Source organism: Chenopodium quinoa, unplaced genomic scaffold (assembly GCF_001683475.1).
Source record: "Chenopodium quinoa cultivar QQ74 unplaced genomic scaffold, ASM168347v1, whole genome shotgun sequence".
Lineage (NCBI taxonomy): Eukaryota > Viridiplantae > Streptophyta > Magnoliopsida > Caryophyllales > Amaranthaceae > Chenopodium > Chenopodium quinoa.
In genome coordinates this window covers 4,147,040-4,219,128 of record NW_018745170.1, presented here as the reverse complement: position 1 = coordinate 4,219,128, position 72,089 = coordinate 4,147,040, and the positions used below count along the sequence as shown (strand labels likewise).

The window sequence follows — 72,089 nt, the reverse complement described above, 5'->3', positions numbered from 1 at the left end:
GTAAATACTTGATCATGGCCGGATGGGTTGCTTCGTATTCGCCATTGTACTGACTCACTATCAATTGTGAATCGGAACAGGCGTCTATTTTTCTTGCCCCTGCCGCCTTGCACATGCGGATTCCGGCTAGTAAAGCTTCATATTCTGCCTCATTGTTTGAGGCCTGAAAACTGAAGCGTAGAGCATACTCGTACCTGTTGCCCTCTGGCGACTGACATATGACGCCTGCTCCACAACCATTTGAAGTAGAGCTTCCATCCACATATACCTTCCAGACTTGGTCTGAAACTTGAGAGTCAGGAGGACGAGTCATCTCAACAATAAAGTCAGCAAAGGCTTGCCCCTTCACTGCTTTTCTAGGCTCGAAGGTAACTTCGAGGCTCTGTATTTCTATGGCCCATTTGATCATTCGGCATGACGACTCCATGGTGGTCAGTGGCCGCTTGATAGGTTGGTCTGTATACACGACGACTGCATGTGCCAAAAAGTAGGGCTTCAATTTTTTAACATCCATGAAGAGTGCAAGACCAAATTTCTCCACTAAGGGATACCTCAACTCGGCATTTTTCAGTACGTGACTGACAAAGTAGACCGGGAGCTGACAGCCGTCTCTTTCAGCAAGGAGAACAACGCTTAACGCCTGATCAGAGACGGCGAGGTACATGTAGAGTACTTCTTTGGGCAAAGGGCTGACCAGCCTCGGCAAGGAATGCAAGTGAACTTTCAATTTCTGGAAGGCCGCCTCAGCATCCGGCCCCCATTCAAACCTTGCCTTTTTCTTAATTGCCTGGAAAAAGTATAGGCATTTGTCGCCTGATCGGCTTAGAAATCTTCCCAATGCCGCCAGACAACCTGTTAACTTCTGAACCTCTCGGATGGTACGAGGCGACTGCATGTCGATGACCGCCTGCACCTTCTCAGGGTTCGCCTTTATTCCTCTCTGATTGATAAGGAATCCGAGAAATTTCCCAGACTCAACTCCAAACAAACATTTCTTGGGATTGAGCATGACATGGTGCCGCCTGAGTGTGGCGAAAGTTTCTCGGAGGTCCGACAGATGATCTTTCTGAAGTTTAGACTTGAAAATCATATCATCAATATATGCCTCGACATTTCTCCCAATCTGATCAAAGAACACAGTGTTTATCATTCGCTGGAAAGTGGCCGGGGCATTCTTAAGACCAAACGGCATGACCGTGTAACAGTATAACCCCTGATCAGTGACGAAGGCCGTCTTCTCCTGATCTTTCTTCCATAAAGGAATTTGATGGAAACCAGAGTAGGCATCCATAAAGCTCATCAAAGTATGGCCGGCTGTTGAGTCGACCAGGTTATCTATTTTAGGCAGAGGGTAACTGTCTTTGGGGCACGCCTTATTTAAGTCTGTGTAGTCTACACACATTCGCCAGGTGCCATTCGGCTTTTTAACAAGCACCACATTTGCAACCCAGTCTGGGAAGTAACATTTCCGAATGAACCCTGCATCAAGTAATTTTTTAACTTCGGCGGCTGCCGCCTGACTTATTTCTTCGCCATGGTTCCGCTTCTTCTGCCGTACCGGCTTCTTTTTCTGATCCACGGCCAATTTATGTACCGCCAGATCAGGACTAATGCCTGGCATTTCATGGACTTCGAATGCAAAGATGTCCTTGTATTCTTTCAATAGTTTGTGAAAGTCGTCACCCAGGTCCCTTAGAGCAGTCGTCCCAACCTTGATTGTTCTGTCAGGACGCGAGTCATCTAAGATTAGGTCCGTATGCTCACCAGCCGGCTGAGGGCGGAATTCATCCGACCGCTCCTCTGCCAATGATTGCTATTTTCTGTCTTTTCTTGCGGCCCCTGTCTGGGATGCCTTTCTCTTCTTGCCGCCTGCTTCTTGAACAGGCGCACTCTTCTTGACATTGTCAAGGTCTATTTTTCCACCTCTCGACCCAGTGGCCATAACAGTGGGCTTGACATCCGAGAGATAGCACTCTCGGGCCATCCTCTGATCTCCCCTTAGGGACCCGACTGTTCCATTATCCCTCTCAAACTTGAGCAACATAAGAGATGGGATTATAAAAGCCTTGGAATTATTCAGGGTTGGTCGTCCCAGAATCATGTTGTAGGCCGAGAGTTCTTCTACTACCAGCAACCGGACTACCATGTGTCGTCCTTCCCCTTTTTCGCCCAGGCGGATGGGTAAATCCACTCGTCCCACTGGGTGGACGACTCCTCCTCCAAACCCTACTAAAGGGTGGGATGCCGGATGTATGCAATCAGTCTGATATTTTAGCTTCGACAGACATTTGCTACTGATGAGATCTGAGGAGCTTCCGGTATCTATGAGGATTCGGCCAACTCTCTGGTTGGCCACTTTACATTCAATAACGATAGGGTCGTTATGCGGCCCTCTTACCCCTCCTAGATCTTCTTCAGTGATGACAATCTCAGGAAATGAATATTTGGAGGGCCGTTCTTGGTGAACGGAATTCACATCTAACCGTCTGATATTGTCTTTGTTGCCCCTAATAGTGGGGCCGCCTCCTGAGAAGCCGCCTGCAATGGTGTAGACGACTGCATCATCTGTATCGGAGCTGTCGGCCTGTTGATTCTTTTTGGTCGACCGCTTTTTCGAGGAAGTGTTCCCCTTAGATTTCTTGACATAAGTGTCAAGGTCACCTTGCTCAGCCAGGCGGTCCAGATACCGCATGAGAGTGATGCATTCATTGGTGTGATGACCAACATCTTCATGATAATCACAGAATTTTTCTTGGTTCCGATTGTTTGCAGAACCCTTCATGGGGACCGACTTCTCAATTGAGATCCGTCCCTTGATTTCCTTTAGGATAAATTGGCTATCCTTGTTAAACGCATACTTTGGGGAGTATGGTTTGAATTCTTTTTTCTTCTTCTGGGCCGGCTGTTTAGAGGAATCAGCTGCCCTGACCTCTTTTCTCTTCTCATCTTTGTTTGACGGTTGTTTCTGTCGTCCTTCTCTTTTGTCGGACCTTCTCCCGTCTAACTGTTTTACCGTACTACAAAGATCAGTCGCCTGTATATAGGCTTCCGCTTCAATCAAGGCCTCTTGAAGAGTCGCCACCCTCTTTCGGACCAAATCAAATTTGAAGGCCGACCTGTCTTTGAGACCTCTGAAAAAGTCAGTATAGGCTACTTCATCCGGTAACCCTTGAATCTGTATTCTCATCAGGTTAAACCGCCTGATGTAAGAACGAAGCCCCTCCTTCTCGCCCTGCTGAATTGTTCCTAAATCAAGGGTCGTCTTCTTCGCAGGGATGTTCATGGCGAAGTTGGAGGTGAATAAGTAAGCAAGCGTCTTGAAGTTATTTACACAACCAGTCGGCAGGTTGCCGAACCATTGTTGTGCGATTCCTTTGAGAGTCGCTGGGAAACACTTGCACCAAGTGAGATCATCCAACCCTTGAAGGTACATCAGGTTGGTGAATGCCATCAGATGGTCTTCTGGGTTAGTAGTGCCGTCATAGGCGCCTACTAATACATTTTTCACTTTGGCCGGCTGAGCGGCTTCAGTAATTTCCTTGGAGAAGGCCGACGGCTGTTCACCAAGTCTAAGAAACCGTAGCTGCCAGTCCATAGGTTGGACATTTTTTGCTGCATGTCCACCAAACGGAGGTGGCTGTAAAAAATACTGTTGTTGCGGTACAAACGGTAAGTTTGGTACCGCCTGGTCGCTATGAAAGCCGGACTGACGGGAGGTGCCGCCTAACTGACCCTCATGATACGACTGAGTATGCCTCATCGAGGTGTTTCGCAGACTGTCTTAGAAGTTTGAAGTAGAGGCCGACTCTGACAATCGGTCACTCTTCTTCTGCTGTAGCAATAGCCGAGCGTCTGTGTATGTTTTCCTCGACCCGTCCGCCTGAATATGACGAACAGGTTTCCTATTTCCTGGAGTAGGAAAACGGTATTTTGAGAAATCAAGGGCAGGTGGCTCCCACTTCCTAGATTTAGGATGAGGGGTCGCCTCTCGCCCTTGAACTGGCTTCCTCTTCCGTGAAGTGGAGGGTTTCTTAGCCGACTGCTCCTTGTCCAGAGCAGGCGGCTTCTTGTTGATAAACTCTTGAATTTCTCCCTTGAAGTCCCTCATGAAGGTCATGAGTTTGTTCCTTGTGATGGGAGCAGACCCATCAGTCGGCTGCTGCCGAACAGGCGGTGCGCCTGCTGGCTCGCTTCCAGTTTGAAGATGTTCCCGTTCCCTCCTTTCGGTATGACGGGTACGTCGGGCCCTTAGGGTCCCGTCTGAAGCTGTGTGAGCTTCAACTTCAAATTCATTCTCAGTATCGTGGTCCGACTGAACTTGAGGGTCGTCTAGGGGACGCCTCTCTTCAGGAGTCGGTACAGACGTGGATGCCATCTCAGAAGTACTCTCCCCACAGACGGCGCCAAAATGTTTCGGGGTTTTCTGATGTCCTGCGGGAGAGTTACAATTCCGAGACTGAACCGGACGCCTGTACCTGCAAAACAACGGAGACTCCTTGTGGTGGGAGCTCTGCCTCCAACGGTCAAGTTAGTACTTGATTAAGGAGTAATTAATGCGGAAATTAAAGTGATTGGGTCTCTCTAGGTGAGAGTGTTTAATGTGTGTAATCTGCGTTTTTTTTTTGCGTCCCCTCCCTTAATGAGGATTAAGGGAGGTATTATAACCTCGGGAAACGTGCCAATCTAGGTTTAGGTTAACCTTGGGCTGATTGGGCTTCCCTCGGAAGTTGGGCCTAGGTGGCCGGCTTCTCCATTAGGCATGGAGTATGCCACGTGTCATGACATAATAAGTCCAGGGTGGACGAATAAGCGTGTGCCACGTGGCAAGCCCTGAGAGGTCCAACTGGGGGACACTTGGCAGGACCTGATTGGCCCACGTGGCGCATTCCGATTGGTGGGAGCAAAATCCCCTAATCACATGGTACATCCGTATTTTTGATAAAAGGCAGACATATAGTTGTTTTGTAACGAACATATAGCTGTTTTACAAAGAACATCCAGCTTTATATTCTTTTTGTATATTTAAAGAACATCCATAATATTAATAAAGAACATGATAATATTATGTAATGAACATTATTCATTGTTATTAACAGCTTTATGTTTTTTTATTTTTTATTTTTTTTATATCTCATATGTTCTTTTATCACGTTTATTACATTTTAACATTATGTTATTTTCACTTTAGATATATGTTCTTTACAATTCTATACTATATTCTTTTCACTTTAACTAAATGTTCTTTACAATTCTATACTATGTTCTTTTCACTTTAACTAAATGTTCTTTACAATTCTATACAATGTTTTTTCCGCTTTTTCTTTTTAAACGGATGTACCATACACATGATACATCCGCCTCCATGAACCACTGATTAAATGTTATCGGTTGAAATTTAAACTGACAAATAGTAATATATACAAATCAAATAGACCACTTATCAAATATGCAAAAATATATAACACAGACAAATAGTAGTAGAAATGTCATTGATTGTACAATGCAAGATAATCTCTAGAGTAGTTAACATGTGCCTTGACCAAAGATTCATACAAGTATAATACAAAAGTTATCGTCACACCCTAAAAAATTTCATATAACACCAACTAATAATTATACATTAATCCCTTCGTTTCTAAATGTTGTTTCTATTTTGACGGTAATTATCTGACAAAAAAGTCAAAATAGGAACAACATTTAGATACGGAGTGAGTATATAGTATATACTGTACAATACATTAAGCTTGGAAACTTCTAATCTAACACATTAAGAGAGTAGTTACTCTTACAACTCAAAGACCTTAATAAGTATGATAAACCTTTGTCTTTATTACTATCACTTATACTTCTTTCTAACATTTCCAATGATTTTGCACCACTTCTACTTTGCCTATACTTCATATCATCTAACTTCATATTAGTTGGAACAGAAAACCTTTGCAAACCAAACATGAACAAGCACCACTTAGATTTTGATGCATTAGTCTTTTCTAACCCATTTGACAAGCTCCCATGACTCTTAATTTTCGACGATGATGAACGTTTGATCCTGCCATAGAAATAACTCATACATGTGTTACGACTTTTACGTACTTGATACGCTGGTGTTTCCCTACATGGAATCGATTTTCCACAAAATACGATATCATCGATTTTTGGGTGATTTTGGGTGGTGAAAAACTCGAACGAGTCATTAGAAGTGTCATCGGATTCCTTGGAAGAATTTGAGTTTGAAGAATCAGAAGACGTATGGCTATAAATTGATAGATCACATAGGGAGAGGACCTCGTCGGCTTGATCTTCATCTTCGTGTTGTGAAAGAAGATGTGTTTGATCTTTCATTGGTGAATAAGTGTAAATATCTCTAAGAGAAATCATGATAATTAAATGATAGAAAAAAGAGCTTAAGAATTAGTAAAATGCAAGAATTATTTTGGTTATCTAAGGTTAAGAACAATGCAATCTATTTATATATGCAATAAAAAGGTCAAGTTTTAGTTATTTTTTTCCTTGTATTTTACTCGGTTACAAGAATTAAAAAAACAAATTTAGTCTTTCAATTTGACCAAAAGCTCTTTCATTTCTAGATGAATGGAATTTAAGGGGATTTCTAGAATAAAAGTAGCCGAAAAGCAATAATTAATTTAGAGTGCAAATATTGAAAAATTGGTTCAAGTGTTTTTTGTAGTTAAGTGCATAAATTCTAGAATATTTATAAAGATTTGGTATATTATAGTGCATGTTTTAGGGGATATTTTGTTTGTATTAACGTAATTATAACGTTGATTGGGCTGCTATTCATCACTAATATAGTCGGGTCAACATCTATGTTGATGGCTAATTGGGTGAGCTAATTGGTAGTGATTTTGTAGGGTAGGTGTTTTACTAATTAATATTGAAGGGTCATTGTTACTAGTATTTCATTAAATCCAAGTGGATAGTGAAATTTAGCTAATTCTAAGTATAATATATAGCAAATTAGCAATAATAGATATCTAATTTCACCGACATATATACATATAATAATTGTACTTTTGTATTTACATTAAAATGAAATAAAATAAAATTACTTACTCTATTTATCAATGTATACAACAATAACGAATATGAAGTTAAATATAAAATCAAGGAAAATCAATCAATAACATAATACTAAAAGCAAATCTGATATGATACTTGTCATGTTTTGAAAATTTCCCGCCACTTTCACTTTCCTTTTTTTTTTTTCAAAACTTCATGCATATTAATTTATATATCCTATAATATCTAACTTTCAATTTGGCAACTATATTCTAAGTATATTCTATATGCTGTTAAAAAAAATATATATATATTCTATATACATTCAATGAAAATATTTTAACATATCTTACATACATTTTATAATAGGTATTTTCTATAATAAACAACATATACTACGTATATAAGGTAATATTATTAGAATAATGTACTACTCCCGTACTCCGTATCATTCTACATCGTATTTTTTTCTTTGAAAGTTTGCTCCAACCAGGATTAACACTTTAACTTTTAGTACTACTATATATTTGTTGATTTATATAATAATAACACTACAATTCAATAACTATAAATATAAAATAAAAATAACCTTGATTATTAATCAATAACTATATACTAAAAGACACACCAGCAATGACACGTGTCATTTTCTTGTGTGTCCAAAAAAAATAAAAAAAAAAACTATTTAGGAAACAAATCTTATAAATAAAATATAAATAGAAGATTAAAAAGATTTAATGTATCCTTGCACTATATATATTGATACCATAAGCTAAAGTTAAAAATTTGAGAATCAAATTCATAACATAATTTGTGACATACATAGTGCTATATACTACTCTTACCATTTTTACAACAAGGATTATTTTTTTTTTTAAATATTTGTGTATTCAGTTGTGTTTGCAAAGCTTGCTAGGAAAGATATGGATTTTTTTTAAGCCACTTGATTATTGAGAAGAAAAATAAATACCGTGTAAGAGGGAATGGATTAATAGTGTGTAAAAAGTAAATCTATTTACAAATTAGATACATAGTTGTAAGATATTCATCTGGTAAAAAGAAGAAATGATATAAATTAGTTAGTGAAATATATATAAATATACATATATGTGTATTTTAAATAATTATCTATTTTGCTAATAATAGACTCTTTCATAATTAATTCATTTTACAAAGTAGTAACTTAAATAGATTTTTTTTATAATTAAGTATAATGTTAATAATTATAGAGTAGTTATTGGAAATTACCGTGCATGGCACGGGATCTAACCTAGTTGTCACAAAAAATAAGTCACTTAAATTTGTATAAAACACTTGTGCCGGTCAAAGTATTCTATAAAATATTGTGCCAGTCAAAACATGCCAACAAAATAGGGACATATTATGGAGTATATAAGTACATTGCACGATTCCTCAAAAAGAAAAAAAAAAAAAAAAGTACATTGCACAGGTTATAAATAACATAAAATTTCATTCTTAATATCCTATAATCATGAAATTTGTGTTATTTTTTTTAAAATGTTTAATGATCAATACGAGTAACTTTTGATATCATTATAACATAAAATTCAAGTTGGTTTTTTTTTTTGAAAAGAAATTCAAGTATTTGTTTCAATTAAAAATGTTTATTTTTTAAAAAAATTATTGTTAAATTAACATAGTGATTCATAATTAGGTTAAGTATAAATCGTGTGTTGCACAGGACTTAAACTAGTTGAAGAGATAAAAGTGAAAGGAAAGATGTAACCCTTACATTATAACACCACCCCTAATCTCCTAATATTAGACATTTTGTCATTGATAATTCATTCCCCTCCAATCCCGCATCCACCCTCAATTTGTCACGACTCTCTCATCCCATTGTCGTTCCCACGTACTCCATCCTTTCTTTTCTCCTCAATTTTGCAATTGCGCTTTTACCATGTATTCCTATCAAATTAATGTGAACGACTCAACCTTCTCATTCATCTCAATACAATACATATAGTTTACATAAGATTCCTTAACCTAAACACACTAGGAAAGGAACAAGATAAATATTAACATATATAAGATATCTAAAGATATAAACAATATTCTCTAATTATTATCTTAACATCCTCCCTTAAGGTGGAGCATGTAGATCTCGAATGCCCATCTTGGCAAGAAAATACTCAAATTGCGCCTTTCCTAATGCTTTTGTAAATATATCTGCCAATAGTATCTTTGTCGAGACATAGGACGGACAAATAACACCTTCTTTAATCGCATCACGAATAAAATGACAACAATGTGTTTTGTCCTCTCATGGAACACAGGATTATTCGCAATACGTAGAGCCGACTGACTATCACAGAACATCTTCATTCCTTTCTTAGTTCTACTCCCAAATCTCTCAGTAATTGTTTTAACCACTTCAACTCACATGTCAAGACTGCCATTGACCTATACTCCGCTTCTGCGGAAGATTTGGAAACAATATGCCGCTTTTTGGTTTTCCAAGATACAGGAGAAAAATCGAGTAATACAAACCAAACAATTAAGGATCTACGCGTCAATGGAAAACTAGCCCAATCAGAGTCACACCATCCTTCTAATTGCAATGCATTGTCTGACTGTAGAAGAATCCCTTGACCCGGACATTTCTTCAAACCACTCTCAATGCTGCTTCCCAATGCTCCTCTTTCGGTGCTTGCATAAATTGTGACAATATGTGCACTGAATACGCCAAATCTGGCCTAGTGACAAAATAGATTAAACGCCCAATCAAGCGTTTATATCTCTCTTCGTCGGGAAACCTTCTGCCATGGCTAGTTTGTGATTCTGCTCCATTGGAAAATCCGCTAATTTTGCACCTAACAATCCCGTCACTGAAATAATGTCTAAAACATATTTTCACTAACACACATAAAAGCCATGCTTACTCCGTGCCACCTCTAGTCCGAGAAAATATTTTAGCCACTAGAGCAAATGTCTCATTATAATCAATCCCTTCTTCTTGATGATTTCCAAGGCATACGAGTCGCGCTTTTAAACGAAGTAGTTTGCCTTCTTCGTCTCTCTTTTCTACACACCCACTTACTTCCAAGTGCTTTCTTCCCTGCCGGAAGTGTCTCTAGAGTCCATGTGCCCTGTACTTCTAATGCTTTAATTTTAGCTGCCATAGCCTCTCTCCACCCCTCATGTTTCATCGCTTCTTTAAACGATCTAGGAACTTTTGCTTCTGTCAAAGCTGCAATATAGTGTTTATGCTTCGACGAAAAGCGTTCATATATAGTTAACAAAATATGTTATAGGATAGGGTGTATCTGAAGAGAATGATGATGTTGGCGGTGAACATGGATCTTCATTTTTCCGTATTGTGTGGGTCACGCAATCCCGCAGCTTTGTCGAAGGAAATTTTTTTCGTTTACCCCTCCTAGATTCTTCCTCATAATCAACACTTTTATCTTTCTCATTACCTAGCTCTGATCCTTCCTCAAATATTTGTGTGCTGGCCTGTTCAGAGCCCAATTCCTACTATACTCAATCACCACCTGCCAGCTGGAGGAGAGGTGAGTGTTGTGGGCTGGTGATGAGGCTGAGCTGCTGCCGCTTCCTTTTTCCGATCAGTAGGTGCTGAATATGTGCTAGACGATGCAGACTGGTGGATTGTCCATCCATCTGCCACTGGAAATCCAGTGCCTAAACCAGAGGCTGCTACTGCATCTACTAGGGGTGTCTATTCGGTTTTCGATTTGGATTTAGGCCAAATCCAACCCGATCCGAAATAAAATTTGGTTTTTGATTTTTAAATCCAATCCGATCTGAATTTCTCATGAATCCAATCCGATCCAATCCGAATTAAAATTCGGTTATTTGGTTCCGATCCGAAAATCCGAATAAAAATACATTGCAAATTTTTAGGGACTAAAGTGATAATAAAAATAAAAATGCAATAATAAAAAGCTTACTCGTAAATACATAGTTGTACATGATTAATACAAATATTGAAAAGATTGTTTTACATAATTTGTATTAATGTAATTATCAACATAATTTTACATGATTAATATAAAGTATCTTTATTTGTAAAAGCATGGTCTCATATTTCGGTTAATTTGGTTTTTTGGATCTAAACAAGGTCAATCCGATCCGATCCGATCCGAAAGTCCGAATTTTCAAAAAATTTCAATCCGATCTGATTCAATTTAAAGTTTGGATCCGATCCGAATTAATAATTCGGTTTGGATTGGATTGAATTTCGATTTTTATCCAAACAATGGACACCCCTAGCATCTGCTTATCCTTGGAAAACAGGCCGTGAGGCGAGGCTGCTGCCGACCAGCGGACGCTGATTGCTCGCTGGTGCTGCTGGTCGTGCCTTGTGCTACACCTTTAACATCGTCATCAAAGCCACCTTGCTATCACACTCCAAATTCATCATTACCATTGTAAAAAATCATATCCATACTTGATTCGGATTTTTCTAAATTGTCACTCGATGAAGCACCAAACGGAAATACATGCTCATGAAATCTCACATCACGAGATACGAAAAATTCCGGAGTCTCCAAGTCAAATAATTGCCAACCTTTCTTTCCGAATGGATAACCAAGAAACACACATTTTCGGCTTTGGGATTCAAATTTATCTCTCTTACTTCGTTGATTATGAGCATATGCCAAACACCCAAACACTCGAATACACTCATACGCCGGCACTTTACTGAACAACATCTCATATGGGGTTTTATTTTGAATAATCGGACTCGGAGTTCGATTAATTAATAACAAGTAGTCCGAACACACTCCCCCTAAAATTTTATAGGTAATTTTCCTTGAAATCGCAAAGCTCGAGCCACATTCAAAATATGCTAATGTTTTCTCTCTACTCTCCCATTTTGTTGAGGAGTACCAACACACGAAGACTCAAAAATTATGCCATTCTTCACAAAATAATCTTGTAAATGATTAAACTCGGTTCCGTTATCACTACAAACAACTTTAATAACTCTATCAAATTGTCGTTTAACCAAAGCAACAAAATTAAGAAACAGCAATTCAACTTCCGTTTTATTGCTAAGAAAATAAATCCAAACACCACGAGAATAATCATCCACAATTGTCAAAAACATCTTTGATCCACAAGACGAGGTCGTCTTATACGGTCCCCAGAGATCAATATGAACTAATTCAAACATACTACTTGCTTTGCTATCACTAATGGGAAAACTATCTCTTGTTTGCTTTGCACGAGGATATACATCACAAAATTATTATTTTTTCTACTAGAGTTACTCACAGGAGGGAGCAACTTTAATATCTTCTCCGACGGATGCCCCATACGTTGATGCCACAAGTCGACCACACAATCCACTACTAGCACTCTTATTTGCGGAACACCACGGAAAAAATAAAGTCCATCTTGATGTTCACCCACACCAATCACCGTCCTATTCTACTGGTCCTGAATAACACAAATTTTGTTAGTAAATTGAATCGAACAACTCAGTTCATCACTCAACCGTGTTACAAAAATTAAATTACAATTTAATTGGGGAACAAATAACACATTTTCAATTTTCAAACCACCCTCCAATGTGACTGAACTAAGTTGATTCGCATTTACAGTCCGACTATTCGGTAATCTAACCGGACAATTTTGAATTGTCTTGATATTTTCCATGATTGACAAATCATTCGTAACATGATTTGAAGCTCTTGTGTCTATAATCCACGGCATACAAGTTTTACCTTCAAGTTTCGATTTTGACTTTAAAAATTCAAGGATTAGTTAAGCTTGATCAGAAGAGACCCCTACAAGACCTTGTGTAGACTGCTGATTATTGTTGTTTGAATTGGAGTTACTTGCACTGGCCACCCCTCCTTGCACAGCATTGGCGCGCACAGTAATGTTGTTGCCTGTGCTACCTCCACGTCCACCTCGGCCTCCTCGACCTCCACGACCACCTTTTCCTTGTCCTCTTCCTCCTTTTCTCTTATCCCACCAATCAGGATAACCAATCAATTCGTAACATTTTTCTTTCACATGACAGTCCTTACCACAATGGTCACAAATCAATTTCGCACTCTCTCCATAAGGTTGTGTCGACCTCGAATCAACCTTAAAGGCCACAACATTCTCCTTCTTTCTGTCTTTCACACGCAACCTCTCAATATTAATAACCGTTTGATACGCACTATCCACCGTTGGCAAAGGTGTTTGTGCTAAGAGTTGTGCTCTAATTGCTTCAGAAGGATCATCAAGGCCAAACAAGAAATAGTGAAGATAATCTTCCTCACGAATTTCTCCAACTAGTTATGCAATGTGACACGTACATTTCCCGCGAGAACACTTCGCCACCCTACAATATTGCACTAACTCCTTCCAAATTTTAGACAATCGACCAAAATAATCTATCACCTATTCTTGTGCCTCTTGTTTACATGCCCCAAGTGAATGCTTAAGCTGGCAAATTCGCGTGCCACTCACAACACAATATCTCTGCTTCAGGTGTGTCCATAGCTCGCTCGCAATATCGAAGTCCTATATGGTTGAACGCAGATTGTCTTCAAGAGTATTGGTGATACAAGAAACCAACATCGAATGCACCGCAACCCAATTTTTCTTCTTCTTAGGATCTGTCAAAGGTTCCTCAATCGAACCATCAATAAAGCCGAATTTCCACTTTGCAATTAGAGACCTACGAACAGCTTTTTGTCCATTCGTCATAGTTCACGACCCCCTTTAGTTTGATCGGAGTTATCACGATCCCAGGGTGATCACTTGATCCAAGGTGATACTCAAGTTCAATTTGCGGTGGATTTAAATCATCTTTGTCTTTTGTCATTATTCACACACAAATCTCACGCAGGAAGTTTCAAGCGTGTAAAAAAATTTGTGATTTTTTTTCCTCTTTTGGAACCCTAAACCTAGGCTCTTGATACCATGTCAAATTAATGCGAATGGCTCAACTTTCTCATTCATCTCAATACAATATATATAGTTTACATAAGATTCCTTAACCTAAACACACTAGGAAAGGAACAAGATAAATATTAACATAAATAAGATATCTAAGTATATTAACAATATTATCTAATAATTATCTTAACAATTCCACTAATACAACTACAAATATGTGACCATCAACATATTTAAACATCAGACAACCAATTTAGAGGAAATATGTCACCGTGTATCTATCTTCATTCGGTGCATCCTAACAAGTATGTTACCTCTCTGTAATGACACATGGGCTCAAATCAACATTTTGGCGGGCGAGTAATGTGTTATAGTCTGATGATGAAGATGAAGATTCTAAGTCATTAAGTGCATGCTAACTAACATGATATGGCTCATTGGCCTCTTAGAAGGTGAGCACTGAGCAGTTAATAGATCATCAAGTAAAAAGAAATTTCAGAGTCTTTTCATGCATTCCACCAACCCAACGCAGGGCTCATAAGCCCCTTGGTGGGTGAGAGGTGCATAACTCACCAAAACTAGAAGAAATTTTTAATTCATGAGGTTCAATAACAAGGCTCATTAACCTTAGGTACGCATGGTGAGCTATGTAATACACAACACACAAAGTCATAAACTTAACATTCTAAGTCATTGGTGCTTGCAAACAAGCATGTTATCTCTTGCCAAAGCATAAGACTTATTATCCCACACCAATTAAGAAGAAAATCATAAGTTATTTGGCGCATATATGCCATCTCTCCCAAGCAAAGGTCTCATTAGCCTCTTGTTGAGTGAGCATTGCACATCACTCCAACTTAGAAGAAAATTGTAAGTCATCATTTGGTGCATGCCAGGTCGACAATCATGCCGCCTCTCACCTAGGCATGTAGCTCATTGATTACCCAAACACGGGCCTCGTTAGCCCCTAAATCATGAACAAGCAATGATCAACCCATCAAGATACAAACAAATTATAAGTTATTTTTAGTACATTCTTACAAGCATGCCACCTCTCATCGACTCACATGGCTAAATATTCTCTTGTGTAGGCGAGATGTGTGCAATCTATAGTTCTACAATGAAGTTTTTTTTTTTTTTTTTCCAATTTTGATGAATTACTATATATGTGACATAGTCATTGTTTGGGTCCAATTTAGTCCAATTGGACTTAGGCATTAAATGATCCAATTAAAAGCCAAGGTCAAGGTTCATCTCTCCAATTGTGCTAAAGTCAAAGATCAGCCCTCAAGGCAAGCCAATTGGGCTAAGGCCCAACTTCTCCATGTATGAAGAGGTATAAAAGCCATCAATATTACATTTTTACATGGATTCTCATTAATTCAAGCAAAGCCTCAAGCAACTAATTCTCTTGCATAGTCTTCTCTTTCAACACATTGTACTGACTTTAGCATCGGAGGGGCCTTCCTCGGCAACACCCCCGAGGCTAGTTTACGTGTGTTTACTGTGCAGGAAACCTTCGGCCCAACATTACTTGGACCGAATCTAGTCTTCTCCGTTTCATCGGACCTTCGGCAAGGTCCCATTGTTTTCACCCGAAACAATTTGGCGCCGTCTGTGGGGAAGACTTTCAAAAATCTTTAAGCCAAATTTCTAACCAAGATCATCTTGCAATAATCTTAGTAGCAATGGCTAAGAACCGCAAGAGCAAAGGCCTCCGTCAAGGAGCGGGCGAAAAGCCTAAAACCCCTACACCATCACCCTCGCCGGACCGGAACTCTCCTAAGGGTGCTAGCTCGGGGGAGGATCATACAAGGAGGATTCCCTTTCTCCCGTAATTCATGACTCTCATCATAGGCCGAGTCACTCTCGGTCTAGCAGGGGTGAGTCCGATCATAGGACGCATTCAGTGCCCCAAAGCCAACCATCGACTGTGCGCCCTCATTCCCATACTCGGCCGAGGACCCCTTTGACGGGGCCCAGCTCGGAGGAGGTGGCAAGAGCGCTGGCAGTGCTCATGGAGGCGATAAGGGCACAAAATATGCCACCACCTCGTGATCGAACTCCTCCGCATACCCGGCATCAGCGGAGGAAGCTAGACCATGATGGTGGGAAGCTTCCTTCCTTCCGGGAACTGGAAGAGTGGGAAGAGGATACCTGGAAAAATGAAAAAGAGAGGAAAAAGAACCCTCAATTTTTAAAAGGATCCTCATCCTCCCGACCAGAAACGCATAAGAGCAGCAGCTCAGCTTCTCGGCCAGAATCTACTCACCGAGAACCTGAGACTGTTCGCCGAAGCGTCCTCGACCGACTCGGCGGCAAGGAACCGAGCGTGCGCAGTCGCCTCTCGTTCCCTGCGGCTGAGGCCCAGACTTCCCAGCCAGGGACGAAAACCACTCCTACCTCTCTAAGAGGGCGGAGCGCGGTCCCTTCGGCCAGGAACAAGGGCAAGGCCGTTATGCTACCCGCCAGTTCGCCATTCGAGCAATGGATACTGGAAGAGCACGTGCCCACGGTTAAAATACCTTCGCACATCACCTATGATGGGACCTCGGATCCGAAGGACCACGTGGCCTCGTATGAGACTCATATGCATCTTTGCCCCAGATCCGAAGCGACTTGGTGCAAATATTTCCCAACCACTCTCAAGGGGGTCGCGCAAGCGTGGATCTCCAAGGGAGTAAAGCAAGGCTCCATAACAGGGTGGGATGATCTGTCCTCTAAATTCAGGAGCAAGTTTTCCACGGCAAATCGCCGAGAGAAGACTACTGCAGAACTCATGAGTCTGCAACAGGGGGAAACCGAAAGCCTCCGAGACTATCTGACCCGTTTCAGTAACGAGTCATCCAGCGTCTCTCAGCTGGACCAGGGGCTAGCCGTTTTTGCAATGCAGAATGGCCTTCAGCCCGGGAAGTTCCTAGACTTCATGGTCATGCATACTCCGCAGACCTTGGAGGAAGCTCTGAATGCCTCGGATAAGTTCATCCGAGCCGAAGAATGGAACAAAGCGAAAACCCAACCTCAATTTGGGGGAGGGAAACAAAAACAAATACCCTTGTCTGAAGGCCAAGGCCATAAGGCAAAAGGAAAGTCAAAGGCCTCGGAGCAATCTTCGGCCAGCGACCCAAAGAAGGAAAAATCTGCCTCATACACAGGCAGATACGAGTCCTACACTCCGCTCTCTCTTCCACGCGCCAAAATTTACAGTGTGACGAAGGAGGAGCAGAGTTACCGAAAGCCGAGACCACTCCCAGAGTGGTATCAGCGAAAAAATAAAAATCAGTGGTGCGAGTTCCACGAGTCTCCGGGACACAACACTGAGGAGTGTATCCAACTGAAGGACCAGATAGAGGACATGGTCCGTAAGGGATACTTGAAAAAATACATCGCGGATCACCGCGAGAAAAAAGAGTCCGAGAAGTCAGCAAAGGACTCTCGGCAAGACCTCGACTTCCCCCGGAAGAACGGTAAAAAGCCGGAGGGGAAATTCTCTCCAATCAATGTTATCTCGGGAGGAATATACTCTCGGAGGGAGCACAAGCGACACCTTAGAGCTTTGACTCACCAGGTGAACAACGCTGACATTCAGTCTCCCCAATCGCCGGTGCCGAACATGACGTTCACAGCCGCCGACTGCCGGGGGATAACGTTCCCTCACGAGGATCCGTTGGTGATCATCGCCACGGTGGCCAACCACGACGTCAGTAAGGTCCTTGTTGACGGTGGCAGCGGAGCAAACATTTTGTTCCGAAAGGCCTACAATCAAATCAAGCTGAAGCCCAAGCACCTTACGCCGGTACCCTACCCGGTATCCGGGTTCAACGGGGCTTCAACTTATCCAGATGGGAAGGTGACACTTCTTATCACCATCGGCTGCGATGAGGCAGCCAGGAACGTCATGATTGAATTTTTAGTCATTGACGCTCCTTCAGTGTACAACGTGATTTTGGGGAGACCCATAATTCATGAGATTCAAGGGGTCGTCTCAACTTATCATCAGCTGATGATTTACGTCTCAGACGCCGGCTTCCCCGAAAGGATACAGGGCAACCAAAAGGACGCCCGAAGGTGCAACTACCTCAAGCCATCCAGTAGTCGCCCAGATGACGACAAGGATGAGGAGGAGAAAGAAAAAGAAAGAGAGCCAAGCACAAAAAAGCCAAAAGGCCTAAGTGCTTCGGCCCAAGGATCTGTACCCAGAGGTAAAGGGCCCGAAAGGGAAAAGGCTAGCTCTTCAGCTGAACAGCAAGACTCAGAGAGCCAGCCGAAGAACAAAAAGACTGGGACACCTACTGACATAGGCAGCAGGCCAGATTATGAAGAGTCCAGTCCATCAGCAATGGACATGGACCAACAGACTGAAACAGTTGAGTTGGCCGAAGGAGACGTTGAGAAATGTGTAACAATCGGGATGGACCTTGATCCGAACACCCGTTGTGAACTTATTCAGCTCCTTCGGGACAACAGAGATGTGTTTGCTTTCTCGGCAGCTGATATGCCCGGGATAAGTTCAGACCTCATCTCCCATAAGCTTAATGTTGACCCAACGTGTCGACCAGTTAAGCAAAAGAAGCGGAATTACTCCGCTAATAAGAACCGAGACATCGCAGCCGAGGTTAAAAAATTGCTGGAGGCAGGCTTCATCGAACCTTGCCAATATCCAGAATGGCTGGCAAATGTGGTGATGGTTCAGAAGGCCAATGGTACCTGGAGGATGTGCGTTGACTTCACGGACCTAAATAAGGCTTGTCCGAAGGATTTCTATCCCTTGCCGAGGATCGATCAGCTAGTCGATTCGACAAGTGGCCATGCCTTGCTTAGTTTCATGGACGCATTCTCGGGGTATCATCAGATCTTCATGCACCCCGACGATCGAGCAAAGACAGCATTCGTCACGAACGCTGGGGTGTACAATTACAAAATGATGCCCTTCGGATTGAAAAATGCGAGGGCAACCTATCAAAGGCTGGTGGATCAAGTTTTTGCCGATCAAAAGGGCCGAAACATGGAAGTCTATGTCGACGATTCGATCGTCAAAAGCAAAAAACCTGAGGACCATGTTAAGGACCTGGCTGAAACTTTCGCCACCTTAAGAAAGCATCAAATGAAGCTGAATCCTAAGAAGTGTGTCTTCGGCGTGAAGTCAGGGAAATTCCTTGGGTTCATAGTCAGCAAAAGGGGGATTGATGCCAATCCCTCCAAAGTCAAAGCGGCGCTCGACCTTCCTGAGCCGAAAACAAAGCGGGATGTTCAGCGGCTCACCGGAAGAATGGCATCCCTCTCGAGGTTCATTTCCAGAGCTTCGGATAAGGGGTTACCTTTCTTCAAAGCCCTGAAACTCCCGAAAACAAAAGAGCTCGTTTGGGAGGAAGAGCAAAAAGACGCCTTTAAACAGCTTCGGGAGCATCTGGCTCAACTCCCAACGCTGGCTAGCCCAGCTGAAGGAGAAACTTTGTACCTATACGTGGCCGTTAGCCCAGCCACCATCAGCGCAGTACTGCTGAAGGAAGAAAGTAAAAGTCAGCAACCGATCTACTTTGTCAGTCAGACACTGACGGATGCCGAGAATCGCTACCCTCTACTCGAGAAAGTCGCTTTCGCGGTAGTAGTAGCTGCTCGGAAGCTGAGGCCCTATTTTGATTGCCATCAGATAGTGGTCTTAACTGATCAGCCGTTGGAAAAGGTTCTCGGCAAGGTTGAAAAATCTGGTAGGCTAGCCAAGTGGGCTTTTGAGCTCACCGAATTCAGCATCAGCTACCGTCCGAGGGCTGCCATTAAGGCTTAAGCTCTAGCGGATTTCTTGGCCGAATGCTCATACCAAGAAGCGCTAGACAATGAAAAGAAAGTCTGGACCGTGTTTACGGATGGATCTTCCACCGAAAACGGTTCGGGGGCAGGAGTAGTGATAACTTCTCTCGAAGGCAAATCCTTTGAGTATGCACTAAAATTTTCTTTTAAGGCCTCGAATAACGAAGCCGAATATGAGGCAGCAATCGCCGGCCTAGAATTGTGCATCTCCCTGGAAGCCGATCATGTCTGCCTGAAAACAGACTCTCAGCTAGTTGCATATCAGATTAGCGGCAATTACGAGGCCAAATAACCCTCCATGATAGCTTATCTTGCCAAGACCAAGTCAGTTATTGCAGAGCTGAAAACTTTTGAGGTTCAGCTGATCCCAAGGGGTCAGAATACTCAAGCTGATGCACTCTCCAAACTTGCCAGTTCGTCTCTTACCGAGTTGAACAGATCTGTATATGTAGAAGTGCGTCGAGAGAGAAGTGTCGACGAAGCACCTGAAGTGTGCTGCGCTGACCCAGAGCCTAGTTGGATGGACCCCATCCTAGCTTTAAAGCTTCGGGGAGAAACTCCCGAAGATAAAGCTTTGGCCTCCAAGATGAAGAGAACCAGCTCTAGGTTCATTGTCTTCAGGGGGGAACTTCTGAAAAAGTCCTTTTCAGCCCCATTGCTAAAATGCGTGGGACCAACAGATGCAGATTATATCCTACGGGAGATTCACCTCGGCATCTGTGGGAACCACATTGGGGGAAGGACCTTAGCCCACAAGGCATTGAGGGCTGGATATTACTGGCCCACCATGATCGCAGATGCTAAGGAGCTGGTTCGGAAATGCGAAAAATGTCAAAAATACGCTCCAGTTATCCATCAGCCAGCAAGGGATCTTCAGCCGATCCTTAATCCACTCCCGTTTGCCCAATAGGGACTGGATATACTAGGACCATTTCCAGAGGCTATGTACCAGAAAAAAGGGCTGATAGTTGGTGTTGACTACTTCAGTAAATGGATCGAGGCCGAAGCAGCATCGAACATTACAGAGCAAACTGTCAGAAAATTTATCTGGCAGAATATCATCACTCGCTTTGGCATCCCGAGAGTATTTGTCTTCGATCATGGGAGGCAATTTGATAACTTACCGTTGAAGCGGTATACAGATCAGTTCGGCATCAAACTGGCATATTCAGCGGTATGCCACCCGCAAAGTAACGGACAAGCCGAAGCTGCAAATAAACAGATCCTAAATGTCCTCAAGAAGAGGGTGGAAGATCAAAAGTCCAAGTGGCTGGAGGAGCTCCCAGGAACCCTTTGGTCCCTTCGGACAACTGAAAAAGAGGCAACGGGCTATTCACCTTTTGAACTGGTGTATGGTGCCGAAGCCGTCCTTCTAGTGGAAATTGGCTCTGATAGCCTACGAGTGCACCACTTCTCGGCTGAGAATGAGCGACTGATGAGGGAATCTCTCGATTTCCTCGACGAAGTAAGAGACTCAGCCCGAGATAGAATGGCCGCCTATAAGCAGAGAATCAGCAAATTTTATAACCGAAGGGTCCATGCAAGGCCTCTTAGAATTGGAGACCTTGTCCTTCGGGAAACTCTCAGCTGCATGGGAAGGACCTTATGAAATCTGTGATGAGCTTCAGCCAGGGACATACCGAACTCGGCAGTTGGATGGAACTGAGTTGAAAAATCACTGGAACGCTGATGTACTGAAAAAATATCATGTGTAAACCCTTCGGGGCAGAACAATCTTTGTAAGTTTATTTTGAACTAATGAAAGGCCTTGGAGCCACCATTTATATAAATGTTTGCAACTTTTTATCCTTTCAAAGTTTTCTTGGTTCTATCTACTCTTTAAGGGTTTTTTATTCAGCCTCGTCTGAAACCTTCGCCTTCGGGTAACTGGGTTTCAGATTGCTGACAAAACTCGTCTTTTTAAAGAACACTGGTCTTTCAGCTGAAGTCAAACTTCAGTAAGACTTGTTCTCCAAAGACATGAGTCCATGGACAATTCTGGGATATTGCCTTAACTGAGCCTTGTATCCCAGAGAGCCATTATCCGAAACATTGCCTTCAGTTGGCCCTGTGTTTCGGATATCCATTTTTCAATGATAGACAGAAAATCAAGGATAACAGCAACAGTTGGAAATTGTTTATTCAGCCTCGTCTGAAACCTTCGCCTTCGGGTAACTGGGTTTCAGATTGCTGACCAAACTCGTCCTTTTAAAGAACACTGGTCTTTCAGCTAAGACTTTTTCTCCAAAGACATGAGTCCATGGACAATTCTGGGATATTGCCTTAACTGAGCCTTGTATCCCAGAAAGCCATTATCCGAAACATTGCCTTCAGTTGGCCCTGTGTTTCGAATATCCAGTTTTTAAAGAACTCTAGTCTTTCAGCTGAAGTCAAACTTCAGTAAGACTTGTTCTACAAAGACATGAGTCCATGGACAATTCTGGGATATTGCCTTAGCTGAGCCTTGTATCCCAGAAAGCCATTATCCGAAACATTGCCTTCAGTTGGCCCTGTGTTTCGGATACCCATTTTGAAGAAATGAAGAAATTGTTTATTCAGCTGAAGCCATACTTCAATTTCTGGGGGGGCAAGAAGCAAGTGCAAGTTTATGTTCAGCAGAATTGAAGAAACAGTAAAGCACTCAAAAACAAAGCAGCTGAAGAAACGAACATCAAATTAATAATTTATGCTCAGAAATTGAGCTACAAGTTCAAATAAACTGTATCGGCAGCCGCCCACAAGCGGAAAATAACAGCTGCCGAAATACGTACAGAAGCAAAAAATAAACTGTTTTGTACGACAAGGCAAGCTGAAGCAAAAAACAAGGCAAAAAAATTCAGAAAGCGGCAAGTCTAAAGTTGAGCGCATGATGAACCGCAAGATTCTGAAGACGACTGCCCGAGTTCCTATGCTTCAGCACGAGGATCAGACTGGTCAGCATTGTTGAGCCCCATGGTGGTCTCAGCCCCAGCAGCAGAAGAAGCAGGCTTTGCACTCTGCCGAGCCTCCCTTTCCCTCTGTTCAGCCTCCAACTCCATTCTCTCAGCTTCTTCTTTGGCTTCCTCAGCCTTAAGAATTTCAGCTTCGACTTGAGTTGCATACTTCATATGAGGGTCTTCGGGATTCTGGACCCATTCAGCACATTTGGACCAGTCCAGCTTCGGCTCAGCATGAAGGCAGACTCTTCGGCACACTCAGAACCCGTTTCTGAAACCCATTTCATATTCTTCCTGGGTATAGACACGGACTTTGAGTAGAGCCTCAGCATCAGCCAACTTCTTCTGGGTCTCCTCCAAGTCTTCCTTGGATTTCTTCAGCTCATCGGCGAGCTTGGAGGAGGAACCTTTCAGCTCTTTCAGCTCCTGCTGAACTTGGGAAGCCTCTGTCTGAGCCTGGGCCACTTCTTCCTTTTTGGCCATGAGCTGATCCTCAGCCTCTTGGAGCTTAGTTCTCTGAGCTTCAGCAGCAGCAGCAGCAGCCTCTGAGAGTTGGACATCCCTGGCTTGGAGCATCTCTTCAGCAGCCATTCTGCTGGCTTCAAGAGCTTCTAGCCGTTGCTGCACTTCAGCTTGTGCAGCAGCTCCTTCCTGGATTCGGCTCTCAATGGCAGCCTTAAATTTGGAGACGTCCACTCCCATATGCTCTTGGAGGAATTTTTCCCCTTCCATCAGTGGGGGAAAAACTTCCTTCTCCATAGCGTCGCAGAAGGTTTTGAGGGCTTCAGCATCTTTTTTCTCGTATTCCTCACCCTTCTGCTGCTTCTCTTCAGCTGCTGCTTGCTTCAGCTTAGCAAGCTTTAATTCCTCTTCGGCTACCTTTTTGTCGTGCTCGGCAGTGTCTACCCTATCTTGTAGGGTATCTATCAGCTCTACAGTGAGAGTCTGATTGTGCACGAACTGAAAACAGGGGCACAAGTTAAAAAAATAATAATAAAAATAGAGCTGAATTTTAGAGGAAATAAATGCAAGGAAAATCACCTGCATCATCAGCAGTTGGTTAGACCTGGCTGGGTCAGGAACTGATCTGCTGGATTCGCCCATCCCAGGAGTGGCCTTCAGCGACCAGATTCTTGCCATATCTACTTCGGACGTGCCAGCAAAATCGCCGAAGTAGGCTGCAGCACCTTCTCGGTTCTGACCCCATATGAGGTCCCAGATGTGATCTGTGATTGGAATTCGGGGGGCCGAGAAACCCATTTCTCCAGATTGAAGAGTCTGGAAGGAAGGAAAGGATGACGACGGAGCTTCTTTAGCTTTGGATGGCTCAGCATCATCCTTCTCAGAAGAGTCAATTATTATGACCTCTTCTTCTTCAGGGGTGAGGACGAAAGCCTCAACCTCTCTTGCAATGTCTGCCGTGAAACCCTCAGCACTGGGCATCACGGCATCCTTATTCTTGTGCTCAGCGGCACTCTCCTGAACTTCTTCTTGGACCCCTCCCTTAGATTCGGGAGTTTTCTGATCCACCTCCATCTCAGGAGGTGGCGGAGGGGTCTTTGGAGGTGATTGAGGTGGTGGCCGGGGAACCCTCGGCGATCCATTGCCTTCCTCGGGTTCCCTTATTTCAACGCCGATGGTCATCGGCCTCCGCTGAAAGTCATGCGGGCCGATGATGGCCATTCTTCGGCGCCTTTTCTGAAGCGGCTGCTCGTCCATGTCTGAGTCTGAAGACTCTTCTTGTATCTGGTCTTCGGGACGAACAGGGGCTTTCCCTTCTCTGTGTCTGTTACTCTCTTCAGACTGTAAAAGACAGGGGGAGGAAGAATGTGAGTACAAAAAAAAAAAAAAAAAAAGAAGAAAGAGACAAAGTTAAGTCTGAAAGCTCACCGAGGTCTTCAGCAAAGCCTCGTCTTCTTCAGCTGCCCTAGCTGCAGCTTCCTCTTCAGCAGCCCTGGAGGACCCTTCTCCTCCTTCACAAGCTTCGATAACCCGTGCAACCTCTTCGGCCGTACGGGCAGCTTCAGCTTCTTTGTCTAGCAGCTGAAACCAGGGATCTCTCTTCTTCCACCAAGGCTTCTGCCTCTGATACAGAGCAACAACCTCAATTTGGAAGTGGGAAGAGTCTAGATGAACTTCCCTATGCCTCGGTTCAGTGATGGAGGGGGCCCGATCAGTTACAACTCGTTTTCGGTTGACGCCAAGACGAGCGTAGTTAATGTCGACGTTGGTCTCGTCCCGCTCTGAAAAAGAAAAGGGGAAAGGTCAGTTCAGTTAGGTTGGCACAACATAGAAAAAGCGAAGTGAGGAGAAAAAGAGATAATTAAAAAGCCTCGGCCCCAGCCGAAGAAGCTTACCATCCTTAAACTTTCGGCTGAGGCCAACAGCTGCTAGCATGTTCTCTTGGAAAACATAATGCGTATCGGGGAGCCAAGTCTCCGGGATATGCTGCATTCGGCCGCTGCCCCCCCGGTTCGGCAGCTTGCCGAAGATATTTTGTTGATTAAGGTTTGGATCTGAGCCGTTATCTGCGAGGGGACCTAAGCTTCCCATGTCGGGATCAGGCTCAGCAAGGTACCGGGGAGCGCTGAAGACGCAAGGGTGGCCCGGGTCCGTGGGTGCCCTAACCCAAATCCATTGACCTCTCCAGTCCTTGTCTGAAGAGTCGTTCGGCCACATGGTCAGGTACTGGGGCCGAGACTCAATCCGGTACCACCCAGAACCATGGCTTCCGTGCCCACTTTGAATATTTGGCACTAGCCGATGAAGCTTTTTGAAGCAGTGCAGGTTCGGCACATACTTGAAGAACTTGCAGACCCATAAGTATGTCATCACCCTTCGGATGCTGGTAGGAGTTAGCTGACATAGGGAGATATTGTAATGGATCAGCAAGTCTCGGACGAATACGTCCAAAGGGAACCTCAGCCCATACTGAAGTTGTCTTGTGTACACCCCCACATACCCCGGGGGTGGACGATGGATTCTATCGGATGCCACGGGCATTCGGCACCAATACCCATCAGCTTCAAGGATGCCGTAATGCAATTCAATTTGTTCGGCAAACCGATACTGATCGGCATTCTCCACCCACCATGAGTAGGGGCGGTTCTTTATCATGGCCGAAGCTACTTCGGCATCCTCCCACTCTGAAAACCCGGGGAGGATATCCCAAAGGACAGCGGGAACTTCATCGTCCCGCCCAGAAGCGCTCGGCCCCTCCGTTCTCTGAGGAGGAGCCGAGGAAATTGGAGTCGCCCTAATCCCTTCAGCAGGGTCAGACTCTGGCCTTTGTCCATTCCAGGTCCCAATCCTGATCCTAGGATCGGGAATTGGCCTTGCTCTTCTTAGAGCACGGGCTCTACCCCTAACTCCTCTTGCCATTGATAATTTCGAAGAAAAAAGTCGAAAAAAAGAGGGAAGGAGTTCGAATTCGAAGAAAAATAAACTAAAATCAAAGGAATTTACCTTAATCTGAAGCGAAAGTTGCCGATTTACGAGTTCGAAGTGGCAAGTCTCAGTTTCTAAGCTTAATGCTCGGGGAATTTGCGAAGTTTTGATGCGGGTTCTTGGGTTCTCTCGAGAATTCTGGGTTTGTGTTGGTGAATAAGTGAGGAGAGATGACGCGCCTCTGATTATATCTCCAGAAATGGGAATACGGGGAGTCCGCGTTTCAATTTCTCTTAAATACCCCACTAAGTAACCGTTAAACACACGACCTTGCGATTAAACTGCCCATTATCCGTCCAACTTCCACAATCACCCGCCTTAACCGTTGTTATCTCATTAATTACGGTTTTAATTCAAATTTTTGGATTAATTAAATCATTCACTTCTCTCCTTTTCCGAATTAAATCAAACCCGACCCGTCATCCTTCCAAATCGGGTCGGCAAGTTGTTTGGGTCCAATTTAGTCCAATTGGGCTTAGGCATTAAATGATTCAATTAAAAGCCCAAGGTCAAGGTTCATCTCTCCAATTGTGCTAAAGTCAAAGATCAGCCCTCAAGGCAAGCCAATTGGGCTAAGGCCCAACTTCTCCATGTATGAAGAGGTATAAAAGCCATCAATATTACATTTTTACATGGATTCTCATTAATTCAAGCAAAGCCTCAATTAACTAATTCTCTTGCATAGTCTTCTCTTTCAACACATTGTACTGACTTTAGCATCGGAGGGGCCTTCCTTGGAAACACCCCCGAGGCTAGTTTACGTGTGTTTACTGTGCAGGAAACCTTCCGCCCAACATTACTTGGACCGAATCTAGTCTTCTCCGTTTCATCGGACCTTCGGCAAGGTCCCATTGTTTTCACCCGAAACAGTCATTATGTTACTGTATCAATGCAACATATTGTGTCATAGGTAGTTTACTTTAATAATGTGTTGAATTGATAGATCAAAATCGAAGTGTCAATATATGGTAAAATGTGTAATGACAATAATCAAATGGGTAAGAAAACAAGTAGTTCACAAAACACAAAAAAACACTTTCTGTTTAAGCTCCCCATCAAAACTACATATACTAACTTATGAGTTATACACACTTTAAAATATGAGATATAACAACACAAACCAATCAAGGGACCATGATATTGCTCTCCCAAGCAGGTAACCGTACCATGGTAAGGGACCATATATAACACCCGTCATCCTAGGAGCTAGGCAAAGGAGCATTGTAAACATCATTCAACAAGACATAAGGCCTGATGTCATCACGACTCATGTTCCACACCCTCACTAGGATCATGTGGTCGATTGTGTGGTAGGCAACAATCATGGCTACAGGACATGCTCTTAAGCAGCTAGTGAAACCCTTTCTTTAATAGAGCTTTATTTTGCATAAAGCGTCTACCACTAGTGAACACCACACTACTAGTAAGAGCAGTAACACAATAATGGGCCATTTAGGGCCCTAAATGAAGTCCAAATGGACCCAAACTTGGGGGTCTGATGTTTTGTAGGTCAAAACACATCATGGTGTAGTTAGAATTTCCATATGAGGCTTGAAAACTTCTAGAATGTGCATCATAGTTTGAGTATCGTCTTAAAGGTTCTATAGCTATTTAAGCATCTCTTGTACATATCAAGATTCTAGAATACTAGAACTTTGTGGATCATTCAAGAATATTATACATACAAGCTAAGGCTTTGTACTCAAAAGAGTATACAAGCTACTTGGTAGTTAAGGACTAGAACTACCCTCCATTTGAGGAAGTTAGAATGTTCTAGGTTATACATAGGAGACCTATAAATAAGGAGCCTCCCAGACATTTGTACATTATCCAAGCACTTTGTAAACCTCTAATGCAATACAAAAACAACATTTGCTCATACAACTCACTTGTGTTCCCATCCCTGCTTCATTACTTAGCTTTCGTTGCACACTTAGGTTTAAGAAAACATTGGGTTTTAGCTTTGATTTGACTAGCATCCTTGGGGAAGGAAGTTAGTGTGCGCGCGTGCTAAGGACTAGGGGATTAGCGGCATATGACAACAATATGACTTGCCTTGCATTTTACTGTGGGGCTAATGTTTGACCTCTCAATAAAATGGGACCACTTTTTTAAGGAACTTATCAATATACCTCTAAACACATATCTTAGATTAAATTCACCATTAATTGAAAGTCCAATACATGCTTATTAATAACTATTTAACAATCAACCCCTACTTTAGATAGTGACTAAAATTATTAACATCATGCGCCCTTATATACACTCAACAATGAACTCAAGGCTTGCATCTAATGATAATAATCCTAAGTTTGCTGCTATATTAAGTTGTTCAATTAAGCGTCAAAAAGAATTTACTAAGAACACCCATGAAGCTACTCACCCTCACTCAAGGCTGGCTATGGGCATGTGCAAACAACCCCATAGCACAGGGCCCCAAATTGGGGAGGACCTCCAATTAAATAAAGGCTTTAAATATATAGTATAAATATAATGAATGCTTATCAATTACATTGAATCAATCCTATCTAGTTCAAAGCAGCAATATGATTAGAAGGGAATGGTTAGTTGGTCAGTGGATCGAATTTTCATGGCTGCGATGAAATCATTTTTGTCTTCTCATTTTTCTTTTCTTATGTTAATTATAATTCACAGAAATTTTGTAATGTTTGTCTTTTATGTTATTTTTTTCCATTTTCACTAGGCGAAAAAGGGTAATCAACACCGGTTCAAAACCCCCATTTAGCACCGGTTAACCGGTGCCAATAACTGTGTGTGTGTGTTTTTTTTTTTTGGCAATAAATAATAATATTAATACTAATAATAATAATAATTAAAAACTTGTACGTCCTACATTAATTCTACCATTATTATATATAATAATAATAATAATTATTATTATTATTATTATTATTATAATATTAATAATAATAATTTCTAAATTGAAAAAAATAACAACATTACATAGATATTAATTAATAATCTATCCCAAATGCAATACAATGAAGTGTCATATTTACAATTCCTCAAAAAAAAAAAAAATAGAAGTGTCATATTTACAAACAATACTAATTAATAATGCAGTTAAAAAGTTAACAAAATACAAATTCAAATAGAAATGACATTTACAAATTAAATGTGATGAAAGACGCCAACATGTCTCGAACTTCATTAAGTTCCTTGCTTGTCAACGGACCTCCCTTTTGTACCTTGCAAAACTTGAATAAACAAAAATGATGTTAGAATTAATTACTTAGGTTATGCATGTAAAAATACATTTACAAGTTCAGTTAGGCAAAAATTTATTACTTAGGCCTATATGACTACTGCTTCGCCTATATTCTACATTTCTTATCAAATTAACTCATTCTTTCTCATAACATGTCAATATTACTTAGTTATAGGCGGCTAAGGCTTGAAATCACATTAAAAGAGCAATTCAAGGGTTTTAGGACGCATTTTCATCCAAAATGGCCCAAATAAGGCCTACATGACTACTAGGATGCTTATTTCCTACATTTCTTGTCAAATCAACTCATTCTTACTCATAACATGTCATTATTACATAGTTATAGGCGGCTAAGGCTTGAAATCACATGAAAAGTGCAATTCTAGGATTTTAGGACGCATTTTCATCCAAAATGGCCTAAATAAGGCGATTTGACTACTAGGATGCCTATTTCCTACATATCTTATCAAATCAACTCATTCTTATTCATTACATGTTATTATTACTTAGCTATAGGCGGCTAAGGCTTGAAATCTCATGAAAAGTGCAATTCAAGGGTTAGGACGCATTTTCATCCAAAATGGCCCAAATAAGGCCTATATGACTACTAGGATGCCTATTTCCTTCATGCACATCATTCCCATCAACATCCCCACTGTACTCTCCTTCTTCACCGTGCCAAATCCACACGTGGTATTTAAGCCTAAACCCACGACAAATTACATGATCTCTAATGATTTCAACACTATTGACCACCTTCAGAATATTATAATCAACACAAGGACAATAGAGGCAATCGACACCCATTCTGCGCTGATAAGATGAAGCCCTCTCGCAAAACTCTTGAACCCCATCAAAGAATTCCAATGTATCACGTCTACCATACATCCAACCACGATCCTTCTCCATTAAGTAAATTGTCTCTAAACATAGCAACATATTACGAATAATGTATAATTGCTACATATATTATATATGTAAGTCAAATTCAAACACACACCATGCATATAACATTCATATAGATAAAAAAATGCATATATGCTTCCAAAGGGTCCTTATCACTCCAACCTAACCCATCCTTGAACGTGTAATCTCACTAGTGAATGTATGTCGACTTTCCAATTTTAAGGAAAATCCGGCAGCATTTCCTCCCAGTTCTCCAAGTACACGATGTAGGTAATTACATACCCACATATGTACCCAGAGAAAAGAGTGAGGAAATGGTAAGCCAAGATGTTCCTTAAAATCGAAAAAAAAGACATACATTCACCAGCTAAGTGAGAGTAAACGTTCAAGAACAGTCCCAACCGGGGACTATTCAAGACTTTCTCCTAATTTGGAAGCCTTGAACGGGTATCTAGGCATATGATGATGCAAGCATTTTATATATTGTTGTATTTATTTGTCACTAAACAATACACAAGTTGTAATAGCATGAAAAAAACTTTTATTAAATGAATAAAGAGAAAGAAATGTAGCTTAGAGAAGTTTATAATTCATACCAATATAGCAAGTACAATGGATGTATTCTTTCTAACTTCCCACTTGAGCTAAATATGTAGTCTTCAAGAGAAACTTGTACTTTAATTCACATATGAATCTATAAAAAAAAAACAAAAACAAAAAACAAAAGTTAGTAAGTATGAACTATCAAAGTATCAATCTATCATGTCTGTCAAATTAAAAAAAATTTATGGCTTTGCAAATTTAGTTTCATTTTATTATTTATTTTATTTTATTTGTCTCAATTCCTTTCCTCGGTTTTGTGTGTAGGGGTTCGGGTTTCATGGCAAGTGAGTTTGGGTTCCAATTTGAGTCAAATGCTAAATGCCCATTCATAAGCATGCTGCCAGCTCCACCAATTGCCGCCAAGCGTAACAGTTGCTCCACCAGGCTGTTGCAGCCACACTCACCGAACAAAATCAGCAGCCCCTGCTTCACCATTCACCAATTAACCAATCCAACCCACAGCACACGTCCACACCTGCCACACCTCACCAAACTCTCCTGCTCCCTCACAACCCGCAATTCATCCACCAAATACCACCGCAGCCCAACCACTAAAACAAGAAATACCCATAAAAAATTTGCAAGCTCACAACAAGACAATAACTCAATGCACAATAAGTAAAGGAAACCGGAAAGGCAAGCTCACCAGACACCAGATCTACTGTTCGAGGCCGTGCCGCCGTGACAAGAAGGCCGTTGTGGTTGAGGTGGAGTCGTGCGCGCTTCAATGACAAACCCTAGATTACAAGAACCCTAAAATTACTAAACTGAAAAGCAAATCAACGACAAACCCTAGATTGCGAAGGAATTCGATAGTTTAAAAAGACCACAAAAAAATCTTACCTTGAAGCTGCTTCAATGGAGGTGAGAAAGCTCAGAATCCGCTTCAATGGAGAATAAAGAGCACGAGCTTCAATGGAGGAAAGATATGGAGAGAGAAGGAGGTGCAGTTGCTTCAATGGAGGTGAGAAAGCTCAGAAACTCTTCAATGGAGAAAGGTGAAACTTCAGAGGTGGTGGAAGAGAAGAGCGAAAAAACGAGGGAAAACAGAAATAATGAAAATAGCAGGGGGAAAGAAAGAAAGTAGAATATTGATTTTTTTATTTATTTTTTTTTATTTCGCACCGTTTTGAATCGGTGCCAATACATTATTTCGCACCGGTTTGGTTTGAACCGGTGCGAAATCTCTTTCCCCTTTTTTTTCCTCTTCTTTTTTAATTCGCACCGGTTTGAACCTGTGCGAAAAAGATAGTTTCGCACCGGTTTGGTTGGAACCGGTGCGAAAAGTCTATTTCCCAATCCCGCCTATTTTTTTAACACCGGTTTTCAAAAATCGGTGCGAAAACTGCGGTGCCTATTTCATTTTTTCTACTAGTGTTTGCTCATCTTTTCTAGACAAAATGAAACATAGTTAATACAAATTTGTTTACTAAATTACATAGATATTTTTTTTTTAATTTATTATTAAACCTATACTTGAGCAATATTCATTAGAAACAACTACATTTTACTATTCCTAATCCAGTCAAGATCATTTTTAAGCATACATAACTCATACTAACTATATATTTGATGTTATTGACTAAGATCTCACTACCTATTTTATAGTCTATAATGCCTGATTAATACAAAAAATATTCATAATAATTACCATTCATTATATATAATTACAAACAATCGTAGATCAAGACCACCAACTCAACAACCATCGATTTGAATACTTCAACTCCACCAAATCTATTAATTGTTAATATTTTACTCGTTACTTATTTTTATTTAGAAAATTTATTCCCAAATCACTCTTCGTGGCATCCATTTAGATACATGTTAATCTCGTCATTAACACCATTCCATTCCTAACTCCGGGAATTTTTTTTTTTTTTTTGACAATGGCAAAGGAAAAATAAAACAGCTACAAAATTAAATTAGAGAGGGTGCTACGGAAATTCTTTGCAATATCATTAGCCAATTGCACTTGATCTCTCATGATCTTAATAACCGAACATTTCCTGAAAAAAGCTGCCACTGATCTAATTTCATCAAGCATCCAAGCGATCGAAATGTCGTGTCCTCGGCTATCCTTAAGGTTCTCCAGCAGCAAGGCAGAATCTGAGAGTATGAGGACTTCCTCATAACCTTGGCTTTCAGTCCATTTTAGTGCTTCGAGACAAGCCCAAGTCTCGCACTATAGCGCTGACGAAGCCGTCCCAAATTTGCCTCCTCCCCTATTTCTGCTAAATAAAACTGGACCCGAAGCAACCCATCCTATTCCCGCTCTAGTAGAAGCTTTCTCCCATGAACCATCAACCTGTAGAACCAATTTGGCAAAATCGGTCTTCTGTCTTCCTAATTGGACAAGGTTGAACACCGGCGGGAGAATGGGGTCGATGCACTCCTCTGTTACACTTGTACACTCATTCCTTACATCCTTCATGAAAGACTCGTGATCCTTAATAGCTATGTTGACCAATTCCTTGACAGATGCAAAAGTAATCCCACAATCCTGAAAGACCTTCCCATTTCTGGCTGTCCATATACCCCAAAGAGTAGCAATAAACTTGGTAATACGATTACTATGTTTACCATCCTTGCTATAAAAGAGCAGGATAAAGTGTTGGATCCAACTTTGAAAAGAGTGGAGTCCAGGGAGATCATAGCAAACCGTCAGGGAACTACTATCCCAAACTGCCTTTGCTAGAGAACAGTATCGAAACAAATGATGGCTATCTTCCATCTCCTCATAACAAACATCGCAAGTAGTATAATGAAATACCTCTATTGGCCAGGTTTACCTTTACTGCTATGCCGTTATGGAGGAGTTTCCAGAGAAAGATCTTCCACTTGGGTTGAATATCCAACTTCCAGATGAGTTTTGCAAAATCTTCATCTGTGGCGGAGAACGATAGGTAAGTGGACAATTGATCTTTAGACAGAAAATAATAGCCAGTCTTAACACTAAATCTTCCGGACGGGTGAAACTTCCAATATAGGTAATCATCCATTGGTTCCGCCAGCAGTTTCATGGATAAAATGTGCTTAGAACTTTCCCAGTCGAACCATTGTCTAACCTTACCCGGGTCCCAAGACACGATATCCCGCTTAATAAAGTCGCTAACCATCCATCTTATCGAAGCCCCAATCGTTTGATTTGAGTTAACTGTAGGGATCTTCCTTTTCACCCTGGGAATACTGATTGCCCTTATACTTTCCCCATTTCCAACTTTCCATGCAAAACCTTCCTTGAAAGAAGTTACTACTTTCTGTAACCCAAGCCTTCGCATAGATGGGTTTCCCACCCTTTTAAACCTTGAGATGTTACAAATTCCACAAGGTTGGAAGCTATTGTGCACTCTTGAAACAAGGAGTTGAGGGTTCAAATGCATTCTGGTAGCTTGTTTGAAGAGTAAAGCATCATTGAGTTTTGAAATACACCGAATGCCAAGACCCCCCATACTCTTCGGAAGTTGGATTACCTCCTTCTTAACCCAATGCATTCCCTTCTCCCCATTATTCGCCCACCAGAACTTGGTAATAAGTGAGTCAATTTTGTTTGCTATGCTCTGGGGAAGCTTAAGACATTTCATGATGTGAGTCGAAATGCTAACCAAGATAGTATTGATGAGGATAAGTTTTGCTGCTTGTGAAAGACGTAAAGAGGCCCAAGAAACAATCTTTTCCCTCACTTTATCAACTAGGAATTGAAAAGAGAGTTTTTTCTTACCCTGAATATCAATTGGAGCTCCTAAGTGTGTTCCCATATTTTGTGTCTCAGACATAGACAAAATCCTTTTCATGGAATCTCTAATCTCAAGTGGCACCCTCGGGGAGAATTTAACAAACGATTTTTGGAGACTCAAACACTGTCCCGAAGCTCTGCTAAACCTGTGAAGGATGTCCCTTACACACAAACAAGATTCCTCTGATGCCTTGAAGAAAAGCATGGCATCATCAGCAAAGAAAAGGTGGGAAATGGCCGGAGATCTCCTCGAAACCTTCAAACCTTTAATCTGCTTATTCAGCTAGGGTAAGCATTCTGGATAGAATATCCATACAGAAGAGAAAAAGGTAGGGGGAGATGGGGTCCCCCTGCCTTAATCCACATTCGGGGGAAAAGTGGGTAGAGGTATGTCTATTTATGACTGTCTTGTAGCTCACTGTCGAGACACACTGTGATAGCATTCTTAACCAGTGGTTCGAGAATCCATATAGCCTGAGAATTTTCGTAAGGAAGGCTCAATCGACCCTGTCGTATGCTTTAGACATGTCAATCTTGACTGCTAATAAATCCAATCTCTTTTGTGAATTTACGAGATGCATGAGTTCGTGACTCAGGAGAATGTTGTCTTCCATGTATCTACCCGGGATGAAGGTATGTTGGCTATCAGAAATGATATCAGGAAGCACTGCTTTCAGTCTATTCGCCAGGCACTTTGAGATGCATTTGTAAATGGTATTACAAAGACTTATAGGTCTGAAGTGCTCAGCAGTTTCTGGATTCTTAACTTTCGGGATAAGAACAAGAAGTGATTGATTCCATTCTTTGAGCAAGTTCCCAGACCGTAGAAATTGTTGAACACTGTCCACCACCAGTTGACCCACCTCATTCCAAAAGATTTTGAAAAAGTTTGCATTAAACCCGTCTGAACCTGGAGATTTCGAGCCATGCATATCAAACATAGCCTACTTGATCTCCTGGTAAGTAAAAGGTTTGTCAAGCCACTCCTGACTTTCCCTGGAAATAGGCGGAATATGTAATTGTCGGAGAAGAAGATCAATATTTTCGTCGTGATTGTCCTCTCTTGTCGGAGAAAAGACTCCTTTCATCGAGTTAGAAACCAGTTTTTCCACTTCTGCATACCCTTCCACCCATTCCTCTTCGCCTCTCCTTAAAGTTAAAATCTCCTTTTGTATTTGTTGTTGTTTAACTCTCCTATACATTAACTGAGTAGGGTAATCCCCATATTTGATCCAGCTGGTTTTCATTCTTTGCTTCCAATAACCAAAGTTGAGTTTGCAATTAGGGATAAAAGAGTTGACCTGGTTGAAAAAAAGACTCTCCTTTCTGTAACGAGTCTATCCCTTCCCCCGTCCTGCTCAACTCCTTAGAGATATTTCTCCAATTAATACCCCACATCTTTTTATTTTCCAGGCACCAACCTTGGAGGTTATTCATTAAACGAGCTAACCAAAATATATAACTATCTTTAAACAAAAGTTGCTGAATCATCATTATCTACACGACAACTTTTCCTTAATTCTTATTTTTCCAATCTAAATGATTTTATATTCACTTTAACCTTCCAAAATACATGTACTTATGATTTTACTATTTTCCATGTACGTTTAATGCAATTTATATTGCAACACTTTTCCAAACTCTTTCATTTGATTTTGCTTATTTAATTAATACTTTGTAATCTTAATTATGAGTATATATATACTCATTATATTTAACTTCATCTATACTCAGTTAATTTTTTTTTACAACATTTTTTTATGAGCATTATGCATAGAAATTTGTAAAATCTTCCTTATGACTTATGATTATCATACATTTGGAATTTAAAATCTAATATCATATCATATCACTAATAAATAAAGCCGGTCTCGCAGCCAGGCCACGAGATAGCGACACTTGGCATTCCAGTTTTTCGCCAAGTGTCGCGCCACGTATGAGATAAATAGGTATTATTGTGACACATATGACGCTAATTAAGCGATTTTTGGATAGATTTTTAAGATAAAATTGTTGTATAGAGTTTTATTATCAATATACTTATAATATTTCATACAAAATTAATCATAAATTTTAATAAATATCTTATAACTTGGTACTATTTCAATAATAAAATTCGTTTTAAAAAGTTCTTTAAAATAAGATCCATTTATAATATATTTACAAAAATAATAGATAAACCGTGAAAATAAGTTTTAATCAGGAAAAATAATTTTAGTTTTGGTAAATATACTTTTAGTTCAATAAAATTTAATTTCAGTTCAGTATGTCTAAATATCCTGCATTATCAAAAAGGATTATATATATGACCGTATTTAACCTTCAATCTAAAAAGTTTATCATAAACTTTTATCAACCATTTGGGCATCGCTCGGGCACAAAACTAGTATATAAATAAAGGAGGCATTTTTGAAGAGCATTCGGGGCGTCATGTAAAGAACTTATTTCAACCAATAATGAAAGTGATTTGTAATTTATTTTAGAATTAAAAATTTCAATCGCCACATAAGCAAAAACAACGAATACGATTTGAGATTTTAAATTCAAGTGCCATGTAGTATATAAATAAAACAACGGAAGATAACTTTAGTGTTTACACTAAGTAATGAAAAAAAATATCTTATGATATAATGAGTTTTATCCAAATATCCTACGAATGAGATTCATAAATGTGAGGAGGGTGTGCCCATCGTAGGGGATCCTTCTCCTCTATGCCCATGGCCCTTTAAACCCTAGGACTTTACACTTTTTTAAGGTGTGTTAGGATTTGAATTCCTGACTGTTTGGGGGACCTTGAATTAGAGTTGATCCTATCATTACGCTTTTTTGTAAGAAACTAATAAGGAGTCGCCAATGAGTTTTAGGAAAACTCATAAACCTCGTTCATGCCTTTCTCCCAAGTAGGGTTTAAGGGATATTTAACATGAATCATAAGTTTACCGATGCCCAAATCGGTCTACTTGTACCAGAAACGAGTTCGGGAGCGAGGGTACTAAAATAACGTTCCTTTTAGGGAGGAATCGCTATTCTAGCCCAAGTGCGGCCTCTACTAGCTCTTCCTTCTTCACAATTTCATTATCAAACAATATATGCAACGTGATACCTAAAACTAAGTTAGTTGATTTTATTTACACACGTTAATCACATAAGGATTACATTGCAACGAATGTCGTTATTCTTATTTAATTCAAATTCGTGAAAGGAACAAAATAAACAAGATTCGCCTTAGCTTAGGTGATAAAACAATCAATTAATTATTCAAATTCTAGTCTTGATTAACGCAAGAATACTATGTGTTTTGGGGTTTTCTGATGTCCTGCGGGAGAGTTACAATTCTGAGACTGGAACCGGACGCCTGTACCTGCAAAACAAACGGATGCTCCGGACGATTGGAGATCCGCCTCCGACGATCAAGTTAGTACTTGATTAAGGAGTAATTAATGCGGAAATAAAAGTAATTGGGTCTCTCTAGGTGAGAGTGTTAAATGTGCGTAATCCCCCTTAATGAGGATTAATGGGCATATTTATATGCCTTGGGATGCGTGCTAGTACTAGGTTTAGGTTAAACCTAAGGCTGACTGGGCCTCCCACAATGATTGGGCCTTGTTGGCCGGTTTTCCCATTTGGCATGGGTGGACACGTGTCACATTGCAATTGGTCCAAGGAGGACGAATCTCTTGATGACACGTGGCAGGCTCCTATTGGCCTACATGAAGGACACGTGGCGAAACCTGGCTGGCCCACGTGTCGGATGCTGATTGGTGGATAAAAATCCCCTAATCATTTGCCCCTCACAGGTGGCACGTGACTGGTCACATGTTACCTATGACAGGTGTCACACCGTGACAAGCGACGGCCTGCTACAGGTGTCACTCGGTGAAAGGCCGAGAGATTCTCCCGCCCAAATTTTGAATTTTAGAAGTGACCCTTCGCCTTCTCACTTTGCCTATATAAGGGTGTGTTGACTTCAGACATTTTCACACTTGAGAACTTTTTAGAGAGAACATTCGGACCCCTGAACTTGCTCTGACATTCCAGACTCTTTCTGCCTACCGCCTGCTCTGACAAGCCGGCTACTCAGGATTTTCAGAACTCCGTCAACTTCACTCGTTCAGGTAACCGTCGGTTCTCTTACTCTTAATTTTCTCTTTATTTTATTCTTTTTTGAAATGGCACCACGGAAGCACACGACCCGACCTAGGTTAGTGATCAACCGGTCACCGGGGACGGCTGAATCTAGGACTAGGAGTGCCGCCTGCCCTTTTCCGGACCCATCTTTGCCCTTTATACAAAGTCCGACTGTCTCTGTGTCTATGCAAAACATGATGGCCAGAACAAAAAGAACTGCTAGGATCTCGAACTCAGACGGCTCCTCCCACAGGGTGCCGATTAGTGAGACATCTGACCAGGCGCCAGATGTGGAAGTGAACCAAGGCGGCTTGACAGCCGACAGTTCTGAGGGAGGGGTCAAGGTGACCCCTTCCCATTTTACAGTTGACATGTCTACATTCTCTCCTACTCCTTTTGAAGGAGAGAAGGCGGGCCCCTCTGGGAGAGGGGAGGAGTCGTCCTCTTCGGACTCGTCAGAGGACGAATCCGAGTCTAGCTCTTCTGGTCATGCTTCTCTGGAAACGGAAGAGAAAAACAACCGCCTACAAGAGGCGAGACTTTCTCACGCAGTTGAGAAGGGGGACAATTAGGCGGAGCCATCCGCCTCTTACCGAGAGCAAAATACCCCTTACTACTGCATTGTCCCACGGGGCCGGATCACGGCCATGCAAGAGAGAGTGGGGAGCTTTATTGCGAACCACACAATGGGCCCCGACTTTTTAGTTTTCGTGCCGGATCCAGAAGACACAGTCGTCTGGCCGGCTGGTACTAGTTATGATAGCGCCTGCTTTGGCTGCTACGAGGCGGCCATCAGGGCTGGGCTGCGCTTCCCACTACATCCGGTTGTTCAGCGGATCTTGGATGGGTATGAGTTGGGGTTATGGCAGTTAGCCCCAAACTCCTGGGTCAACGTACTCGACTATGTGGCCGGATGCGAACTGCACGGGGTGGAGCCAAACTTCGAGGCTTTCGCCCCCATGAACTACCTCAGCCGGACCCCTAAGGCAGGCGGTACCGGCTGGTATCAATTGACGAGCCACAGATGCTACCTCATGACAAGAGGTAAAGTAAACAAGTGGAAGGATTGGCGAAGCACCTTCCTTATCATTGAAAGTTCAGACACAGAGCTGAACAAGCGCTTCAACAGGTGGAACAGGAATCCGCCTCTTCTTGCAGGCGGCCGCAGCATGCCGCATGTTCCCCCCAAAGCCAAGAAAGAGATCCTGGATAAAGGACTCTTTAAAGTAGAGTCGAGGGTCGACTCTACTACAGGGGTACGAGAGCAAGTACCCCTGCACTGCGTCCCGAGCTTCAAATGGCTCTATGACGAGTACTTTCTGGCCTCCTGTGGCCTTAGCAGTAGGTGTTCAAGAGGTAGCCGGCCTGTCGAATACTCTTTTTTGCCATGAGTTACTGTTTATCTTTTTATTAACTTGGTATCTTGTCTTTGTAGCGGACGCCATGAGCAAGATCACCGCTTCCAAGACTACGGCGGCCATGTTGCGAGCCTCTATTATGCAACAATCTTCAACCGACTCCCCCAACAAGGGGGCGCCCTTGGTGAGCTCCGAACCTTTCACTCTCTCTGTTTTTTTTTTTTTTAGACGGGCACTCGAAGAACCTCTTCTTCCCAACAGCCGGACTCCAAGACCCGGAAGACAACTGTTGCGAGCTCTCCTGGTACTGCCAGGAAACATGCGGCGGCTGAGAAACAGCCGTCCACTCCTTCTAAAACTCCAATCAGGCCGCCTAGAAGTATGAAGCTGTCCTTGTGAATTTAGACTTGCTCCCTTCTTTACTAGGTCTAACCCGTTTGTTTATGCTTGATGCAGCCGGCCCTCAGGAGCCAGACTTGGTCGAGGTGGCCAAGTCTATGATCAAAGCCGTCCCTCCGGCTGAGAGGGAGGCGGTCAGGGGTGTCGGCACCCTTGACCTAGACGGGATTGCAGGGGTCCTTGCTGAGGTATACTTAGCATATCTTTGGTTATTTAAATTCGAGGACGCCTGTTTTTTGTTTGAAAACTGACGCCTGTTCCCTTTTACTTAGGCCCTGCTCCGAGTGAACGGCATTCGCAAGCCGCTTAACAGGAAGAACAAAGAGGTAAAGGCTGCAAAAGCTATGGCCGCCTCTGACTGTGATAAGGCAATGTTTCAAATTGCCCAAAATGAGATTTTGACAACTGATATTATTTATTATCAGGCGCAGGCTACTTCTACTATCCGGGCTCAGTTGGAGGCGGCCCAGAAGAAAAATAATGAGCTGGAGGCGACCATCAACAATCTCAAGGCCGAGCTGAGACCTCTTCGCCAAAAAATGTCCTCATACGACACCTTGGAGAAATCCTTGGCACACGTTAAGGAACGCCTGGTGACCCAGGAGAAGAGTCTTACTCAGGAGCTCTCGGCAAAGGCCGAGCAAGAAAATAAGGAGCTGGTCCGAGAGATGATGGAAGACTCTGCTCAGATCCAGCGCCTGACCTGGGACCGGCTCCTCCTCAATGCCGACTTTTCCTCATGGGAAAAAACGTACCGCCAGTGTTCTGATAGATATAATCAAGAGATCCTGGCGGCTGCCGAGGACGAGGCGTTGGAGGAGAAGGAGCCGGTAGTGGCGCTTGTGCCTCTTGGGGTGGATGCATTAAAGAAGGATGCAGCTGAAGCCGAGTCCAGCAAAAAGAGTGCTGTCCAGGCGGCAGCTGCTATTATTGAAGATCTGCCCCCTTCTTAAGCTTTATGTCTTCTTTTTATGGCCTGCGTGCCGTTTGTTTCTGTTTACCCGGCCAGGGGGCCGGGGTTTTGAATATTTTGCCGGTCTTAATGACCGGCTTCTTTTTGTATCTTTTACCCGGCCAAGGGGCCGGGGGTATGAATATTTATGCCGGCCCTTCTGGCCGGCTGTTAATATAACTCAGGCGACCATTATTTTAGGTCGCCTTTTTGCCAAAATGTTTCGAATTTGTTTCGTTTCGAATTTGTTTCGACTTTGCTAAGTATCGAAACTCTGATATCCAATTGCATACTATACCGACTGTTTTGCATGGCCGATAGTTGCGGACAGGTACGAGGTAGTTAGTCACGCCACCTATGCCCCTGGACGACTGGGTGTCTGTTTCCAGGCTAAGCGATCAGTCGGCCACTTTAAAGACTGGATCCCCTTCAACCAAGTAGGAAGGTGGTTTCCTACCTGCCTTGTTTGTTTTTTTTAGGCTAGAGACTCTAGTCGGTCCAGGCCGACTGTTCCCCACCACATTTAATCTAGTGTGAACAGGCGCTGTATGAACACCTTTTTAGTTTCATACTAAATTTTTAAGGAGTGACCAAGTAAACATGATTGTTACCTAGTCGCCGAGTGACTGAGTAGTAGAGGTTTCAAGCGGTGGGTACCGGTTGTTCCCCTTTATTCGCCAATGTTTGTTGGCTATTAACTCATAAGATACCGACTGTTCTTATCCCAAGTAGTTCAGTCGGTTGGTTGACACGGATGGTTACTGCGAACACTTGTTTGACCTGATTAGTCAGTTAAGTGAGAGGTATCCTTGTCCGGGAAACGGCTACGTGGTTGTCTTGGTTAGACAGTCGTATAGGTGCCGTGTAATGATTTTATAGAACAATGTTCCACCCAAAAGGGAGCTGCTCTCTGCGACAAATTTCATCCGGATGGATGTCGTCGGATGCCTGCTATAATGTTGGGACAGGTCGAATTAAACTTATATTTGGATCAGTTGGCTTGGCGCCTGGTCTGATCATTTCAGCCATGAGCCTTTGATAGTTCTTGGTGAACTGTGTTATGGGAGAGTAGTCGGTTGTGTGGAACAAGCGGCGTGCCCCTCTTAAGTAAGAATGAAAATTAAACATGGAGAGTAGCCGACTGTTTGTCAGTAGGCATGCCCCTCTTAGTACAAAATTTAATGAAACAGCAAACTTTTATTAAGTAGCCCTTGACTATTTACATCATTCAAAAGAAATATTTCTTAAGATTATCTACATTCCAGGTTCGAGGCAACGGTTGGCCGTCTGGTGTTTCCAGACGGTAGGTACCATTCTAGTCTTGATTAACGCAAGAATACTATGTGTTTTGGGGTTTTCTGATGTCCTACGGGAGAGTTACAATTCTGAGACTGGAACCGGACGCCTGTACCTGCAAAACAAACGGATGCTCCGAACGATTGGAGATCCGCCTCCGACGATCAAGTTAGTACTTGATTAAGGAGTAATTAATGCGGAAATAAAAGTAATTGGGTCTCTCTAGGTGAGAGTATTAAATGTGCGTAATCCCCCTTAATGAGGATTAATGGGCATATTTATATGCCTTGGGATGTGTGCCAGTACTAGGTTTAGGTTAAACCTAAGGCTGACTGGGCCTCCCACAATGATTGGGCCTTGTTGGCCGGTTTTCCCATTTGGCATGGGTGGACACGTGTCACATTGCAATTGGTCCAAGGAGGACGAATCTCTTGATGACACGTGGCAGGCTCCTATTGGCCTACATGAAGGACACGTGGCGAAACCTGGCTGGCCCACGTGTCGGATGCTGATTGGTGGATAAAAATCCCCTAATCACTATGTGAAATTAATTAATTAAAGTTTATTTAAGGTGATCAAACAACACTAATTAATTGATTAAAAGTTGTTTAAGCAAGAAAAGAAAGGTGATTTATCTAAGTGCTCGGGAATTTACCACTTTTCCTTGCTAGATGTTCGGGAACCTCCACCGTAAGAACAAACAATTAAAGGGTGAGTGTTTAGGACAAGAGGGATGATTAGTGCATAATTTCACAAAGTTTATGTTGACTTTTTAGGTTGTTTCTGTGTGTTTCAAAGCTTGTATTGAACCTCTATTTATAGGGAATGGGTGAGTTTAGGGTTTTGAACATTCTGCCGTAGCAAGTGGCGCGCGCAACTCAATAGGTTGCGCGCAGCTGCTGCGCGCAAGTGATTAAGCCGCGCTGTACTTGGCAGCGTAACCTATGATCTTGGAGCGTGGCTTTATGGTAAGATTCGATTCAGTATTTTTATGAAATTCTGAATCTTCCGCAAGCGCATCACTAGAGGTTTCGTTGGGTGTCACGCACAACCTTGTGAGTTGCGCGCGCCAGGTCAGCGCGACTCCTTGAGTTGCGCGCGGTTTTTCTGCGCCAGCCCTAGATTTTAACCTAGGCGTTTCTAAATCCATCAAAATTAGGTTTGACATTGGGATTAGGCCTAATTGCTGATCGGGCTTAGTATTAACAAGCTTTGGTTCATTTCGTTTTGGGACAAGCTAGTTGGTTTATGTGTTTAGGCTTTAATTAGTAGTCCATAAGCATTTTTCACTCCAATCCAACACAAAGATGGAATTATTTATCGTCATAGCACTTTTGGTCGGGACAGGGGACCAAAAGTAGATGTCTACAATAAGAAATATACAAAATCTTAAATTAAATAAAGGATTACAATAAAATTTAGAATTAAGATATAGCAAAATAATGAGTATAATTTTAAATTAGTTAAATTATAAAAAATAATTGTTTATATACTAATATAAATGAAAAAAATAATTTACAACTTTGAATTGATTATACAATATTAAAATGAGATTGTCAATTGAAATTAAATCAAATGTTATTAAAAAAATGTATTTCAGAATCCATAAAAAAATGATTTTGCACATAAGTAAGTAATGCGATTTTTTTTTAAAAAAAAATAGTGATCCAAAGATTATAATAACTAAAATCCTTATATTTAATTTTTCTATTAACAAGTAAATTTGCAATTATCTTCATCCTATATCACAAGAGTACTACCCTAGTTTACTCAATTATACACAATCTTCAATCTTTTCTCATAAATAAACAAATAAAAGACCATCCTCAATTATTTTTCAATTTCCATAAAATAATAATAATAATAATAATAATAATAATAAAAGACCATTCCTAATCTTATCATCCCATTTGTCAAATCAAAAAATTTCACAAGGATAATTTGGTAAATTCAACCTAAAAGCAAAGGACAATTTGGTCAAATACAAGTTGACCTACTCTATTCCTTTGCAAAATTTTCCCTCTGATATAAAAACCAAAACCCGCCTCTCTCTGCAAACCCTCTTTGCTCAATTTGCTTCACTCTCATTCTCATTCTCATTCCACCGCGGCTAGGGTTTCTGCTCATCTTCTGCTTGGTTCGTCTTTCTCTCTCCTAATTTCCAAAATTCATTCTAATTTCTTCAGTTGTTGTTAATAATCTTGCATGCACAGATTCAATTCCTGTTTATTTTATTTTATTTTGATGATTTTTGTATTTTATTTTTTTGTTAATTTGTGAGTAAGTTTATTTTTTTTTTTATTGAATTTGAAGTTAGATTTGAGCTGTTTGATTTTGTTTATGTGTGTATTCGATTTAATTTGATAAATTGATGATTTATTTTGGTCAAGTTGTGGGATTGAATTCAATTTTATGCTTGAATTTATACTAGACTTGAGCTGCATGGTGTTGTTATCTTACATTTAGATTGTGTTTGTTGATTTGGTTGTTACTTTGATTATATTTGTTTAGGATTTTGCTACTCAGATCTGCTACTCTGTTGATTACTTTTGTGAAAAATGTTCATCTTAATTTGTTTTCTGTCAATTTTGAATCATTTTTCAATCCAAAATTAAGTTAATATATGGTGTTATTATTGTTTTATGCTTGTTATATATTGATTTATAATAGTTTAGTGTACTGTTGAATTTGAGGGGGTTTTGGCGAGCTGAGAAACTATTGCATGAATTTGAATTACAGAGCTAGTGTGGTGAACATTGAATCTGTTGTGTGCTAGAGATGCATCTTAGTTTGACATGTGAAAGTCTAACTGGCTAATACAAGAGGGGGGGTGAATTGTATTTGAGGTGAAATCTAAAAACTTTTGCGGAATTTAACTAAATGAAATAATGACGAGAGAAGATATAGGCTTTTCTAAATTTCCACTATGTAATCAAACTCTTTACAAGTGAAGATTCAAACCCGTTAACAAGTTCCACAAACTAGGAACTTGTTCCCAACTCTCACAGAAGCCTTCAGCAACGAAGCTTCCTTGACCTCACTTTACAAACTCACAATCCCAACCCCTAAGTACTTGAATACAATATGTGATTACAAATACCTATTGCACTCAAGAATATAAGAAGGATAATAACTCTCTTTATGTTATTAGAAGGCTACTGGAATTTTTATGCTCAAGAGTTATATCTTTCTGAGATAGTTTGCATGAGTATTTATAGAGAAGGCTTAGTCATTAACCTCCACTATAATCACGTCCACATGCCAACAACCCACTAACAACTTGTGGAGTTATCTTGACAGATGGTAATCATGAAGAGGTTTCCTAGCCTTATCTAATTAGTCCACTATCTTAAACAACTTGATAATCATTAGCCGTATAAAGATTTTCACACAGAAAAACCGCTTGCTATCCTTATCAAATATTTGTTTAAAAAGATTATCAAAAGTTTGTTTAAAAAGATTTTATTTGAAAAGATAAATTTATTATTTATTAAAACAACTAGATAATTATCTTCGATAATTATCTTTATTAAAACTTTTACAAATTATCTTTTCTTTAAGAAATTATCTTTTAAAACTAACTTTTATTCCAGTAGTCTTTTTAACATAAGTCATTGAGTTCCTTTCCGACTTTATAATATTGAGTGCTCACAATTAAAACTAGAACGTGAGATTTGCACGAGGCTTTTTAGAGAATGCTACTCCGCATCCAAGTTCCTACTCCGGAACGAACTTTGCTTGAATCCTTTATTCACCAAAGACTCAAAACATTCATTAGTCGAGTTTGTCAATTTGTCCATCAAAACCAAAAGGCTCAACAAATTCCCCCTTTTTGATGATGACAAACATTGACAAACTTAGGTAAATAAAATCATCCAGGCATGCAACAAAAATTTAAAGTAAGGCATGAAAACAAAAAAAAAAAACAATTAAAGAACTTAGAAAAATATTAAAAAGTTTTTTTTTTTTTTTTTTTTTTTTTTTTTTTTTTTTTTTTTAAAAAAAAACTGAGCAAAAGAAAAATTAACAAAGACTTTAAAAACTGAACTTAGCAAAAGTTTGTACCTTCGATGTGTGAGTTCCTTGGTAAACACTTTAGCCGCCATGAAGTTTGTCTTTTCCCCCTTTTGGCATTATCAAAAGATTGAAAAAAAACATTTTGCTATACTCCCACTAGACTACGTAGGGAATAGTGAGCTCAAATAATGCAAGGCAAAAATAAGTTAGGTACCAAATTATCAGCAAACACACACAATCATATGAAAAATACGAGCCAAGTTCCGATTTAGGAAATAGAAGAGGAACATAGAGAATGTAGCAAAGGATAAAGGCGTACAAACCAAAGTTCAGAGAGATTAAACAAAACCAAAATAAAATTGTTCAACATATGAAATTAGAATAAGTGCAATCAAGGATTTAAGAGGCTGCATTGGTAGGATCAAGGGTTGGATTTGTGGGATCAATAGAGTCTTCCTCGACTTCCTCAAAGGCTACTTTGTTGATAGTTTCCAAGATCTCCTTGTTGCCTTCACTAAACTTGCCTTCAGCCTGTGCAAGCTTTGCCTCCACGCCTGCAAATCCGGTTGCTTGAGATTCTGCCAGAGCCTGCACCTGGCCTTTAAGAGAAAGCAATTCCGAGGCCATTTCCTCCAGTTTCTTGCTCACCAGAGTAGTCAACTTCTCCATATCTGCTTTAACCTGTTGAAAATCATAAACAAACACACGAGTTCCAGAGAAAGCAGCAAAGCCAGTAGGCTGAAATGGAGGAGGAGAAGGTGAATGAGGAGGCTGCCTAGTAGATGAGACAGGAATAGAAGAGGGTTCAATGGCAAAGGGGACTTGGGTAGGTTTGAAGGTGGGATCAGATTTGTCTGAGGAGCTGATGGTTTCTACAGTCACAGGGTGTGTAGTAGAAAGGGCAGGCTTGACCACATTCCTCTTACTTCTTCTAAGGCCCCCTGTAAACACAGGAATGACAGGTGGTCCAGCTGTGCTCTCAGAGTCTGTGGTATGTTCCCCCTCACTTTGATCAGTTCCCTGCCCCTCATGTGAGTCAGATTTTCGAGCTTCCCCCTCAGAAACTTCCTTATGTTCCCCCTCAGAATCTTCCTGTTTTTCTCCTTGCACATCTCCCTCAAGTATTTTTTCTTTGTTTTTCTCTCCGTTAGAACTTTTTTCTTCTTCCTTATCTCCCTCAGAATCACTGGAGGTGGTAGCACCCTCACTAGCAACCTCACTACCCTGGTCACTGCCCTCCTCATCACTTGCGTCACATTCTTCCTCAGCTTCTTTCCCTTTCCCTTTCTTTTTCTCCCCTCCTTTCCGAGGCACAAAACATACTTTGCCATTTGTAAGCCTAAGACTCAGTCTAAGTAATGATTGTTCAGAGAGGATATTATCGGGTTTGAGATATGTTGGGGATTCACATTCAACATCAATACCAAAAGATTTGACCAACACAGTAAGGAAAGAGCCATATGGAATTGTGGTCTTTTGAGCATAAAAATTCAAGTGTTCAATCATTAGAGCAGGGAAATTAATCTGTATTTTGCATGCAAGACAGAATATGAGGGAGGCATCCAAGAGTGATACGGTACTCCGTTTTTGTAAACGGGGTACTATACCCTTCCAGGTGAAGGTAAACAGTAGCTTATGAAGGGGTGTTAGGGCATGATGGTGAGTAGTTTTCACTTTCGGATTTCCTCCAATAAATTGAAGGATTTTGCATTCATCATTATGGCCAATATTTACAGATTGTTTGTGCTTTAAATAAGAACAATAGCCTTTAACAGGAACTTGAAATAGATTTCCAAGATAATTGGCATCAATCGAAATTGGAATATCATTAACTACGGCCGAGCACACACCATTATCACATTGAAAGGTATTTTTGAACTCATAAATAAGTTTAGGATAAACAGGGTAATGAGAACAATTCTGGAACAAGTGAGTCCATTTTTGATAATCAATTAAAGAAGTAAATTCAGTGAACTTACTCGCCACACACCAATCATAGTTGATGTGATATCCGAGAGTGTAATTCCATGATGGGAATTTGGTGGTTGCGCGCCGTTTCCTGTCGTCGCCCTTCACAACCTTAGCCTTCCTCTTTGGCTGAGCAGATGGATGCACCATCGCAATTGGCACCGGTTGTGGAGACCCCGTGTTTGAGGAGGGTTTGGATGGTGGTGATCGGGTTTTTGGGGTGGTGTTTCGGTTGGTTTTCATGGTGTTGAAGGTAAAATGAAGGGAAGGAGAAGATGAATAGTGTGAATAGGAAGGAGAGAGAGTGAGGCTGGTTATGGGAGTTTATGGGGAGTTTAATTGATTTGATAGGTGAAGGTGGAGTGAAAAGAAGAAGAAGAGTTTAATTGGGAGGAGTGAGAAAGAAAAATGACGGTTTAAAAGGTGAGGTAGTGGAGTAGTTTTAGAGGTAGTAGGATTTAATTTGGTGAAATAATTGCACTCATCTAATTCAATGTTGATAAAATAAAATCGTAAGTTAAGGAGTTGATATACATGCTTCTTATCTTACGTAACAAATAAAAGCAGAACTGAACAAAGGAAAATAAGGAAGAAAAAAAAAGATAAAAATATGAATAAAAGATAAGAATAAAAGATAAAAAAAATAAGGAAGGCAAAAAAGATAATAATAGGAAGGAAAACAAATTAACAATATAAAAAAATGGTAAGTGCAAATGGATTGTAAATTATGATGATAATTTACGTGATCATAATACAGAGAATAAAGAATGATGAAAAGGGAACTTGAAACAACATGGCTCAATATTTTTAACATATTAAAAGTATGTATAAGTGACTTTTCAATACTTCACAAATCTTTTCCCTGGGTAATTTCAGCTGTGTTATGCACACAAGATTGAGCATAGCATTGTTAGTTACATCCGATTTTACCTTAGGGGTTCCAAACAAAAATCACTTTAGCCGTAGCATCCCCAATTCCACACGCATCTTTTCAAACTTGTCTCTGCTTAAAGGCTTAGTTAATATATCAGCAATTTGACATTCAGTAGAAATAAAATCTAGCCTAATTAAGCCCTTTTTCAAGAAAGTCATAAACATATCAAAAGTTTCATCTTTACTATGTAAGAATATGACCCATGTAAATCTAGAATAATCATCCACAAGAACTAAGACATATATTTTTCCACTTCTACTTTGAATTCTAACGGGGCCACACAAATCCATATGAATGAGTTCCAATGGTTTTGTGGTGCTTACCATTTTCTTTGATTTAAATGATGATCGAACATGCTTTCCTTTGATGCAAGCTTCACAAATTTTGTCATTTAGGAATTTGATAGAAGGTAATCCGATTACCAAGTCCTTTGACCTTAATTTGTCAAGCAATGAAAGACTAACATGTCCAAAACGTCTATGCCATAGAAGTGGATCATCCTCAATAACACTTAAACAGGATAGATTGTATTTTGGAACTTTGTTAAGATCCACGGTATACGTGTTCCCTTTACGAGTTCCTTCCAAAACGATTTTTCCAGTGTTATTGTTGATGATTTTGCATTTTTCAAAAGAAAAGCTTACAGAGTTTCCTTTATCACAAAGCTGAGATATACTGAGTAGATTATGCTTCAAACCCTCGAAAAAATACATTGTCAATTGCATGGGAACTTGACCTTCCTACTTTGCCAACAGCAACAATGTTGCCTTTCTTATTGTCTCCAAAGGTCACTGTTCCCCCTGTATAGGCCGTCAGTGAGAGAAATCTGGATTCATCTCCTGTCATGTGCTTAGAACAACCGCTATCGAGGTACCACTGGTTGTTCCCCCTCACTGCGACCTGCAAAAGAAATTAAGGGTTAGTAGCAGGAACCCTTTCATTCATGGGTTCCTGTGTTGACACATTTAAATCAGATTTCTTCTGCCAAACATAGTTCACATTCTTATTGTACAGATTTGCTTTCTTAGTACATTCTTCACTGCGATGTTCCTTTTTACCACAAAAAGAACAAACGGTCTCACTAGGTAAGTTCACATATTTCTTTTTCTTTCCAGTGGACTTCTTCTTATGAACATAGCCTAGACCTTCTGTTCTTTTTGTCTGAGCTTCCTTTACCCACTTGGGAACACCCGTGCTTGCTGTATTTTTACTTTTTCTTGCAATTTCTAGGTCCTTTTCTAGTTTCTCATTTTTATCATTGGTTTCCTTTATCTCTTTCTTAACATGCTCTAGTTCATTATTAAACATGATTAAAGGAACTTCAGTAGACCTGCAAGAATCAATGTTAGTACACAACATTTTATATTGAGTCAATTCAATATTCAGCATGATATTCTCACTCTTGACTCTTTCAAGGGATTCTTTTAGCATAATATTTTTATCTAACAATTCAAAGAATCTGCCTTGAACATCATTTCTTAAGCTATTCAGATACTTAACATGATCTCTACAAATTCCAGTTGCCTTTTCGGCTTGCCTTAGTTTTGCACATAATTCTTTATATTCATCTAAGGTTTCTAACAATAAAGAGATTAATTTATCCTTTGAGAGAGATTTCAAATAACTAGGTTGAATGACTACCTCATCATCATGCTTTGCCATTAGACAGAGATTGGCTACTTCATCGTCTGTGTGTTCCTGTTCCTCTTCTTCGGAACTTGATTCTCCCCACGTGGAAATCATTGCTTTCCTGAAATTTGTTTTAGAAAAGTTAGGCTTGGAATTTCTGCTTTGATCAGCTTCTTTTCCCTTGCCTTTCTCAGATTCCCATAATGGACACTCTTTGATGAAGTGGTTGGTGCTTCCACATTTGTGACAAGAAGACTTGGCTTTGGGTTCCTGATTTCTTTTACTGTATCCTTTCTTCTTGTCTAAAAACTTGTTGTTACGGTAGAATTTTTTCAGCCTTCTCACCAACATTGCAGCTTCTTCTTCATCGATGTCAGACTTCTCTTCGGATTCTTCATTAGCTCTTAATGCTAGCCCTTGACTTTTGACAGTCTCCTGAGTCCGATTGTTCGACTGGATCTCGTGAGTAATGAGGGAACCCGCAAGCTGTTCCAGATTGAACTTGGTGAAGTCTTTTGATTCCTGCACCGCTGCAACCTTTGCTCTCCATCTGTCATTGTCTGGAAGACTTCTTAAGACTTTTCTGACCTGCTCATCTATAGGAATTATCTTACCAAGACACGTTAGTTCGTTAGTAATACTTTTAAATCGAGTAAACATGTCTTTAATGGATTCTTTGTTTCCCATTTCAAAGCGCTCATACTGAGATAAAAGAATATCTATTTTGGAACGTTTAACATCTGACGTTCCTTCATGTGTAACTTCCAGAAGATCCCAAATTTCCTTTGCGGATTTGCACCCTTTGACACGAGTATGTTCATCGGGTCCAAGTCCCCAAATTAGAAACTTTTTGGCAGTAGCATTCATTTCTAATTTTTCGAAATCAGTTTTTTCATATTCATCCATAGGTTTAGGGATTACCTCATTGTTAGCATTCGTTTTCGTAATTTCGTAATCTCCTACTTGTATAATCCGCCATACCTGATAATTCTCTGCTTGGATGAAGATTTCCATCTTATCCTTCCAATAAGGATAATATTTGCCGTTGAAGTATGGAGGCCTTTGAATGGATGTACTCCCGAATTCCTTTTCCTCTGTGTAAGCCATTTTCCCAGGAACTTACTCAACAGGGTTGCCTGCGTGCTCTGAGTTCCCGCTCTGATACCAACTGAAAGTCTAACTGGCTAATACAAGAGGGGGGGGTGAATTGTATTTGAGGTGAAATCTAAAAACTTTTGCGGAATTTAACTAAATGAAATAATGACGAGAGAAGATATAGGCTTTTCTAAATTTCCACTATGTAATCAAACTCTTTACAAGTGAAGATTCAAACCCGTTAACAAGTTCCACAAACTAGGAACTTGTTCCCAACTCTCACAGAAGCCTTCAGCAACGAAGCTTCCTTGACCTCACTTTACAAACTCACAATCCCAACCCCTAAGTACTTGAATACAATATGTGATTACAAATACCTATTGCACTCAAGAATATAAGAAGGATAATAACTCTCTTTATGTTATTAGAAGGCTACCGGAATTTTTATGCTCAAGAGTTATATCTTTCTGAGATAGTTTGCATGAGTATTTATAGAGAAGGCTTAGTCATTAACCTCCACTATAATCACGTCCACATGCCAACAACCCACTAACAACTTGTGGAGTTATCTTGACAGATGGTAATCATGAAGAGGTTTCCTAGCCTTATCTAATTAGTCCACTATCTTAAACAACTTGATAATCATTAGCCGTATAAAGATTTTCACACAGAAAAACCGCTTGCTATCCTTATCAAATATTTGTTTAAAAAGATTATCAAAAGTTTGTTTAAAAAGATTTTATTTGAAAAGATAAATTTATTATTTATTAAAACAACTAGATAATTATCTTCGATAATTATCTTTATTAAAACTTTTACAAATTATCTTTTCTTTAAGAAATTATCTTTTAAAACTAACTTTTATTCCAGTAGTCTTTTTAACATAAGTCATTGAGTTCCTTTCCGACTTTATAATATTGAGTGCTCACAATTAAAACTAGAACGTGAGATTTGCACGAGGCTTTTTAGAGAATGCTACTCCGCATCCAAGTTCCTACTCCGGAACGAACTTTGCTTGAATCCTTTATTCACCAAAGACTCAAAACATTCATTAGTCGAGTTTGTCAATTTGTCCATCAAAACCAAAAGGCTCAACAACATGTTTATTTGATATTTGCGATCATTAATTGATGCCTTGGATAGCTTAAATCTAATTTATTGGTATGTTTACTTGTTATGCATTGGTGTATAAAAAATTAGTATCCAATGAAATGTGTTGTTTGTTGTATGCTTCTGTAGCTGTTCGATGTCGTACTGAAATTAAAATCCCATGTAATGCATCATTTGTTGTTGATCGTTTGTTGTTGTTCTTTTGAATACGGTTTGGTCCTAACTCATTTTGTTTGTGCAAGCAGCTTCACAAAGTTCATCATGGGTAAGGAAAAGATTCATATCAGTTTGGTGGTCATTGGCCACGTCGACTCTGGAAAGTCGACCACAACTGGTCACTTGATCTACAAGCTTGGTGGTATTGACAAGCGTGTGATCGAGAGATTCGAGAAGGAAGCAGCTGAGATGAACAAGAGGTCCTTCAAGTACGCATGGGTGCTCGACAAACTTAAGGCCGAGCGTGAGCGTGGTATTACTATTGATATTGCCTTGTGGAAGTTTGAGACCAACAAGTACTACTGTACTGTCATCGATGCCCCCGGACATCGTGACTTTATCAAGAACATGATTACTGGTACCTCCCAGGCTGATTGTGCTATCCTCATTATTGACTCCACCACTGGAGGATTTGAGGCTGGTATCTCCAAGGATGGTCAGACCCGTGAGCACGCTCTTCTTGCCTTCACCCTTGGTGTCAAGCAAATGATCTGTTGTTGTAACAAGGTATAATTTAACACTCTTTCATTGATATGCAGTATATTATGCGTTCTGATTTCTGTTAGAGTTTGTTTTAGTTTCATTATTTGCACTATCCTGATCATGCCTTGTTTTTCTATATAGATGGATGCCACCACCCCCAAGTACTCAAAGGGTAGGTACGAAGAAATTGTCAAGGAAGTCTCCTCATACCTCAAGAAGGTTGGTTACAACCCAGACAAAATCCCATTCGTTCCCATCTCTGGGTTTGAGGGTGACAACATGATTGAGAGGTCCACCAACCTTGACTGGTACAAGGGACCAACCCTTCTTGAGGCTCTTGACTTGATCAACGAGCCAAAGAGGCCCTCAGACAAGCCCCTCCGTCTTCCACTTCAGGATGTGTACAAGATTGGAGGTATTGGAACGGTGCCAGTGGGACGTGTTGAGACTGGTGTGTTGAAGCCTGGTATGCTTGTTACCTTTGGTCCCACTGGACTGACCACTGAAGTTAAGTCAGTTGAGATGCACCACGAGTCTCTTCCAGAGGCTCTTCCTGGTGACAATGTTGGTTTCAATGTGAAGAATGTTGCCGTCAAGGATCTCAAGCGTGGTTTCGTTGCTTCTGACTCCAAGAATGACCCTGCCAAGGAAGCAGCCAACTTCACTGCCCAGGTCATCATCATGAACCACCCTGGACAGATTGGAAACGGTTATGCCCCAGTTTTGGATTGCCACACTTCTCACATTGCTGTGAAGTTTGCTGAGCTCGTTACCAAGATCGACAGGCGTTCAGGCAAGGAGATTGAGAAGGAGCCTAAGTTCTTGAAGAATGGTGATGCCGGTATGGTTAAGATGATTCCCACCAAGCCTATGGTGGTGGAGACTTTCGCAGAGTACCCACCCCTTGGTCGTTTTGCCGTGAGGGACATGAGGCAGACTGTTGCCGTTGGTGTCATCAAGAATGTTGAGAAGAAGGACCCAACCGGTGCCAAGGTTACCAAGGCTGCCCTAAAGAAGAAATAGAATGATTTGTCAGTCTGGAAGTTTTGTTTAGGCTCTTGAAGGTTTTCTGTGTACTGTTTTATGTCATTTAGATTCTTGAGTTCTTATTTTTATAAGCTGCCCAGATTTTTGTTTTGTGTTCCTGTGTTACCTACTAGAGTCTCAACATTAATTTTACTCTTATTGAAGTAGAGTTAAGGCTCCAAACTTCCAATCTTTGTCTTTGAATGGGACCAAAACAACTAAACAAGATCTGCATACAAAGTACTTCAGCTCAGATCTTCAGTTTAATTCAAGAAAAAATAGCAGTCAAATTTAACAAAATATACTTTGTTTATGTTAAGACTTGAAAAATTAGGCCCATTATATACATCACAAATTCACAACATCAGGACTTAAGGCACTTAGCTAAGATAATTACTATGGCTACTTAGCTGTTGCTTTTACTTCACCAAAAGTAATGCTTTTGAGTTTCGAGAAAGACAAACTTCACTTGCGGATTCATGAAAAAAATATGTGGAGTAAGGAAAAAGTGTCCTATCAGATCCGAATCTCGTGTAGATCAACGGATAAGTGGAGGTGGACAAGGTACTTTAAAGGCCAAATGGAAGGATATAAGATTATACACCTTCAAAGTATCCCTAACGCAGATTGATCTCATTACTACTAGAATGAGTATTACCTTTTTTTTTTTTTTTTTTTTTTTTTTTTTTTTTTTTTTTTTTTTTTAATGAGAATGAGTATTAGGCACCTACATGATAGCATTAGCAGTATATTACCGCACTCTAAAAATTATAGATTAGATCGTAATAAATTTAATTATGTTGGTGCATACATTGTCATTAAGCATTTTTCTAATAATTTCACTTTCACACATTGGGTTTAGGCTGTTTGTCACAAATATGTCATCAAACCGGGGGCAGAAAATATATATGAAAGGAACGTATAAACAAAATACTACATACTTAAAATGAAGAATATTATTCAATAAAAATTCTTATTATTTGGCTTAGATAGTACAATTGCCAAGGATTATTTAAAATTACAATTACTTTAGACTTTAAATATATGTGTATTTAAAGATTAGTAGGGGAACAAATTTTCCTCCTCTCTCCAACTTGTTTATTTTATTTTATTTACGGGTTTTTTAAATAGGAGGGTGACATCAAAGTGGTCTTTATTTTATTTTATTTTCCTTTTTATTCTACTCCGTGTTGAATATAATTTGGAATTTGATTTTCAATTTTAAGAACCGGAGAGAAAGTCGGCAATATAAAAAATAAAAAAAAAATTCTTATTATATATCGCAAACAATAAATAATGCAAAATTTTCCATGGAACACTAGAAATACTACAATAACATTAAAAAAATTGGATAGTGTTAATGAAAAGAAATTGAGAGGGATATTTAATTTACAACTTGAATGTTGAAAGAGAGATCCTACTGTTTGGTCAAGTGGTTCATTTATGCTTTATACCCTACTTCCATTTATGAGTTTAATCAGTTTATGGATCAGATCTACTTTCTTTTTCTTTATTATATGATATGAATTACTTCTTCTGTTCTACGAATATTGCAAAAAAGATGGAATTACACATTTTAAAACATATTTTGTATGCTAAATATCTATAATTATATAAGAGTAAAAATTATAAAAAGTTGATATTGTGAAAATATTTAACAAGACGAATCTAACAAGATCCCACGTGACTATATTTTACTTTACGTATAAATCATAATATGTGGCCAAACAAACGTGATGAATAGTGTAAAATTCCAATTGTTGCAATATTAATGAAACGGAAAAAAATATATAATAGTATAAGTTTTTATCACATAAAATTAAATGTTGCTCATCCACATTTTTTTTCCCCTCACTTTCTCATTAAACCCAGTTTGGATTGCAAGCTGTCAAAACAGAAGCTTTACAAATGGGTATTTGACACTCCATTTGTTGGATTATGTTATGCAAGAATTAATTATGCACCAAATTTGTTCATTTTTTTTGGAAAAAACGAAATGAAAGCTTATGCTTGTATTTAGCAATACTAATAAGCATATAGTATACGAGGCTGAGATTACAATTGGGAAATTTGATTATAATTTTCATTAAATAAATTGGGTTAATCTTTTTTACTTTTATACCCAACATAAATTTTGCAAAAGAATATAATGTAATTCAACAAATTGAAACCCACATGCCGAGTCCAAAACGTGATGTTGAAAAGATACTAAAATGTGGGTTTGTAACATATCTAGCGTCTTCCTCCACCACCTACACCAACACCAGTGCCTACTCCTTTGCCAGCACCGGCGCCAACTCCGATTCCTACACCAATGCCAACACCGATGCCAACTCCTCCTCCGCCACCAAGTCCATGACCACCACCTAAGCCGGCACCACTTCCAAGTCCTCCACCTGCACCACTACCAACACCTCCACCAGCACCAAAGCCACCACCTTGCCCTGAACCACCACCAAGACCACCACCTCCGCCTCCACCGCCACCTCCACCACCACCACCACCACCTCCTGCACTAGCAGCTCCACCTCCTACACCACCTCCAGCACCAAACCCACCACCATGGCCCGATCCACCACCTACACCTCCACCACCTCCTCCTCCAGCTCCACCACCACCTCCAAGACCTCCTCCGGCACCGCCTCCAACGCCCCCACCAGCTCCAAATCCTCCACCTTGACCCGAACCACCGCCAAGTCCACCACCTCCTCCTCCACCTGCACCACCACCGCCTCCAGCTCCACCACCTAGACCTCCTCCTGCACCACCTCCTACTCCTCCACCGGCTCCAAATCCTCCACCATGACCTACACCACCACCAAGTCCACCTCCCCCTCCTCCACCAGCACCACCACCCCCGCCAACACCTCCTCCGGCACCACCCCCTAATCCTCCACCTGCACCACCTCCTAATCCTCCACCAGCACCCGAGCCACCTCCGACTCCACCTCCTCCTCCTGCCCCACCTCCACCGCCTGCACCACCTCCAAGGCCACCTCCAGCACCGCCCCCTACTCCTCCTCCGACACCACCACCTAGACCTCCACCAGAACCTCCTCCTAGACCACCTCCGCCTCCTAATCCTCCTCCACCACCTCCACCTAAACCTCCTCCGGCACCACCGCCACCGCCCAGACCACCACCGGCACCACCTCCAGCGCCACCACCAAAGCCTCCTCCGGCACCACCACCGCCACCAAGACCACCTCCACCGCCACCACCTAGACCTCCTCCACCACCACCACCTAAACCACCACCTCCACCAAGCCCACCTCCTCTACCGGGACCACCAAAACGTGGGTCGTCCCTCGGTCCACCAAAATGTCCTGGACCATGAAATCTTCCACCTCCTGGTCCACCCCACCTCCCACGGCTGCCAAATGGTCCACCTCTGGGTCCTCTTGGACCACCATGACACCTAAAACCACAATCTTCATCATCAAATCTTTCAGTCTTAAGCTTACTATTTCCAAATGTCACTACACTCAAACTAAGCACAATGCTAGCAAGTAAAAACGTTACAACAGGCCATTTTGTAGGAAAACCCATTGACTTTAATTAAAATACAACACTTTTCGTGGAAAATTATGTGTAAAACTGTGAACCCCTTTTTATCTGAGCTCAGAGTTTTATATTTTTATCATAAGAGTGAAGAAAGTGTGTTATATATAGGGTGTAACAATTGGCTAAAATACTGTATTAGGGATATTAATTGCTATTGGTGAGGTACGCGTAGAACCGTTGGGATTATTGTAGGAACAATAAATGACATGTTATACTAATTTAAGTAAGTCAAAATCTAGGAACTGGATGATATACATTGATATTGCTTCCTTATTTGTTTAGTCAACTTCACCGACGACCTATTATTGGATAAGTACACTGTAACACACTCCTTCTGTAGGGCAGGTTTTCATTTGTATGATTGTGAATATGTATATTTGATCATTAATATTTTTAATTAATTTTGTATCAATAAAAATTATTAATTAAAAGTATTGATATTACAAAACTATAAATTGAAATGAATATAATAATATATCGTATGACTGTTTTTCGTAAATATTGAGGAAAATTTTAAGCATTATATTCTGGGACAGAGGAAGTCAGGAAGAACTACATATTTTGTCATTCCACGATTTACTTCCTACTTTTTGTTTAAGATTGGTGCTTTACTTTTAGTTATTCATCTTTTTGTCCGAAATATACTAAGGTCTTGTTCAATTCACCTTAAAAAAAATAATATTCAGTAAAAATAATTTCAATTCAGTAAAAATAATTTCAGTTCAACAAAAATAAGTTCAGTTAAGTAAAATTAATTTCAATTTAGTAAAAATAATTTCAGTTCAGTAAAAATCAGTAACTCTAAATAAGAAATATTATAGAGAATCAGTAAAAAAAAAAAATCAGTTCAGCAAAATTAATTTTAGTTCAGTAAAAATAATTTAAATTCAGCAAAAATAATTTAAGTTTAGTAAAATTAATTTCAGTTCAACAAAAATAAGGTGAAGTGAACGAAGTCTAAATTATTTTACTATTAAACTCTGTCTTTTTAATTTCCTAAAAATAATCATATAACCTAACTTACATAACTTAATTTATATCCACTTCTTGAACCGGAAGGAGTATTAGTGTATTACCAACCCTTAATTCATTATTTCATTGTTTGACAAAAAAATTGGAGTGTGATCAAATGAATAAGGTTTATAGAGTGTGCAAATGTTCTATGGAATGAGGGTGGTAGTGTGGTAGATGGACGATAAATGCCACATGAAAATAGTTTTGAATTTGTCAGAGTAAAGGTTGTCATTAAATATCTTGTCCAAAAATTAGGTTAAAATGAAGTGCCACTACTTTCTTTGCTATAATTGAATGTCATTCAATTACTCATGGAAGGTACTTGTCTAAGGGAAATATATAGAAAAATGATGCTGCATAATAATACCTCTATTTCGAATTAAGTGGATGGGATTTATCAAACAACTTTTGCACCATGAACCATACTTAAATGTTTTCGAATGTATGCCGACCGACTGGGGTATAGACTCCGAATGTACGCAGATGGGTTGAGGTATACACCATAAGATGAACCTGTTTAACGCCTTAGTATCAACTTAAAAAAAAAAAAATTTAAAGGCACAAGTAGTAATAATGTAAATGAAAATTGATCACAATTGACGGGTAACATCTTTTGCAATTTTATGCGACTAACCTAGTTGACATCTATACCATTTTAGAATATTGTTTATCGGGGATATTGCTTATGGCATGCTCTATCCTATCTAGGCTAACTAGCTTGTTTACGGAACATAAGTTTTTTAGTCACAAAAAGAAGTACATTGGGATAATTCGGGTAGCTGAAAGTTATCCTCTTCAAGACGCCCGTTAGCCTGCAAAAGAGAAAGAGTAAGTTTTCCCAGGTAGGGGTGGGACTTTTCAAACCGAACCGTGAAACCGGCCGTTACCGAACCGAACCATCACGGACCGATCCGTATATAAACCGATAAATTTAAACTGAAAACCGAACTGAACCGTTCAATATCAAACCGAAACCGAATCGAACTGCTCAATGTCAACCCGTTACGGACCGTAAACCGATAACAAACCAAACTGCTCAAATCCGAACCGAAACAAAACCGAACCGAATGGTTTATAAACCCGTTAATGACCCGAACCGTTTATAAACCGAAACCGTTTAAACCGTAAAAAAAACCGTTTAAATCGAACCATTTGTAACCCGCTAACCGTTTAAACCGACCCGTTTATGAACCGAAACCGTTTAAACCGCTGGAAAAACTATATAAACCGAACCGTTATAATCCGCTAACCGTCTAAACTGAACTTCCATAACCCGTTAAACCGTTAAAATCGAACTGTTTTCGAATCGCAACCTGTTTAAACTGATCCGATTACAAACTGCTTAATTCAAATTGAATTATTTACAACCTAAATGGCTAAATAGTAAATACAATTAATGTTAATAAATGTAGATCTAATCAAACGGCTTAGGTTTATACAAAGGTTTATATCACCTAGATCTAGTCCAACGACATTATTAATATCGTTTTAGATTACTTATTTATTTTAATTACAAGATATATCATTTGTACCATTTTCATTCCAGTAATAATGCTAGTCCACCCAAATTATCTTCATTGTTCCTTCATAAAGATATTCATGATCATCCAATAACACTCAAAGGTAACATAAGATTGGAGATGTATGAGATTGCGTTACACAAGTGGCATAAGCATTAGAATATTACTGTACTAGTCAATAAGGCGTACAAATGTACAATCATTCACATTATCACTTTATAAAACTTTCTTATACAAGTATTTTGTAAAGGGGGAGGACTAAAATGTTTATAAAACTGCATGAGAATAACTAGATGTCTAGATTTGAAATTTATGGTAGAAGAAAATGGGAAACTTTCCCTTCCTTTACATGATCAAAAATTTTACACCCCTAACAGACGGTAAAAGGAAAGCTAACATACTAGTATACTACTATATCTTAAAAACAAAAGGCAGCAGAATCTTGAAGCAGCAGCACAACACCCAAGAGCAGAGGAAATAGCAACAACAAGCAGGAACCAGCTTACGCAATAACAGATCAACAACTTATCAGAAGCAAGGAACAATAAGCAGAAGGGACTCAGCAGGAACTTATTTTTGTTTTTCAAAATTGCTCTCAGATTTACGTTTATCGTATCATCACTGAGCAATGGTTGTTTTAACTTAAAACTTGAAAAATGCTGCAAGCAAGTACATATACATTGAAGTCTCAACATAAATGACAAGGGCAACGATGATTCAAGAAAAATTAAAACAGCAAGCATAAGAAACAGCAGCAACAAAACAGCAGCAAGCATAAGAAACAGCAACAACAAAACAGCAGCAGCAACAACTCAGCAGAGACATCAACCAAAAGGCAAAAGCACTACCAGCAGGCAGCAGCTCATAACAAGTTCAAGCAACTTCAAAATTATAGCTTTTGTTTTTTAAAATTGCTCTCAGATTTACATCACTGAGCAATGGTTGTTTTAACAAAAACTTGAGAAATGCTGCCAGCAAGTACCAAAATACATTTAACTATTTAAGTCTCAACATAAATGACAAGGGCAACGATTTTAAAAGTCGTGAAAAATGCTGCCAGCAAGTCTGAAAATAAATGACAAGGGCAACGATTTTAAAAGTCTTGAAAAATGCTGCCAGCAAGTCTGAAAATAAAAGACAAGGGCAACGATTTTTCAAGATAAAATAAACCACAATGAGACACAAATACCAGTTATGCAGATGAAGCACTTTCGGCTTCAATCTCTTTACCAATAAGGAGGACGTCTTCCTCAACATCCGCTTGATAACCACAGCACCAATTTTGGGTGGTAACCAATGCCTCAACATTCTTTGGCAAAAGTTTACCCCTATATTTGTTCAAAATACGACCACCCAAACTAAAAGAAGATTCAGAGGCCACCGATGTAATAGGAATGGCCAAAACATCCCTTGCCATATTAGCTAAAATAGGAAGAGAAGAAGCTTGAGATTCCCCATACTTGAGAACATCAAAATGTTCCCCTTGAATTAATCGCGAACGAGGTCCATTCAAATATGCCTCAAGATCAGCCAGAGGGCATCTAGTTGAATCATCACATTCGTCATCAACCTCACGCAACTGAAACAGATTTTTTATTATAAAAGTTAAATTATGACATTACAAATAAAAATATAAGACTACCATTAATATTGAGTATATTGTATAACATAAATACCGTGAAAATATTTTGAGATCTCAACGTGCGATTAGAATTTTCAGATTGAGCTGTGTTTGAAGAGGCAGGATTTCTGCAGCTTGTATTAGATGCAGTAGAATAAAATTTATAAAGGTCATAAAAAGCTTCCTTAATCATCATAATCTTTGCGTCGCATGCCTCATCATTATACAACGAGTTCAACATATGTCTCACTCGAAACAACTTATAACGAGGATCAAGAGCAATAGCAACTGAAAGTATCAAACTATAATCCTCCCAATAACTCTCAAACTTCTCAAGCATAACTGCTGCCATGGGTGCAAGTTTAGGGTCTTTAAAGGCTTGAGTAATAGCGTACTCAATTTTTAAAACACTATTAAAATACAAATTAGAAGTGGGATATTCGGTACCAGAAAATAACACAGTTATATCATTAAATGGCCGAAGGAAATCACAAATTTTTGAATGGTATCCCATTCATCAGCATCAAGTCTATAAGAAATACCCAAAAACCTACTAGTATATAGAATCAAGGCATCCTTAGCTTCTAAGGCTTTTCGGAGCATTGTATAAGTGGCATTCCAACGAGTCACAACATCAAGACATAACTTGCCATTAAAAACAGAGTCTAACTCAGACAAAGCATTCTCAAATTGAGTTAATCTAGAATCAGAAGCATCAATATATTTAACAACCTCACGCAATTTTTCAACACTTTCATGAACTTCTTTTAAACCTCTTTGAACAATAAAATTTAAAACATGAGCTGAACATCGAACATGAAAGAATTTCCCATTACAAGGAAGAGGAGAGCATTGCATTAATTCTTTTTTCAAATATTTAACCATAACATCCATAGAACGAGCATTATCAACGGTCATTGAAAAAGCCTTACCTTCAAGGTTCCACTCTTTAATCAGTTTAAACACAAACTTTCCAACCTCAACACCAGTATGGGGAGGGCCACAATATCTAAAATTTAAAATTTTAGACCTAAGAGACCAACTGTTATCAACATAATGAGCAGTCAAAGTGAGATAGCCTCGGTTAGTACATGCAGTCCACAAGTCACATGTAAAGCTAACTCTACCAGAAACATTAGCCAAAGACTCATGCAACAAGGATTTATGTTTATCATGCTCAGCAATAACATACTTTAACATAGTTTTTCTACAAACATGCTGCACCTCAAATATGCATGAAGTTCCCTAAGATATTCATGCTCTACAATATTTAAAGGATATGCATGGCAGATTATAGCTTTAGCAAACTTTTGTAAATAAGTTTTTTGATCAAATTGTGATTCGTTACCGGATTGGACACCATGCTTTTCAAAACATGCATTAATATGAAGTACCCGCTTTACCAGGTGCTTTATATTCTTTGCCACACAAATTACAACGAGCATAATCTACCTTTTCATTACCTATCGTCTTTTCAAAAAAAGTGTAATGCTTCCATATACCTGCGGTTCTTTGACGTTTATTAACAGAAGGATTGATAGTGCCGGTATTACTAGCATCATCAAGCGGGATTGAGGCAGCTTGAGAGCTAACAGTATCAAAATTTGATTGCCTCTCATAGTCAAATTCATCATACTCTCGAGACATGACTGAAACAAATAAAAAAAACAGCATTTATAAGTACCAAATTAAGTGACAGATTCTACTAATAGTGAGCAATTAAGCATGCATTGTCTCATGTGACTAACATATGTGTACATTTTAAGTACTAACTTTAAGCCAATCATACAAGTATACATTTTAAGTACGTAATGGTAACTAAATATCATGAACACTCAACATCATGATCATATACACAAAAACTAAATTTGAAAAAAAATTACATCCCTCTAAAAAAAAAATAAAAAATCCTCATATCATAAAAAGGTAGACAGCAGCAGCAGAAGGTAGTGTAAGGGTGAAAACATAAAAAGTTGCAAGTAGATAAATGAAGCACAACTGCACAAGTATCATCATATTTTAATTCTTTTCAGAAAATAGAAAACAATTGCCTCATTCTATTTTGGATTTATTACTTTACTATAAAGAGAGTTGGTAAGAAGAAAACAAAATCTTTACACTTACTACTAATATCACAGCTAATTTAGCCTCAAATCAAGATGTACTACACTACTACTAGCAAAAATCAACATTTCATTTGGACCAAATATTTACTAAGTAATTGTAAAAAAACAGCTATATGATATTTAAATTCTTAAAAGTACTGCCAAAAGATTAAAACTTTACATATGGTCCCTGGTTGTTCCTTAATAGCACAATGACAGAACGACGATCACGTTTCAAATCCATTCATTACATTAGAACTAGAATAGAATTACATAGGATGCTAATACTAGGATAGAAGACACCCACAGTTATTGGATTATTTCAGCTAATAGTTACTAATAATTTATCAATGCTCAATCTAAAACAAATGAAAAGTCAAATTATATATCCTCAAAAAGAAAAAAGCATACATAAGAAAAGCTTAAACTTTTTCAAAAGTTTCAAATGAAATTATGAACCTATAAATAAACATGAGATGTTTATTTTACCAGCCCTAAATTAGCATTTATTTTATGCACATAACTGCAGAAAGTGACACAAATTTGGTCTTTTGTTAGGTAAAAAGCCAATAAGTGATTAAGAAATCAACCAAGATTAGGACAACAATCCTTGGCTTAAAAATATAAAGCTAAAATCCCAATAAATAAACAATGCATGTATTCCAACAATAATAATCACATAATCTGAACAACCCATCATCATTACATTTAAATCGAGCATAATAAACAACAAAACAGCACAAATCTACCATTTTCCCGTAAAAAACAAAAATACAATCAACAACAGATTTTAGGCATATTTCGACCATATTCAAGCAAGAACAACAACAATAATCAAATACAAAAACAGAAAAACTGTATTAAAAAAAACGAAAAGGAAAAAGTAATTACCTTTGAGTAGTCTTTGACGGCTTGAAGGATATTTGAAGATGGAGAACTGCCTGAACTGGAGATCAAAAGAAAAAATCAAGAATGTAGATTATCAGAACTTGAAGTAAAAAAAAACCGAAACGAAAACGAAAAAAATCGAAAAAATTAACAACAAAATTACCTTGAGGTTTGACGGCTTGAAGGAGAGGAAGAATTGAAAAAAAAAACGAGAATGGAAAAGTCAGAAATAAGAAGTTTAGATCCAAAACAAAAATGAAACGAAAATAAAAACCCTAAATAAAAAAAAAGTAAAAAACCGAAACAAAAACGAAAAAAATCAAAACGAAAACAACAAAAATTAACAAAAAATTACCTTGAGGTTTGACGGCTTGAAGGAGAGGAAGATTTGAAAAAAAAACGAGAATGAAAAAGTCAGAAATTAGAACTTAGATCCAAAACAAAAATGAAACGAAAACAAAAACCCTAAATAAACAAACCGAAACAAAAACGAAAAAAATCAAAACGAAAACAACAAAAATTAACAAAAAATTACCTTGAGTTTTGAACTTTTGACGGCTTGAAGCCTTCAAATTGAAGGAGAGGAAGATTTGAAAAAAACAAAAAAACGAGAATGTAAAGCGAGAAATCAGAAATGTAGATCCAAAACACAAATGAAACGAAAACAAAAACCCTAATTAGGATTTTTAAAAGTTGAGAAGTTGAGCTTGAGATTCTTGAGAATTTCAGAACGAATGAGTGAGAACTGAGAAACTGAGAAGTTAGAGAGAGAAACTGAGAAGTTAGAGAGAGAAACTAAGAGTGAGTAAAACGGCTGAATGGCTGATAGAGTGGGCTTGAGATTCTAGGTTTAGGTTTTACTTGTTCATTTGATCTAACCGTCCATATTCAATCTCAAGGATTCTCAACATCTAACCGTTCATTTTTTTTTTTTTTTTTTTTGTAGATTCCAGAATTTTCATCTAGATCTAATGGTCTAGATTTTTCTTTGTGCTTTTCTAGGTCTTTTTGACCGTTTTTTTTAATTATTTATTATTATTATTATTTTGAAAGATTATTATTATTATTATTATTATTATTATTATTATTGTTAGTATAATTATTTTTTAATATTATTATTATTACTAGTTTACTACTACAGTACTACTATTATTATAATATTATTATAATTATTATTATTATTACTATTACTATTATTATTATTATTATTATTAGTTTATTACTTATAAGTTATAAATTGTAAGAAACGCAAATGTTTCAAAATTGAAATTGATTCAATACGACATAGTTAATGACTTAATGAGTTAATGCACATCAATATCTGACATCTCTATATGTATATTATATATATCTGTGAGTCTGTGACTGTATATCAGTATATATAATAAACTAATAATAACTTAATAAGTAATAACTAATAAAGTATTGAAAATCTAACCATTGTTTTTCATGGGCATTCAATCTAACCGTTGTATATTTGACTATTCGTACATTAGTATTGCATAATGATTTCATCACCACTTTAATTAGTGATTTCGTCCATTTAACTTATTAAGTTGTTTGAGTTAGTAATCTAAATAAAGTAACAAACTAAATAACGAATCCATTTAATCTCGTGTAAGTTATAATTTATAAGAAATGCAATGTTTGGAAATGGAAATTGATTCAATACGATATTGTTAATGTATATGTAATTATAGATTAATTATTATGTATATCATATCGTACGAATGTACGGTTGGTATCATTATCATACTATCATAAGTATCATTGCCTCATTGAATTATTGGTATGTACTATAATCGATAAACATATTTACATATCTGATCATTAAAACTTAAAAGTTTAAAACACTTGTTGATCAATCTAATTGAATACTTGTACATTCTTAATTATCGATTTATCGTATTATAAGTATCAACTCATTAAATCATGGTCATGATTTCGTGATTTCGTCCATTTAACTTATTAAGTTGTTTGAGTTAGTAATCTAAATAAAGTAACAAACTAAATAACGAATCCATTTAATCTCGTGTAAGTTATAATTTATAAGAAATGCAATGTTTGGAAATGGAAATTGATTCAATACAATATTGTTAATGTATATGTAATTATAGATTAATTATTATGTATATCATATCGTACGGATGTACGGTTGGTATCATTATCATACTATCATAAGTATCATTGCCTCATTGAATTATTGGTATGTACTACAATCGATAAACATATTTACATATCTGATTATTAAAACTTAAAAGTTTAAAACACTTGTTGATCAATCTAATTGAATACTTGTACATTCTTAATTATCGATTTATCGTATTATAAGTATCAACTCATTAAATCATGGTCATGACGCGATCTTTAAAACAATCATGAATTCATGACCCAAACCGCTTATAAACCGAACCGACATGATCCAAACCGTTCATAAACCGAACCAATTGAACTATGTAAACCCTCCACTAAACCGGCCCATTTCAAACTGAACCGACATGGTTCGCACCGTTTATAAACCGAACCGATATTGACCCGGGTAAACCCGCCCCTAAACCGACCCATTTCAAACCAAACCGGCTTGATCCAAACCGTTTGTAAACCGAACTGACATTGACCCGGGTAAACCCGCCCCCTAAACCGACCCGTATCAAACCGAACCGACATAATCCTAATCGTTTATAAACCGACCCGCTTATGACCCAAACCGAATTTAAACCGCAAAGAAATAAACCGAAACCAAACCGAGCCGTGACTAACCCAAACCGAACCAAACCGACCCGCCAGCTAAACTAAACCGTTTCAATCCGAACCGCTCCAAACCGAAACCGACTCAAACCGAGGTCAAACCGAACCGCCAGACCGAAGTCCCACCCCGAATCCCAGGGGTTGATCCTGGGAACGTCCTCTGACACTCAAGTCAAAATTGTACTTTCTATAGTGAAAAAGTAGAGAGTGTGAGATTAGAAAAAGTTACGTGTATTAATTACGAGTTAAATATATATAATTGTTCTTAATTAAATGTGCCAAAATTGTACAAGTACTTCTTAAATAGATTAGGGATAGATCCGTAATTGTGTAAATACATGTTTGATTTAAAAATAATGGGCTTGATTATAATAAGTTTTACCCTTAAATGGGTCTTTTTGTCAATGCATTGATAATTGGGCTTAAAACCTGGGTTAAGCCCAAACATAGCTAATACAATACAATTCGTTCCTTCCATCAACAAATGGATTTTGATGTCTAAGTATATGTTGCTAATCTTAGGTGTTGTTTGGTTGACATGGGAAATAAATTCCCATAGGAAATTATATTTTATGGGAAATAATTTTCCTTGTCCATTTCCTAGGAATTAACTTAAGTTTGTTTGGTTGATAATATAGGAACTTTGATTTCCTAGGAATTTATTTCCTATGTTGTATTAGTTAACTTGATAATTTTTTATTTAAGTTAACAAATTTGGAGAGAGAAAGAAAGAGATTAAATTATTAGTGATAATAATGCAAGTAGGCCCCACGATAATCATAGGAATTGTGACTTATCAAAGGGGGGCTTGGTAAGTTATTTCCCATGTTTCATGGAAAGTGAAACTTCCCTTGAAATTTCCATTTCCCCTACTTTGATAATTTTGTGTCAACCAAACAACGCATGATTTTTCCATTTCCTAAGAAATAGAATTTCCCATACTATTTACCTCCAACCAAACAACACCTTAATATTGAATTTGAAAAGTATTATGATGATTTGTTGGTTTCTTGTTCAAAGTATTTGGGTTAGGGAATCGATCACAAACACGCTTAGGTCTATGCAAGCCATTTGTTTTGCCAAAATTTGATTAAATAGAAATTAAACCATATTCTATTCACCTTAAAAAAATAATAGTCCCTCTATATTTCTTTTAAATACATAATTTTGACAGGTGTTATGTGACATTCTCCATGTTCCATTTCCATATATTCCCCTCTATGAAAATTATTGTTGCTTCCAAACATTGAACACACGAATTTTGAAATGAAAAATAGGAGTTTAACCACCAATTCAATATAACTAGTAGTAATATTGTGAAAAATAAATGATAATAAAGTATGTCTAAAGATATAAAAAAAAGTCGTTAAACATCCTACACTTTTTCATGATAATAATACCAAAAGAGTATTACAAGCTTATTTAATCTATTTCCTTGTAGAAATTATATAATCTGAACTATTTTTTTCATTTGCGAACTCTTAATTTTTTCTTCAAATGTCATGTAGTTACTTACCACGTCATGATGACATAAATTAGATATTTTAAAAATTAACAACTCTTGGACATCTTTCGGAATACATACTAGTTTTTGTTGTAAAATAAGGAGAAATATAAGAGATTTTATTCCATATGATGATGCTATATATACATACAATATAATTAGGGTTTGTTTGGATAAGAATAAACCTTATATCTAGAATATTCCGAAATGATACAAGGAGTATAATGGTCATCCACACAATATTTCATAACACTCCTCCTTGGATGTCCATTATCGAAGGTTGTGCCTCGTTAAAACCTTAATAGGAAAAATCCTGCGGGATAAAAGATTAATTAAGGAAAAAGAGTACAACATTCTTCGTAATACGCTCGGGATGCTGCCTCATTAAAAACCTTACCAGGAAAAACCAATGTGGGACAAAACCATGGTCAAGGAAAAAAGAGTGCAGTGCATATTTTCTCTCCCTGATGAATACATGACGTGAAATCTTCAAGTGCAATAATAAATCTGACATGATGTGGTTGGGTAACTTCTCCCATGTAGCAGAACACCATTTCTTGATAATTGATCCTTTCAAATTGAACTTGAATCTTCAAATATGAACTTATTGAGACGACTTCATTTCTTCATACTTGTGGAAGTAATACAAGTGTTCACCACTATTTCATTCGATATTTTTGTTTGAATTGTCATAACAATCAAATATATGCCTTCTTCTGGAGGTCATATGGTACTACAAAATGATGATCAATAATTGATCACATTATCCAAATATAATTTCATGGCAACACTTGATATCATCATATTTCATTTTCCAATATCATATAATTAAGAAACTAATTACATATTTTGCTCTTGGCTCTTCTGGACCATAAGAATATTATTCTCTCTCAATGATATCACAATGTTATTCTTTAATTAAACATTTCATATTTTGTATGAGAGTTCACCAATGAATATAAAGACTAGTTAGATCTCACATACTCAAACCTCATGTTGAGATATCAATGATGTAGTCACATTGACTTTTCATAAGATAAGATTGCAATATTCAAGATACAAAATTTGTAGGGTTGGGTATTTAAATACGTCGTATATCCAAATAGCCTTAGATGAACATTCACACATACCACAATTATTGTATAGAAACTAATACATACGTGCAATATGAAATATAGAAATCTTGATAAGATATTAAACAAAATATATATGTAATGAGTAATGCATCAAACTATATCCTATACATACAATGAGTAATGCATAAATCCAAAACTCAAACATGCACATAAATTAAAGACTAAAAAATGCAAACACTGTACAATGTGGATTTCAGAAATCCATTTTCTAATTGGACTACTAGTCCATGATAAACTTTTGATCATTAGCATTCATATTTCGTTGGACTTCTTGTCCATGATAAGCTTTTGATTTATTATCTTAGTTTCATGTCGACATAAAAAATGGACATATATTTCTGATCCTTTATTCATAAGTCCATTCCTTTTGCATATGCATATTATATATCGATTCCATCATATACCGGTATCATATAATTCCTCAACATACAATTTCAATTTGCATGCTATTTTGACAATGATATCTGAATACATTTCTCATTGGTACCATCATAACTTTTCTTATATAATAGGCCATCTATTATAATAATTCTGATATCTACACCACCTATCAAGGGTATTTCTCACACTATGGTATTAATATACTATTATAATACTTTAAAAGTATCAACTGCACTATCTTGCCATATACCACATATTTATATTGGAACCGATCATACAATTTACACTTCAAGTGTAGTGATTTAAAGAAAAATTGACAAGATCTATCTTAATGTATGCACATATTATCATTATCACTATATTCAAAGTATATCTCTCTATGCCTCTGGATGGTTCATAACGGTATACAAATCAAATCATAGATGTG

General features: G+C 39.1%; 4 protein-coding genes across 4 annotated transcripts; 1 reads left to right on the top strand and 3 right to left on the bottom strand.

Annotated features, from left to right (window-relative positions):
• Positions 1–33,019: 33,019 nt before the first annotated feature.
• Positions 33,020–35,817, bottom strand: LOC110710441. The gene is made up of 4 exons (XM_021888733.1): positions 35,562–35,817; positions 35,143–35,480; positions 33,608–34,853; positions 33,020–33,360 (listed from the first exon to the last, which is right to left on the bottom strand). Exons 1-4 carry the CDS (start codon positions 35,815–35,817, stop codon positions 33,020–33,022), a joined length of 2,181 nt encoding a protein of 726 aa, XP_021744425.1.
• An 8,920-nt stretch (positions 35,818–44,737) lies between these two features.
• On the top strand, positions 44,738–55,417 carry LOC110710249 (elongation factor 1-alpha). Its single transcript, XM_021888523.1, has 3 exons — positions 44,738–44,840; positions 53,702–54,179; positions 54,297–55,417. Exons 2-3 carry the CDS (start codon positions 53,718–53,720, stop codon positions 55,176–55,178), a joined length of 1,344 nt encoding a protein of 447 aa, XP_021744215.1. The 5' UTR covers positions 44,738–44,840; positions 53,702–53,717; the 3' UTR covers positions 55,179–55,417.
• LOC110710254 lies at positions 46,688–49,838 on the bottom strand. Its single transcript, XM_021888527.1, has 2 exons — positions 49,686–49,838; positions 46,688–48,328 (listed from the first exon to the last, which is right to left on the bottom strand). Exon 2 carries the CDS (start codon positions 48,224–48,226, stop codon positions 47,120–47,122), a length of 1,107 nt encoding a protein of 368 aa, XP_021744219.1. The 5' UTR covers positions 48,227–48,328; positions 49,686–49,838; the 3' UTR covers positions 46,688–47,119.
• Positions 55,418–57,413: 1,996 nt separating the features above from the next.
• On the bottom strand, positions 57,414–58,730 carry LOC110710440 (glycine-rich cell wall structural protein 1-like). The gene has a single exon (XM_021888732.1). The coding sequence runs from the start codon at positions 58,728–58,730 to the stop codon at positions 57,414–57,416; it is 1,317 nt and encodes a 438-aa protein (XP_021744424.1).
• Between the last annotated feature and the right edge of the window lie 13,359 nt (positions 58,731–72,089).

Excerpts from the sequence above, each read along its gene's own strand:
- LOC110710441 (XM_021888733.1), bottom strand. The coding sequence starts at position 35,817 with ATGAAAACCAGCTGGATCAAATATGGGGATTACCCTACTCAGTTAATG. Across the intron at positions 35,481-35,561 it reads TCCGCCTATTTCCAGGGAAA|GTTCAGACGGGTTTAATGCA; the intron begins GTCAGGAGTGGC and ends CGAAATCTCCAG. Across the intron at positions 33,361-33,607 it reads GGTAAACCTGGCCAATAGAG|CCAGAAATGGGAAGGTCTTT; the intron begins GTATTTCATTAT and ends GTATATGGACAG.
- LOC110710254 (XM_021888527.1), bottom strand. The coding sequence starts at position 48,226 with ATGATTGAACACTTGAATTTTTATGCTCAAAAGACCACAATTCCATAT.
- LOC110710249 (XM_021888523.1), top strand. The coding sequence starts at position 53,718 with ATGGGTAAGGAAAAGATTCATATCAGTTTGGTGGTCATTGGCCACGTC. Across the intron at positions 54,180-54,296 it reads TGATCTGTTGTTGTAACAAG|ATGGATGCCACCACCCCCAA; the intron begins GTATAATTTAAC and ends TTTTCTATATAG.
- LOC110710440 (XM_021888732.1), bottom strand. The coding sequence starts at position 58,730 with ATGGGTTTTCCTACAAAATGGCCTGTTGTAACGTTTTTACTTGCTAGC.